This window comes from Aegilops tauschii, chromosome 5 (assembly GCF_002575655.3).
Source record: "Aegilops tauschii subsp. strangulata cultivar AL8/78 chromosome 5, Aet v6.0, whole genome shotgun sequence".
NCBI lineage: Eukaryota > Viridiplantae > Streptophyta > Magnoliopsida > Poales > Poaceae > Aegilops > Aegilops tauschii.
This window is the reverse complement of record NC_053039.3, coordinates 484340620-484412708: the sequence shown is the minus strand read 5'-3', so window position 1 is coordinate 484412708 and position 72089 is coordinate 484340620.

Here is a 72089-nt window from a genome sequence, read left to right as displayed (position 1 = left end):
CCAATTTCATGATTCTCACCACCGTGCGTGAGTAATTCCATCGTAGGCTTGCTGGACGGTGATGGGTTGGATGAGATTTATCATGTAATCGAGTTAGTTTTGTTAGGGTTTGATCACTAGTATCCATCATGTTCTGAGATTGATGTTGCTATGACTTTGCTATGCTTAATGCTTGTCACTAGGGCCCGAGTGCCACGATTTCAGATCTGAACCTATTATGTTTTCATGAATATATGTGAGTTCTTGATCCTATTCTGCAAGTCAATAGTCACCTACTATGTGTTATGATCCGGCAACCCCGAAGTGACAATAATCGAGACCACTCCCGGCGATGACCGTAGTTTGAGGAGTTCATGTATTCACTATGTGTTAATGCTTTGGTCCGGTACTCTATTAAAAGGAGGCCTTAATATCCCTTAGTTTCCAATAGGACCCCGCTGCCACGGGAGGGTAGGACAAAAGATTTCATGCAAGTTCTTTTCCATAAGCACGTATGACTATATTCGGAATACATGCCTACATTACATTGATGAACTGGAGCTAGTTCTGTGTCACCCTATGTTATAACTGTTGCATGAGGAATCGCATCCGACATAATTATCCATCACTGATCCAATGCCTACGAGCTTTTCACATATTAATCTTTGCTTAGTTACTTTTTCGCTGCCACTATTACGATTACAACAAAACTGCTACTGTTACTTTAGCCACTGTTACCGTTACTTCCATACTACTTTGCTACTAAATACTTTCCTGCAGATATTAAGTTTTCCAGGTGTGGTTGAATTGACAACTCAACTACTAATACTTGAGAATATTCTTTGGCTCCCCTTGTGTCGAATCAATAAATTTGGGTTGAATACTCTACCCTTGAAAACTGTTGCGATCCCCTATTGTCGGGGGGATGGACCCCGGGCAGGCAACGGAACCCGGATCCTCTTCAAAAACAACGGGAATGGCACCGCCCCTCAATACCGGCGCGCGCTTGGCCGGGTCGCTCGACCCGGCCAGACTAGCTGACCCGGCAAGACACGTCGACTCGGCCTCAACAACTGGCGCAAGACAGCCAAACCCGGCACGGCCAAGGCCTCCTCACCAAGCCAGCGCCACCCATGGCGTGCTACGCAATCCAGCCGCGGGTCAACTCTCATCCCATCCAGGCCGTATGACGGGGACAAGACTTCAATCAACGATGACCGAGGCAACAGTGCCCCGCCCATGCCTCTGGTCAGCAGGAACGTGGCAACAGTGCCCCTCACCTACCCGCTGACCAGGGCCGGCATGGCAACAGTGCGCCCACCCTCACCGCTGACGACAACAAGCGGCAACCTGACGGAGAGCACTGTACGCGGCTCGACTCGGCCACGCCCTGACGATCGACAAGACGGCGCACAGTCCCCCTAGGCTGGCGGGGCCCGCACCTAGGGGAACCCGACGAACCACAAGCCCTCAGCGGGGCCCAGCCCGGGTCCCCGGACACCGACTACACGGACCCACCGACTTATAACATTACCATTGTACCCCCGAGGGGTTGGACTATAAAACCCCCGGGAGCCCACGATCATTCGGGGGGCGAAGCAGGAGGACTAGCCACGAAACAACAACACCAGAGAGAAGAAGCAGCCCAAGCCTTGGCCATCTTCCTTCCTCCTTCATACAGCTCCAGGAGCAACATTGTACTATCGATCATCCAACTACACTCGGCAGGACTAGGGGTATTATCTCTCCGGAGAGCCCCGAACCTGGGTATGTCCGGCGTCCCGCGCCCGCTCATGCCAACCTCGCCTCTGGAGCCCACCAGCGCCCTCGAGCCTCCTCCTCTCTTAGCCATCCCTTGGCATATGCCGTGCGCCCACCACAACAGTTGGCGCCCACCGTGGGGCAGCTCGAGGAGTTGTCCGGGAGCATGCTTCGGACGGGGCCCTTCTCCTACGCCGACGAGTCCGTCGCTCTGGCGGACGACGTCGTCGGCACGCTTGTCACCTCCTTCGTCGCACTGCGCATCTCCGATGCGTTCGCGGCCGACGAGTACCCCAGCGAGGTGCTCAGCTACTCCGACTCTCCCCTCTCCCTCGGCGGCGGCGTTTCCGCCGGGCAATGGACATCCATGTGGAGGTCTTCGTCACCGGCGACGGCGCCTCCTCCTCGTCGAGCAAGACGAGGAAGGCTGCGAAAGCCAGGGCCGCAGCGGATCGGATCGAGTCGTCGATCCGTTGCGCGCCGCGATGCAGAGCCTCCGCATCCCCATCGGCACCGACGTCGACGCCACCAACGTCGCTGAGGCCCGAACCCAGCTCGAGGAAAGGTGCCAGCAGATGCTGGACCTATCTGAGACGCTCGCCGCCACTCAGCGTCGCCTGGACGCCGCTCAGCTGGAGCGCGACGCCGCCTACGGATTCACGCCCGCCGTGGCCGAGCCAAGCCGGGTCGCCGATTTGTGTGCCCGGGAAGGAGCGATCGGTCGGGCCCTCGGCGCCGTCCCAACCGTCTACGAGACCCCAGCGAAGAACATGCACGCTGCCCAGGCAGCCGCAGTCGGCCTGGACCAGCTCGCGGGTGAGGAGCTGAAAGAGCGCATCGGGCGGATGCGCGAACTCCTCCACGCCGCCAACACCCAGCAGGACCGCCTCAACCAGCTCACCAAGCCGGCGGGGTCCGGCTCCGCCCGCCGCTCATCCGCTCACCCGACAGCTGGCTTGACGAGTTGCCAGCCGTTCTCTGGAATCTACGCACCACGGCGAATCGGTCGACCGGGTTCACCCCATTCTTCCTCGTCTATGGAGCCGAAGCCGTCATCCCGACCGACGTCGAGTTTGACTCGCCGCGCGTCGCGATGAACACCGAAGCCAAAGCTAGAGAAGCTCGCGAAGATGGCGTCGACCTGCTCAAAGAAGCACGCCTCCTGGCGCTCAGTTGCTCGACCATCTACCAGCAAGGCATGAGGGACTACCACAGCAAGAAGATCAAGCCCCTCGTGTTCCGCGAGGGCGACCTCGTCCTCCGACTCGTCCAAGAGCAGGCAGGCCAGCACAAGCTGTCCCCTCCATGGGAGGGCCCATTCATCGTGAGCAGGGCCTTGCGCGACCGCAACGCCTACTACCTCATCAACGCACGCAAGTCGAGGAAGCACAAGAAGGACACCGCCGGTGAAGAAACGACCCGGCCGTGGAATGCGGAACTCCTCCGCCCGTTTTACAGTTAGCCGCACAAGCGTATGTATCATCACCTTTTGTAAATGAATGAAACTATGGGGTCCCTGAACGAGACTCGGGGGCTGCATTTTGTCGACCAATTTATTGTGTCCCTATTTTCTTGCATCACTATACCACTGAACCTGGCCACCGGTCCGACTCGCTCGACCCGGGGGCTCGGGGGCTGGCCGGCTCGGTCGCTACCCCGCCGCCTTACTTGGTGGTTCCTGATAAAGTTAGGATGCCGCGGTCCCCCACTTCGCCCTAAAGCCACAGATCCAGCTTTGGCTGTCGGCTGGCAAGCACAACGGGCCAAAGCTCCTTTACGCTTCATACACTAAGCCAAAGGTCGCTGGGTCGATCAACCCGGTCTGCCATTCATCAAATGAACAGCCGCACGACCGGCTGCTCGCCAACCGGCTTCGCCGGATTGCCGGCAGCCGGCCCAGTGGGTGTTTCGCTCGCGCTCAACGTTTCGAGGGACCCAAGTCCTGCGCGCTCCTCTCAAAGAACCGAACTCCTTGTCACGGACCGGAGCCTCGGCCGTCTGACTCGCGGGGGGGGGGGGGGGGGAGGTTTGAGAAAGAAAAAGCGCATGAAATCAGTCCAAAAAACGGAAGGCAAAAAAGCAAAAGCACCCACAACATCTGCAAGTATTTAAGAAAAGGCCCACGGCCCGAGTTGATTACACCCTAAAACCCCTAGTGGGTGGGTGGACCTGCTATTTAACAAATTTTACACAAAGTGTCTCAGGCATCTCCAGCGCCGCGTCGCGACATCGACGACTCTCCCCTCGCGACCTCCGGGTCCAGCGAGGTGCCGGTGCCCTCCTCAGCATCCGCGTCGCGGTAGACGCGCGTCGCGGTAGACGCCCGTCTCCTCCGAGCTCCCCTCCGGATCATGGAGGAGCAAGTTGTAGTCGTCGCCGTCCACGACCCCGCCGTCTTCCATCCGCTCTGGATGGAACTCGTCGTGGAAGGCGAACTCGGCGATGTAGCTGGCCCGGGAGGCGATCCGGCAGGCTTGCTCCTGCAAGAGATGCTCCGAACCGGCCCGCTGGCCCATCAACGCGTCCAGCTGCAGGTCCGGATGCCAGGACAGCGCGAGCGGAGCGCCATCTCAGCACCGGCACGAGCGGCGGAGATGCGCCACTCGCCAAGCCGGTCCGGCCCCATCTCCTACCAACGCGCCAGGCGCGAGAAGCTGCTCGGTTGGACGGAGTCCGGCCATAGGGCCGCCGTCATCGCGGTGTCGGCCTGGGACAGCCGCCCCAACTGCGTTCCCAGAACCTGCAGGCCGGCCTCAACGGCGGCGATGATCTCTGGGAAGGTCCAGGCCACCCGCAGATCCGTCCCGGACCCAACGACGCCGGTCGGGTCACGCTGATAGCGGACGGCTTCCTCCGCCAGCCGCTGCATCTCTAGGAAGGCCCCTGCCGCAAAGGAAGAAGCGAGTTAGAAGAAGAAGAACAAGGAAGATAGGCAGAATCCCGACCCGGCAAACGACAAGAAAAAAGCACTTACTGGAGAAGGACTCTTCCAGGTGCTGCGCCTCAAGCAACGTACCGCGCCACTCTCGCTCGATGGCGCGGTCGCGCTCCTCGAGCGCCTTCTCCAGATCGGCCGCCTTGGCAAGGGCCGCCTTCAGCTCAGCGTCCTTGTCTTCGGCCGCCTTCTCAGCCGCCTCGCGGCGACGGGCCTCGTCCTGACGGGCCCCCTCAGCCGTGGTGACCTGCCCCCGCAGGCGATCCACCTCGGCCTGGAGCCGGCCCTTGTCGTCGGCCAGCTGGCCGCGCTGCTGGTCCGCCTCCACCAGGGCCTGCTGCGCCTCTGCCACCTTGGCGGCTTCCGCCTTAAGGAGCTCCACCTTGGCCTCGAGGCGGCTCTTGTGGCCCGCCAGCTGCTCATGCAGCCGGTTGGCCTCGTCGAGAGACCGCCGAGCCGCGGCCGCCTCCGCCCTCGCCTGCGCCGCCTCGACGCCAAGACGGCCGGTGTCGGCAACGAGCCAGTCGTAGTGATGACCAGCCCGGAGCAGACGAGTCTGCCAGGACAGCACCTCGGCTGCGGAAAAAAGGGACTCAACAGAAGAAAAAAGCAAGACTTAAGATTTGGCCCAACTGTTACACAGTTGGCCCGAATCTTGGGGGCTACACCCAGTGGGTGCGCTAGCGCGCCCCCACTAGAAAAGAGCACAAGGATACCTGCGGCGACGCGGAGCTCCTCCTCCTTGGCGGCAAGCCGCTCCATGAGCTACCGGTGCTTGCCCAGGAGGCGATTGTAGGCGGTGACCCGGATGGCGTCGAGATGCTGAAGAAAGCAGAAATCAGAACAAGGCCAACACTCTAAAGATTTGACCCAACTACTACGTAGTTGGCCCGAACCTCGGGGGCTACACCTAGTGGGTGCGCTGGCGCGCCCCCACAAAGAAGAAAATTGCAAGAAGACTTACCAGGACGGCGCGCTCCAGGTCGCGCGTCCGCTCCACCTCGGCCTAGGCGAAGGCCTCGAGCCGTTCTGTCCGGCCTCGCAGGCAGCGACTGACACCGTCCAGTGCCGCCTCCTCCTGGGTCTGAGGCTCGAAGACAACGGCGCCCCCGCTCCGCGCCGGCTGCGGCACGGCAGCTCGGCGCTCTCCCTGCCGGGGCACCAAGGCGTGCTCCTCCCTGGCCGCTCGCGACGAGGCCAGCACCTCCTCCGGGACGGCCTGCGTTGCCGACCCTGACCCGGACGCCGAGACGCCCTGCGTCGCCATCTCCGGCCCAGCTGCCGGGGTGACCTCCGGCACCGCCGCCCGCGGTGCCTCCTCCAAAACCGGCGGCGCCTCCGCCGCCGCCGCCCGCAGCGTCTCTTCCAAAACGACTCCGCCTCCACCACCATCAGTCCCCGCTCGCTCGGCCACGTCGGCCCGCGGCGGGGTGTCATCCTCCACGTCCACGACCCCCCGGTCGGGGATCACCACCTCAGCTCGGCCTCCACGGCCGCGCTCCCTCACCGACGACGGCTCAAAGACCGTCGCCGCCACCACAGTGCCCTCCGGCATCTCGCGCCAGACCGGCTCCGCGCCGGGTCGCGCCCATGCCGTCGCCAAGCCCGGACCGACGCGGCCTCCAGCTCTGCCTTGGCCCGGTTCCTGTCCCGCCAGGCAAAGGCTTCGGCGTCATTCGGATCCTGGCCGAGGTCCGAGTCGGCCCGTCCCTCCGCCTCGGCCTGGTCGGCAAGGTCGGACCGGCTCCTGCGGAACGCGGCCCCGTCGGCGGTCGCGGCTTCCGCCGCCTCCCTCGCCAGCGCGATTGGCGATCTAGAGAAGAAGACGGAATGAGCAGAAAAGAAACAAGACTAGCTCAAGAAAAAAAACCTGAGCGCAAACAAGAGATGAAGCTTACGCTGCCAAGACCGGGACCGGGGTTGGCCTCCCGTGCCCGCCGCCGCACTTCCTCTTGGACGGCCTCCCGGCCCCGGCCGGGTCCGCCGTGCGCTTCGGGGCCCGGGGTCGCGGCGCGACGCTGTCTTTCCCATGCGGGCGGCTCGGCACCGCCCCATGCGAGGACCCGGCTCCGCCCGCATCGCCGCCTCCCCCACCCAATGCCACTACACCAACAACTGGCGTCAGCACTGGCCGTTCCGTGCCGCGGTCAGCAATTCAAGACACATGAAGAAAAATGCGAGACTTACCCGCGCGACACCCAGCGCCGGCGTCGGACTCGGCCTCCTCCTCCCCGCCACGAGCCACGGGCTCCTCTGGCGCCACCGGCTCCACCTGCGACGGAGCCCGGGCGTAAGGATGCCGAATCGCGTTCAGAAGTATCCCCCGTCTCGCGTCAGGACGGATGAGAAGGTGCACGGCAGCAAAGTGAGAAGACCAGACACTCAGCTGCGGCGCCGGGTTCGACTGGCTGTACGGCGCCTTGCTGAACCGCCAGTCCTCCCCAAGGTTGGCCTTGGATATGTCGTTCATGCCACGCGCGACCTGCTCCGCGGACAGCCGCGTCGACCCCATGCGGTTGGGGTCTTGAAGGCCGACCATTTCGCCGATGAGGCAGGAGCGCCCCTGAAGCGGAAGGACCCGGCGCTTGATGAACGTGGCGAGGAGGTCGGTGCCGGTGAGCCCCTCCTGCGTTCTCATCACCGTCACCCGCTCGCAGAGATTAACGATCTCCTGCGACGGGCGCTTGGGCGAGTAGCCCCAGTTCGTCTTCGCCCGCGGCGGTGCGATGGCAAAGGCCGGAAGATTGATGCGATCCGCTCCAAGGTTGCGGACGTAGAAGAAGGAGTTCTGCCACTTCTTGGCAGAGTCCTCCAGCGGGTTCTTGGGGAAATCCGCCCCCGACCACTTCGAGATGACGGCGGCGCCGCAATCGGCGAACTCCCCGGCCGACAGGCCCTGCTGCTTCAAGGAGAAGAAGCGCGCCCAGAGGTCGATCGTAGGCTCGACCCCCAGGTACCCCTCGCAGAGGGTGACGAAGCCGGAGAGCTGGACAATGGTGCCGGCGCCAGGATGATGCGGCTGGAGCCCGAAGAACTCCAGGAAAGCGCGGAAGAAGGTGCTCGCCGGCAGCCCGAACCCGCGCTCGAAGTGCGTGAGGAAGACCACGCGCTCCTGCCCCTCGGGCCGAGGCCTCTACTCGTCGTGCGGCAGGCGGACACCGACGTCCGTCTCCCGCGGCAGGCGTTGCGTCGCCCGGAGTTGGGTGATGTCCTCAGAGGTGACGTTCGAGCCCATCCAGGAGCCCGATGGCAGCGACATGATCGAAGGAAGAAGAAGGAAGATGGACGGCGAAGGAGTTCTGCTCGGAGCAGAGGGCGCCGTAGTGCGTCTGTTGCGAAGAGCGGAGCGAGAGCAAAGGGACAGGAGGGCGCGAGTGAGAATAATGTCCGCCGCCCCCTGCCCCCCGATTTATAACCCTCGGTTTGAACGTGGGGAAGTGGGGAAGTGGGATCGTGTGCATGCGCCCGTTCCACTACCCCGCAATAAGTGCGCGCGTACACGCGCAGTAACTGCCCGGGGAAGAGCAACCGCCCCCGGACGCCGCAATAATTCCGCGCGCTTGGGCCGAGGGCGCGCGGCGGCGGACCCCAGCCCGTCGCCCGGTCCCGTCACGCGCGTGGCCTGTCAGGCCCTTCCGGCTTCCGGGCACCACTACAAAAAAATACACTTCCGTGATGATACGTGTTTGTCACAGTAGGTCGCGTTTTTTGTCATGCATATACATCCATGACAAATTTATGACAGAATCAAGATAGTCATACCTGTGCTGTCGTAGAAGTGTTCCATGACATTACCAAAATTATCATCATGGAAGTGTCCACTTCCATGACGATAAATCGCGCGTCACAGAAGTGCTTTCGTCAAGGGTGACCGACACGTGGCATCCACCATAACAGAACGCCGTTAAGCTATCGGGTCGGGTTTTGGATCCGATAACCCGTTAACAGCCCCGACCAATGGGGATTTTTCACGTGTAAAATCATCATTGGCTGGAGGAAACACGTGTCGGCTCATCGCTGGGACAGATGTCATCCACTCATTGGACAGAAGGCGCCTATGATACGTCGACACGTGGCACGGCCCAACAGAGGCCCATTCCTGTGAAAAGGCCGGCCCGTTTGACTTGGTCAAAAGGTGGCGGGCCGGCCCATGGAAAGCCTGTTAACGGCCTGTTCGCATATAGCCCATTTACAGCCCGCTAACCCAAGGCCCGTTACGTCCTATTCGAATTAGGCCCAGTAGCGTCATCTGGGCCATCCAATATGATTCCAGCCCGTTTTCACTTCTGGCCCATGTATGGCCCATGACGTCTTTCGGCCCATATGAGGCCCTATGTAACTCTTGGCCTATTAACGGCCCGTGGTGAAACTGGCCCGTAATGAACAGTGTGTCACTTTACACCCATTAACGGCCCGTGGTGAAACTGGCCCGTAAAGAAAAGTGTATCACTTTATACCCATTAACGGCCTGTTATTCCGTTGGGCCGTTTCCAGACACGGAAGAGTGCGACCTCTCTTGCGGACCCGTGTAGTCCTCAAGGTCATCTGCTCAGTTGATGATGGTAATGCAGTTGCCGTGGCTGCCGGCGGCGGGGAAGAAGATCTGAGGCGGCGAAAGACAGTCTGGAGAGCGGATCCCTGCTGTGGTGAACCCTTCCGTCGTTGGAGCAGCTGAGCTGGGGTGGAACACAGCGCCGCAGGAGCAGGACAAACCACACAAGGTTTTCTTTGACACATATCTGTAACAGAAGTAATTGAGTAAGGGCTTGTTTGAATTTGAGGATTCTAACAATGTAGGGATAGGAAATAGATAGGAATAGGATAGGAATGCACGTGCAAAACAGAGAATTTAAAAACACAGGATTTCTGCCAATCTGGGTGTTTGGTTCACAACAATTGGAAGATCACAGGATGCAAAAAAGCATGGTGAGATTAAGTCAAACCACAAGAAAATGTACGGTTATAATGCTATTATGCTACTATCTCTTAGTCTTGTGCTTGATGAATAGGAATATGAAAAGGAGGAGAAGTGGAAATTAGAATTCCTACAGTTTTTCTTTCAAGGAGACACTAAAGGAACAAATCCTACAGTTTTCCTTTGCTCCATTCCTTTGCACCAAATTCATGAAAAGTAGTACCATAGGAAACTTTCCAATTCCGATGTTTTTCTTTCACTTTTCCTTTCAAGCACTGGCGATTCTAGTAGGCAGGCTTGAACAAGGAAAATCCTACACTAAAAAAATGTTTCTGTGCTACTTCTATTACTTTGGACCCTGGCCACTGCCATACTAGCTCAACTCCCAGGCCCATCGACAAATGCACAGCTCAAACGCGCAGAGATAAATAATGATGGCGTTCAAGAGAGTCCATCACGGATAGCTAAGTTGCCTGGTACCTCACTGCTTGTCATATAGTAGGATAAAATAATCGTATTTCCCGTTACTACGAGTGCACAGTGGACAATATATATAACATTTAGAGTAAAAAAGAGATGCAACAAGTGTACAACCTCTTTGGCGAAGCCATGTCGATCTCAGCGTGATTGGGTTGGCCGGTGAGGATGCTCCGGCTGACTTGGCTGTCGGAGGAGGGGAAGAAGATCTTAGGCGTCTGGAGATGGAGCCCGAGGTACTGCTCCGCTGTGATGGAGGGTTTCGTCATTGGAGCAGCTCCGGTGAGTTGTACGACGCCGAGGCTGAAGCAGGACAAGAGAGACAACGAACAATGTTAACCTGAGTGGAATTCTAATAGCATCTCCAATACATGACGTAAAATACATAACCACAAAGTGCTAGATGTAAAATACATCAGCCGCTCATCTATGAACTTAACTGTCGAAACTGAATTTAACTGTCAAAACTGAACTTAACTGTCGAAACTGAACTTAACTGTCGAAACTGAATTTTGCTGTCGAAACTGAACGCACTAGCAAGGTGAGGCTACACGTCGGTCGACTGACTTTTTCATCTCTGGTCAGTCGATTTTGCAGCCGTTGGATACGAAATCAAGGGCCCGCGGTTCATCTTCAACCTCCACCCCTCGAGCCGCCAGCCACCACCGGCCAAACAGCAGCCCCCCGCCGCCCGCGGCCGGCGGTGCGCCGCCCCGCCCGCCCCGAAAACACTCCCCACCGCCGGTCCGCCGCCGCCCCGGCCATCCCTCTAGGCCCGCCCCCCGTGCCGAGCTTTTTCTCCGGCGATCCCCACGCCACCGCCCTGCCAACGCCCCGCCACTGCCGGCGACCACCGCCCCCATCCTGAACCCTAAGATAGATAGTGGGGTACCTCTCCGGCGAGCCCCCCTCCCCGCTGCGGCTGGTTCTTCTTTCACCCCGGCGAGCCCCCCCACCCCCTGAAAATCGACTGACCCAAAATTCGATTCAGTCGACTGAAGTGTAGCTAAATCGGAGCAGCATCGCAAGCAAGAGCAAGAGCGAGAGCAGTAGTGCGAGCAAGAGCAATAGCAAGAGCAGACCAGGCAGGGGACCGAGAGCAAGAGCAGAGCAGCAGCGCGAGCAAGAGCTAAAGCAGCAGCAGCTCCTACTGATGTGGACGTCGCCGCCGAGGGAGCGACGCCGTGGAGGAAGTGGCCGGCGACGCCGCCGTGGATGGAGCTGCGCCGTGTCGGCTCGGGACCGAGCGCCGGCAGCACCGTGAGATCGAATCAAGAAGAAAATGCGGCGATTAGTGTACAACCTCTTTGGTGGCGCCGATTAGGCCGCAGCTTCATCCGAGGAAACGGTGATGATGATGCTCTTCCGGTGGTGCAGGTGAAGACGGCGGTGTGGGAATGGAGGTGGCGCGAAAGACGAGGGGAACGTCGGGGCAGTTCCTTGGAGGTGGAGGACGGGGTGGCTGAACCGGCGGGACGATGGGATCGACGACGGATCCTCATCCGGTACGGTGGATGAGGGACGTCGAGGTGTTGCTGTGGACGACGTCGTCGGGGAAGAGGCTCCGGCTGGGTGGCGGACGGAGCAGGGTGTGGGGTTTCGTCGCAGGTTTTCGCGGCCTCGGTGTACGATTGGGTGGGCGGATGGGATGGCAGTGGGGAACCATGGCTTAGAGACACGCTTGTCCGAAATGTGGGGTAAGTTACAAAAGTACCCCCACCGATATGAGGCGGTTCTTTCGGTTCAGGGGTACCACAGGCATTTCGCGTGTCGGGATTTCACAGGAGGTGGGAGTTTTCGCACGCGTTGTAATTTCGAAATAGCAAGGCGCGGGTTGAGATGGAGGGAGTTGTCGGAGCACAACGAGACAAAGATATATCTTAAATATTTTGGGCTAACAAGGCGCGAGTTGAAGAGGCGGGAGTTTCGCAGCACGATAGACAGAGATGCTAGCTTGAATTTTCGGCATAACAAGGCGCGGCTTGAAATTTCGGAAGAACAAGCTTAACGTGTACCAAAAAAAGACAATTTGCACCTCAACATGCACAACACACACACACACAAACACCATTTAGACTAGAGTAAGGTACACGTGCATTGCACGCATGAGATTTGGCAACCAAATTATGAATAAATACCACATTATAGCATGGAAGCTTTGAGTCATATATGCATGATGTAGATGTTCGTTTAATTCTTATAGTTCATTTCATTCAAAATCATCTAGTTTTTATAAGAAGCCTAATCTATTTTAAGATTCATGGAATTGTGCGTCGTAAGACATAATGTAAAAACAAATAATGGCAAATCATGTAGAAAAATATTTGGGCAATTCTAATACGGAAGATTCTAGAACAAATAAGAAGTGCTTGTGTTTTGATGTTTGTGCATTATGCTTAAGTTCAACCATGGAGTCTTCTAGATTATACATGTGGCGAAATCTGGTGGAATCTAGATGATATCCAACGGCCAGTAGTGCTCAAATTTGCCATCTTTGGACCATCGGATTCGCCTCATCCAATGACCATCTTTCAAAGTTAAAGTTACCCACACACAATATAAAAAATATAAAATATAATATATATATAGGGGTATAGATATAGATATGTGATGCGAAAGCCGCCCATCATCTCCAATTAGAATAGTGTGTCCATGCACGGATGCGATGTGGCCAAATGATGTCTGCCATCGGTATCTCAAATTCAAATCAGTCTGACCTTGTTCAATGTGTATACATTACAACATGCTCGTTTCCAAACCACACCGCGCAGATCTCCATTATATTCATGCATGCATGGGTTTCAAACATCAGGATCTCTTATTCAAATATTTGAATTCAACTTTACATTGATTATGACCTCACCTATTCTTTTACACCCACACATTAGTCTTCTCTTTATAATTGTAGCACTAACTTTCTCTCGTGCATGCATGCACACACACTACCAGTCGGCATTATCCATCGCACGCATACAATCTTTTTCTTCAGGTCGGTCTCCCATGAAGGCACACACCCACACACATCCCCCTCTCCATCATATCGGGCATTCTTTATCTCTCACGCGTGCATGCGCAACGATCGATGTTCCTCTATGTATGTGTGTATATAGCTAGGTCTTTCATAGTTTTCCACACAAACCGATCAATCGATATATCCAGTGAGGTCTCACCCTCTTTCCCACGTCCACATCGATCAATCTATACCTCTCTATATAGGATTAACATATATAGCTAATACAACCACATTAATTATATATCCAACGTCCCCCTCTCATCATCCATGCCTTCCGCTTCATCTCTCAGACGCGTGCACAATGGCGAAGACATGGGGCAGTAAGGGCCCTGCCCCCCTCCCCCCTAACATCACTATATATCGAGGCTAATATGAATGTGATCATTAGACAATTGCTGCTAAAAATGGTTTAAGTTCATGAATTGACCCTCCTCGTAAAGGATTAGCAATGCTTGGCCCCCTAGCTCATTTATTTTTCATGGCTCCGCCACTGCGCGCAACAACGCACGTGTTCGCCCCCTCTCTCTAAATATCGATCTCGCACTTGTGCATTCCTTCATAGTCTCCCTCCACTCGGCCCCTCGCACCATCTTCTAGCCCCCACCGGATTTTACCACATGTACAATCTAGCAGACTCCATGGTTGAACTTAAGCATAATGCACAAACCTCAAAACAACAGTGGTTCTCTTTTGTTCTAGAATCTTCCGTATCATAACTGCCCAAACTTTTTTTCTAGTTGAATTGCCATTATTTGTTTTTACTTTATGCTTTACAACGCACAATTCCATGAATCATAAAATAGATTAAGGGCTTCTTTGATTCAAAGGATTCTCAAAGGAATTTTGGAGGATTCTAATCATTAGGAATTTTTCCTATCTTGGTTGTTTGATTCGTAGGATTGTAAACCATAGGAATTTTTCCATATGATTCATTTGCACTAGATTTCATAGGAAACATCCCATCCACTCAAACCTCTTTGAAAGAATTCTGCGTTTTTTCTATGCACAATCAAACACTCGTACAATCCTGTAGGATTCAAGACGACATTCCACTATAATCCCATGTTTTTTCCTATTCCCGTGTTCTTAGCTTTTTTATAAAAACTAATTGATTTTGAATGATATGAACTATAAGAATTAAACGAAGGGCTACATCAGGCATATATGACTCAGAGCTTACATGCTATAGTGTGGTATTTTCATAATTTGGTTGCAAAATCTGATGCGTGCAATGCACGTGTACCTTACTAGTACTTCGAGTTTGTGCAAAACACGTAAATTAGAATACCAATGGCACGCTACACAGTGTCTCTCTTACAGTTCATGAAGCCACGTGGCACATGTGGAGGCGTTGTCGCGACCAACTTGCGTGGATTGATCACAGTGACGTGCTGCTGGTTCCAGAAGAATGTACTCGTCCTCCCTGAGCCATACTGGCGGTACATGCATGAAGCGAAGATGTGCACGCACGCCACGCACGCACTCATTCCCTCGCACGCACACGCGGGTACACGGGCGGACGCAATTTTGTACCAGGATCCACCCCATGTGATAATTTGACGCGTGTAAAGTCGTTCACTTCATTGATGGTCAATTAATACAGCGCATGCAAATTGAGTGGACGTGAGGGCGGAAGAAAGACATTATTACTCCACTGCGCGCATGCGAGTAGTTAGATCGTGGGTTGCTAGTAGTAGTTCCATTGGTCTCCTTCGTATTTTGTGCCAATTTTTGATAGTAACATAATATTTACGCATTTGAGCAGTGTAGTACTTGAAATTTATGTTCCACTAAACTCATCGGGAGCCGTTTCGGGCCTCGAAACCAAAACCATCAATTGATCTTTACCTTGTTCCCATCACATTCAAAAGCCTGCTCACACCTACTAGTACGTACCAAACCTGAACGTGTTCCCACTATGCAGGTATTAGTACTAGTGCTAGTACTTAGGTTATAAAAAGGGGAACTACCTAACCAAAAACTACTCTACCTTTCCTCCTCATAAGTGCTTCTTCTTCGTCCGTCGTTGCCATGGCCGGTGAGCAGAGCTCTAGGTCGAGAACTACTCGTAACAAGGGAGCGGCAACCAAGGCTGCGAAAAAAAAGAGAGGGCTCGCCGCCACGCAGAGACCTCGAAAGATCTCTCACGGGCAGGCGATGGCTCCCAGGAGCGCCCTAGCCGCGGAGGCGAACATGCCGAGCCGGCGGAGGTGGAGTCGTTATCCCTTGACGGCATGCCCGATCAGCTCAATAAGCAGAAGGAGTTCATCCAAGGCTTGATGGAGTTGCTGAAGGAGAGCCTCGACGACATGCCCGCTGAGCTCAATCAGCAGGGGGAGTTGACCGCCGGCTTGGTGATGCTGCTGAAGAAGAGCATTGCCTCAGAGAAGAAGGCGACCGGCGAAATCCTGCGACTTCAGGAGGACAAGGCGAAGCTCTGCCACGAGATCGACCTATTGAAGGAGAAGAACGCCGGCTGGAAGAAGCTGCATGAGAATAGTAGTTCCTCGAGATGCTGCAGGCCCTCATCATGGAACAGAAGGAGGAGTTGGCGAAGCTCCGCATCGAGCACCCAGCTGCTGTCAAGGTACGTAATGCGGTCGTGGAACAGATGATGAAGGCTCGCGTCGAGAAATCCCGCGTCATGGACAGAATGAAGAAGATGGCGGAGGAGACGCGCAAGGAGATGGAGGTCGTGGAGGCGATGAAGAAGCAGTTACGACTCCGCGGCGAATTAGATCATTTGGGGTGATAATCTTCCTTCTTCTTTTGCTCCTGTGTTTCATCTTTTGCTTCGGGTGTTTCGCCGCACGTGTCACGTTCTCTGCGAGGCATGAATAGAACAATGTTTTTTTAGGGAATGAATAGAACAATGCTAACAATGAGATGACTAGCAAATTAGATCATTTTTATCGCCATATGGCACTGGGCTGCCGTGTTTCGTGCTCCTCCGTCGCAGTACTACTCCACTGGAAAACTTGAGTATACCGCACGGTTCTTTGCTCCTCCTCGATCAGGTCGTCGGCGCATTTATACGAGCAGTCAAATCACAAGGCCCCGCCTTCCAGCAGTAATGAGCCGTCAAATCACAAAGGCCCTCGCCTCTCGTGAAACCGACCACGCTAGACTGCCCCGCCCTCTAGCCTTTTAAAAAATGTATGCTTTTGTACAGCAGTAGTCACTACAAAAAAAACACATCCGTGACATTTTGGGCCGAACAATTTTTTTTTCTGTCATACATATGACACTTCTATGACGATAATTGTGACAAAACCCGATATCATCGTAGATGTGGTGGGCTCCTACTTCTATGACAAAAAATCATGACAGAAAATGGGCTTTTCATCCTGGGCGGGCTGGAGACGCAGCTGCATGACATTCTTTGGGCCGTCCATGACGGAAAAAACCGTGGTAGAAGCGAGGGCAAGGAAAATTTCGGGGAGTTCCCGGTTACGGTGGGAGGTCGGGGGCCGAGCGATGCGCGTTTCTCTCGTACACGTACGCGCGTGTGTGCGAGGCGTTGGCTCTAACTGAACCCGAGCGAGGCGTTGGGGTCTAACTGAACCCGAGTGATTGCACTGCAGGCTATGCGTTACTGAACCCGAGCTCGATCGATGGCTGTTAACTGAACCCGATCGAGCGATTCCTTCGCTACTGCTGCTAACTGAAGCCGATCGATGCTGCCTCTGGATGAACAGTGAGCGTTGCTGGGGGGTTTGGATGAACAGTTCCTGGTGTGGGTGGATGAACAGGACCCCGTGGTGTTGCCTCTGGATGAACAGGAACCCGATCAATCGAGCCGGTTGGGGCTGGATGAACAGGACCCCGTGGAGGGCAGGATGAACAGGACCACCCCGTGGAGGGCAGAATGAACAGTAGACGGTGGAGGGCTGGATGAACAGTAGCCCGTGGAGGGGTGGTTGAACAGGAGCCCGTGGAGAGGGCTGGTTGAATAGTAGCTGGTGGAGTATTGTGTGGTGGAGGCTGGATGAACAGGAGCCCGTGGATGAACAGTCGCAGGTGGAGGCTGGAGGAGGTCGACGGTGGATGAACAGTAGCCCGTGGAGGCGGGAGGGGGTCGACGGTGGAGATGAGCAGTGTCCCGTGGAGTCCCATTTTGTGGTACGCCACACCCCTCCCGATAAACAGGACCCCCGTTTCGACCGTAGCGCTCCAACACAAGTCCGTTTCCTCTGTTTTGCGGTACGCCACACCCCTCCCGATCAACAGGACCCCCGTTTCGACCAAATGAGGTCCGTTTTCTCCGTTTTGCAGTACGCCAGACCCCTCCCGATGAACAGGATCCCGTTTCAAACGTGGCCGGTCGAACACAAGGCCGTTTCCTCCGTTCTGCGGTATGCCAGGCCTCGTTTCCATCGGCTGTTCCGTCCAAGCCCTCCCGATGAACACGACGACGCATTCCGTTCCGACCCAGCCGGTTGGCTCCCCATGAACACGACGACGACGCTATTTCTCCGTTTCGACCCAGCCATGTACACGAGCCCTGGCCGTACGTATGCGCGAGTAGGCGTTCGAGACCCTGCCCGTATGTACGTACGTGGCCGTATTTTCTTTCTTGCACACTGGCCGCTGTACATACGTGTACATGCTACGTGCGCGCCTCTACATCGACCAGTATGTACGTACACGTTCGCGACCAGAATGACAATGCTACGTACGCTTCGACCAGGTGGGTCCCGACTGTCAGGCACTTCCTTGCCTGCGAAGATGTAGCTGGTGGGTCCCAGCAGTCAGGGGGGCGAATCGTTTTTTTGCCCGGACGCACTTCCTTGCGTGCGAAGATGTAGCTGGTGGGTCCCAGCAGTCAGGGGGAAATGTTTTTTTTTCACGAAATACAGTGGCCCGTCCGGTGGGTCCCAGCTGTCAGGTGGAGGAATCATTATTTTCCACGTAATAAGGAGGCACTTCCTTGCTGCGGCCGTGGACCCAGCTGTCAGCCTCTCCACGTACAGTCCACGTCCGATGGAAGTCGTTCCTTGACCACGTTGATCACGCCGCGCCGAGAGCACCAGGGCGGTGGACGACGGCGAGGCCTAGGAAGGGGACGACGGGGAGCCGGGGAAGACGCGACAGTGGAAGCCCGCGCGGAGAGGAGTACGAGGGTTCACTGGTTTGGCTGAGGTGTGAGGCTGCCGTCGCCGCAGGGCCGGGCCAGCGGTGGGAATAGTAGGGGGCAGTGAGGCCTCCGCGGCAGCACAGCCGGCTACGGGAGGCAGGAGCATGCGGCACGACCGGCGCTGCTTTGGGCGGCTGGAGCAAGAAGACCAGAGGTTGAAGAAGCACTACGGCCGTTGGATGGACATCGTACGGTCACTGGAGCTAGAATCGTTCATATTGACTAAAGTTGACAAAGGCCCCCGTCCCAGTCAACTTAGTAGGCCCACAAGTCAGCCTCCCACCATGGTGGGTCCCAGCTAGCAGGGGGAGTATTCATTTTTGTGTGCGTAATAAGGAGGCACTTCCTTGCGTGCGAAGATATAGCTGGTGGGTCTGAGCTGTCAGCGGCGGTAACGTTTTTTCGCAAAATACAGAGGCCCTTTCGGTGGGTCCCTGATGTCAGGTGGAGGAATCATTATTTTGCGCGTAATAAGGAGGCATTTCCTTGCGTGCGACCATGGACCCAGGTGTCGGCCTCTCCACGTACAATCCACTTCAGATGCATGTCGGTCGTTGACCACGTTGACCAGGCCGCGCCGAGAGCACCAGGGCGGTGGACGACGGCGAGGCCTAGGAAGGGAACGACACGAAGGCAGGGAAGACTCGGCAGTTGTTTCCCACGCGGAGGGGAGTATGACTGTACGAGGGTTTACTGGTTCGTCTGCCGTCGCCGGAGAATAATAGCAGGTGTGGGTGAGTAGAGGGATGGCTAGGCCAGCGATGGGAGTACGGTGGAGCGGTGAGTCCTGCGCGGCAGCAGAGCCGGCCGCGGGGAGGAGGGAGCAGGCAGTCCCGCCGACGCTTGTTTGAGCGGCTGGAGCAGGAAGAGCAGAGATTGAAGAAGCACGACGGCCGTTGGATGGCCATCCAACAGTCACTGCTTGTGCGTCAACCTTTTTTAGGAAAGCCTCAAATCTGTGGAAAACAGCATACATCCCATCTGCCATTATTTCTAGTAATTTACAGCGCATTTGCTAATTATTAAGGTTTTTTTGGAGCCCATATTCTTTTTGTTAGCATTACAACCCATATTGTGGCCACGGTTAAAAAATTATACAAAATTCGGTGCGGTCCGAACTGTTTTTAATCCCGAAATTTCGACTCACATTCAAACTGATTTTAAAAATAAATGTATATCAATATAAAATTCAACAAATTCTCCACGCATAAAAATTAATGTAATTTAAATTCTCGAAATGAAAAAAAGATATTTGAAACTAATTGCCGGTTTGATGTGTTTTAAAAATGTACAGCCCATTTCTCATTACTGAAGGGCCATTTTCTCGGCCAGCCGAATGAAAGCCCTCCTCGTCTTGAAAGATTTGCAGCCCAACAGGCCTGACAAAGCGACTTATTTGGCAAATCACAAAAAAACTAGGCTGTGGCCGTGGACCCAGCTGTCAGCCTCTCCACGTACAGTACTATTCCGATGGAAGTCGTTCCTTGACCACGTTGACCACGCCGCGTGGAGAGCACCACGGCGGTGGACGACGGCGAGCCCTAGGAAGGGGATGACGCGGAGCCGGGGAAGACGCGGCAGTGGAAGCCCGCGCGGAGAGGAGTATGAGGGTTCACTGGTTCGGCTGCGGTGTGAGGCTGCCGTCGCCGCAGGGCCTGGCCAGCGGTGGGAATAGTAGGGGGCGGTGAGGCCTCCGCGGCAGCACATCCAGCCACGGGAGGCAGGAGCATGCGACACGATCGGCGCTGCTTTGGGCGGCTGGAGCAAGAAGACCAGAGGTTGAAGAAGCACTACGGCCGTTGGATGGACATCTTACGGTCACTGGAGCTAGAATCGTTCATATTGACTAAAGTTGACAAAGGCCCCCGTCCCAGTCAACTTAGTAGGCCCACAAGTCAGCCTCCCACCATGGTGGGTCCCAGCTAGCAGGGGGAGTATTCATTTTTTTGTGCGTAATAAGGAGGAACTTCCTTGTGTGCGAAGATATAGCTGGTGGGTCCGAGCTGTCAGCGGCAATAACATTTTTTTCACGAAATACAGATGCCCTTTCGGTGGGTCCCTGATGTGAGGTGGAGGAATCATTATTTTGCGCGTAATAAGGAGACATTTCCTTGCGTGCGGCCGTGGACCCAGCTGTCGGCCTCTCCACGTACAGTCCACTCCAGATGCATGTCGGTCGTTGACCATGTTGACCAGGCCGCGCCGAGAGCACCAGGGCGGTGGATGACGGCGAGGCCTAGGAAGGGAACGACACAGAGGCAGGGAAGACTCGGCAGTTGTTTCCCACGCGGAGGGGAGTACGACTGTACGAGGGTTTACTGGTTCGTCTGCCGTCGCCGGAGAATAACAGCAGGTGTGGGTGAGTAGAGGGATGGCTAGGCCAGCGATGGGAGTACGGTGGGGCGGTGAGGCCTGCGCGGCAGCAGAGCCGGCCGCGGGGAGGAGGGAGCAGGCCTAGACGGGGCAGCCCAAAACCACGTCCAACACTTGCCAAAACTTCGTCCGGCGTGAGTCTCCCGATTCCAAAACTGTATACTATTTAAAAGTCGAGGGCGGGGCTTTTCCTGCGCGGTAGGCGGGGCAGTTCCGCCTAGTCGGTTCGACAGAGACGCGAGAAGACGAGGGAGTAGGCGCTGCAAACGTAGGGCTGTGTGATTTGACAACGAGTTACTGCTGGACAGATGGGGCCCCGTGATTTGACTTGCCATTATCATTTTAACTACGGCGCTACGACCGGCGTGAGTCTCCCGATTCCTGACCATCTCCATACAGGTGCCTGTCCCAATGCTCCACCATGTAGTAGAGGCTGGCTCTTGCATGAGAGCCCACTTCTCCACTTTTTCCTTGCCTCTCTTTCCTCCACATATGCAAAAAAGCCATGTAAAGCGCACTATTGTACTTACTTTTACTTGCTCCTACAGGTGCTTAAGCTTGCCACATAGGCATAAAGTCTGATGTGGCAAGTTAATCAAGAAGAGAGAGACTAGTTTGGTGACCCAAGGAAGAAACGGTGTTAAGCGCGTGTACCTAGGTGAAAAGACAATTTTGAGTCTATAGCTAATTAAATGAAGCAAACTTAGCAACACCATTTCATTGGAAGAGGTCACTCCTTGGCAAATGCAATAAATACTAGTACTCCCTGTGTCCCATAATATAAGAACGTTTTTGGCACTACACTAGTGTCAAAAACATTCTTATATTATGGGACGGAGGGAGTACGAAGAAAGAGATAGAGAGGAGTAAAAAAAATTACACTTATAGCCAACCTTATAGCCAACCTTGTTGTAGTATGAGTGACTAAGTGATGACTATGTATGACATGCCAACATCAGATAGCCTAACGCACCGTGTCAAATCTCCAAGGGCGCGACCGCGCGAGCGACGCGACGGTCGTGGTAGGCGCGACCATGATACGGGCTGTTGGCAGCCCTTGGATTTGAGATCAAACGGTCGCATGCTAAGTTGCTGAAAATTTGCAGAATAACCCTCCAGGATAGGATATTCACCCATAGGTCTAGAATCACGCCATGCAACCGTTCGATCTCAGATCCAAGGCCTCTCGGAAGCCCGTATCATGGGAGAATGGAAAGCCACTACCCTGCCGTTCGCACGCTGGCAGTTCGCTCCTACTCGTCCCCGCACGTCCTTCAATACTACGGCGGTTCGCACCTAGTCGTCCCGTCCATTCACATTATGGCAGTTCCACTAATCCTAACCCTCCTCCCAAATCCATGGCGTCCCAAATCTCCACGATCGGCGGTGAGTACAAGGTTAGAACCATCACCAGCGATGAGTTCGACGTCATCTACACCCGTTCTTCTACGACGGTGAAAGGATGCCTTTCTCGCTTCAGACGCATGTTCGAAGACTCAGATGATGAGTAGGTCGCTGGGCTAGATGTTGAGTACACCACAGTCCTGGGACGAGAGAAGGATATAAAGGACGAAGAGAGGAAGAAGCCCGCCATGATCCAGGTTTGCGTGCATGACTTATGCTTGGTCTACCACATATGCCATGCCGACGTTGAGTGCCAGGATTTTAAGGACTTCCTCGAGAGCAACCTAGTCGAATTCGTTACTGTAGACTTTGGTAACGACAAAGAAGTCCTGCGTCGGATAGGCCTCGTTGTAGGCAACACCTTCGACCTCCAGAAGAATCGGCTGGTGTCCTCTCGTCAGCCTTCAATGCTGACCCTGGCAGGAGCCATGGTTCATCCTTCGTACGGTAAACTGGAGAAACCTCCATACACGTTTCATCGTCATGCATGGCAGCGGAATGTACTAGATATAGACCACATCCACTACACTGCAATGGGATGGTTACCTTTGCTTCAATATCTACAAGTGTTGGATGAAGAGCAACAACCAAGTGTGCGGTTCAACCAAAGAAGTATCGGCCAAGAGGAAGAGGGACAAGGACGAAGTCGAGGACGTGGACGAGGACTCCGAGTAAGGTGGCAGTGTCGTTGCTCATGGTGGTTCTAATGCAGTGTCTACCGGAATAGTTGCAAAGTTTAATTTCAAGTGTGCTTAATTTAATTTGAGGGGTGTGTTGTGCTGAGCCCCCAGCAGAACTATGTTATGTTTCTTCTCGTTACTTTAACTCTTCAGTACGTACATACTAGTATTTCTTACATTTCATCTTTTAGTTGGTATAGTACTACCACTCGTTTCTTCACATTATATACGTACAATATATATGGCCAACATCATATAGCCAGCAGTTTAGTTGTCAAAGAATTTCAGGGTGCTTAGTTTTGTCAAAGAATTCCAGGATGCTTAGAGGGTGCTTGGATCCAAGGGACTTATTTTAGTCTGACTAAAAATAGTCTCTTTAAGAGGCTAAAGTTCCAAGCACCCCTGACTAAAGAGGGGCTAAAACTAGTCTTGAGACTAAATTTTTTTAGTCAGGGGTACCCCTACTAAAATGTGGATTAGTCCTCTCTCTACTCATTTAACTCCTCTCCTTTAACACATGCGAGTTCTCGATTGGAGGGTTTGGAGGATAATAAATGCTCATTAACTTTATTTAGCCTTTTTAGTATTTGGATCCAAGCATGGGTGAGGCTAGCATGTTTTACTCCCACTACTTTTAGTCATGGGACTAAAACGTATCCAAGCACCCTCTTAGTTTTATTTGAGGGGTGGGTTGTGCTGGACACCATTATTGTGACTAGCCTTTTTAATAGTACTATATGCATAATTTGGTGACGAGCGCTCTCTATATGTACCACCTTTTTTTTAATTTCAAGTTTTGCTCCATGGCGCAATCCATCGATACTCACTACAAAAAAATACACTTCCGTGATGATACGTGTTTGTCACAGTAGGTCGCGTTTTTTTTCATGCATGTACATCCATGACAAATTTATGACAGAATCAAGATAGTCATACCTGTGCTGTCGTAGAAGTGTTCCATGACATTACCAAAATTATCATCATGGAAGTGTCCACTTCCGTGACGATAAATCGCGCGTCACAGAAGTGCTTTCGTCAAGGGTGACCGACACGTGGCATCCACCGTAACGGAACGCCGTTAAGCTATCGGGTCGGGTTTTGGATCCGATAACCCGTTAACATCCGCGACCAATGGGGATTTTCCACGTGTAAAATCATCATTGGCTGGAGGAAACACGTGTCGGCTCATCGTTGGGACAGATGTCATCCACTCATTGGATAGAAGGCGCCTATGATACGTCGACACGTGGCACGACCCATCAAGTTTAAATGGGCCGGCCCAACTAAAGGCCCACAAGATTTTGCGGACCATATTGGGCCGGCCCAGCTAAAGGCCCACGAGATTTTGCGGACCATAATGGGCTGGCCCAGCTAAAGGCCCACAAGATTTCGCGGGCCATAATGGGCCGACCCAGGTAAAGGACCACAAAATTCTTGCGGATCATAATGGGCCGGCCCAGGTAAAGGCCCACAAAATTCTTGCGGATCATAATGGGCCGGCCCAGCTAAAGGCCGACGAGATTTCACCGACACTAATGGGCCGGCCTAGCTGTAGGCCCACAAGATTTTGAGGACCCTAGTAGGCCGGCCCATTAACTGGCTGCCATGTTTTGGGCCAAATGCCGGCCCATATTTGATCCGGTCCATTAATGGCCTGCCACGTTTCGGGCCTAATAATGGCCCATATGAGATCCGGCCCGTTAAAAGCCTCCCACGTTCTGGGCCAAATCACGTCCCAGATCAGGTCCGGCCCTTTAAGAGGCTTTGGCCTCAATTATGGCCCATATCAGATTGGGCCCGTTAACTAGACGTTGTGCTTTTGGGCCCACTTGCTAAAGGCCCATTTAGTAATTCGGCCTAATATTAGTTTCGGCCTGTTAAGGGCCCGTTTAACATTTTGGCCCTATATTAATTTCGGCCTGTTAAAAGCCCGTCATATAGTTGGGCCTAACTACGGCCCGGTTTGCATCCGGCCTGCTCGCAGCCGATATCTGATTGGGCCAAACAAGGACCGAGACAATTTTGGCCTGTTAAAAGCCCGTGATTTGATTCACACAATCATGGGTCGGGGTCCATTTCGGGCTACTGCCGGCCCGTGAGCTGTTCGGCACGTTTCAGGCCCAACCTACTTCTCAGCCTCCTAAAAGCCCATTGAGTTTTCTTGCGAAAAGAGGGCCGGGGGTTACTCGGCCTATTAAAGGCCCGAATCTACTAGTGGGCCAGTTTGACGAGGCCCATGATGCGGATCATACATCGTGATTGCATGCGGCCCGATTATGTACCGTAATTTTACGGTTTGGCCGGTTTACGGTGAAGACATGATATATATACAGTAAAATAACTGCAGCATCATGAATAAGAAAAAACCTAGACTATACAATAAAGAAATTTCGGCATATTACATCCACTGGGCATCAAAGTTCGCCACTATGATAATAAAGCACAAGCAGATAGCAGATTACATACACTGGGCATCAAAGATCGCCACCAGTGCAAATAAACACGCCGACAAAATAATATACAAAACCGACAGCACTTCAATAGAGTTCAAGAAAGGTTAGCCCTGCTGGCGAGCTACAGCGCAACCACCTGAGCAAGATGATGAGACTGCGCTTGTTCAACACTTATATCTTCCTCACTCTGAAAGATAAACAAGCAGACAGATGACAGGTTTTGCACATAAAAGTATCTGTGCTGACAATTCATCACATTTCTTACTGACGAATAAAGTGACACAGTTTAAAATTGCATTAATACAATATGGTATTGTTCAGGTCAAGACATGGCAGGAAATGACATTGTGAAGGAGTTGGCAGCTTCACGACACCACTGGATTACAGATCAAGAACTCATAAGTATCAATGGTTAGTGTGCTGTCAATTTATCCCATTTCAGATTGGCAAATAAAGAGATGGTTTAAATAATAGTAGAATGATATGACATTGTTCATAGTTAAGACATTGCAGAATATGACATTGTGTTGTAGTGGGTAGGTTCACCACACCACTGGATTACGGATGAAGAACAGAAGCATACATGCAGTGCAAAAGAAGATCACTTGCTCTGTATAGTTTAATTTACATGGTATGAAGAAGGAACTTGGTTGTACAACTGAAAACTTAAATTGAGAAGGACAAACTTTTGTTTATGAACTACATAATAAACTTTAAACATGCAATTTGATGCAAACACCAAAAATAAATAGCTGTTGCAGTCATGCCTAACCAAATATACACAACAAAGTTTGAAGGCTTGAGAAGGACAAACTTACATTACTGGTGAAGACAGGCTCTATAAAGCCCTTGTCCATGCTGATGGGGGGGGCAATTCAAGAAGTTTACCACAGAATCTTCTTCATAAGCATTGCCTTTATTCTACATTTTGTTAAGAGTAAATATAGATGTGATAATATACGAAAAAATGGAGAATATTTAAGATAAGATGAAGAGTGATGCTACATAACCAAGTAGCTATAAATGTATGTGCAGCGATACAGGCAAAAGGCACAGCCAAGAGCAATGCACACCTAAACTTCTTCAGTACCAACCTTATGGTAAGAGTAAATATAGATCTGATGTGTAGAAAATGGAGGGCAAAGGAAAATAAGCTGCAGAGTGATGGTACATGAACAACTACCTATCAATATAAGTACACTGATAAAGGACAGCATGTACTTACAAGAACAATGTAGAGCTAAAAAAATCATTGGCATTGGATATATTCTACACTCATGTAACCATTCATACAGATCAGATAATTTGGAGCGAACAATTGATAAGCAAGCTATCATACATACTGCTGTCACATAATGAACAAGGTATGTATGCAAGTACAGTGATACAGGACAACAGGTACTAACAAGAGCAAAGCAGCGGGCAACATATTTGCAATATCCTGTCGTTCTTTTCAAACCAGAATTCTTCTTCGAGCAGATTTCCTGCAAAAAAGATCCGTAAGGCACATGCGGAAAAGTAGAAGTTCAAATTGTCATTTGATTTCATAGACAGTACCTCATCCTGGGAACGAGACCAGTGCATAACAAGGTTTTTCCATTCAATGTCTTCTAAATTTAGCACAGGAGACTTCACCGGAAATTCGTTTATAGACTTGCCATCAAAGTGTGATTTCCTCAGGTAACACCGATACTACTGCAATGCTTCCTTGAAAAGCACAAGCAAGCTTTGCTCATCATGACTATCCAGATTGACCCTCGCCTAGTTACAACAATGTAATGTAAATCATTGATGTGTTCGATCAGCAGAAAACAGGAAAATAATAACCATGAATAATAGCACTTACACGTAAGTTGGACAGGAAGATGTGAAAATGGTGTTTGTCTTCACTATAATCTTCCCATGATGGGAATATATGCACGTAGTCCCTAACAACATTGAAAGCATTGTCTTTTAAACTGGGAATAAATGGAATGGGGTTCCAACCTGCAGGAATTGGCCGTCTCTGCAGTTGGGATAGGTCTTCGGCCGGTGGACTTGCTGTACTTTTTGCTGGAGTGGGATTTTTCTGTGGTACAGCTGGTGCTATGGCAAATGAAATCGGTATACCTTTTGCTGGAGTGCAGGTCCTGTGTGGTGGGGCTAGTGGTGCGGCCAGTGAAGTATGGGTACAGTATGCTGGAGTCGGTCCTACGTTTAGTGTCACTGGTTGTACAGCCAATATAAGTGGGGCGCTGTCTGATTTCTCCGGCACCACCACGTTTTTCAAGGACTTTGCTGGTGCTCCTTCAGGTTCGGCAATCACTCTCTTCCTTTTTGATGTCTGATGCACAAGAACAACATTTGAGTGGAAAAACATGGTATGATGACAGATGGAATATGTATTGATAATGGATGGGCATGGCATCTCGAGTTATATGATGAGTAAACTAAGCAGATGGCGGTGCAACAAAGTAGAAGAAATGCAAGACAACATATGCAAGATACGCGCAATCAATAAAACCTTGCCAAATTAGAACAGGCACCTTGATGGGTGAACATGACAGGCCATCTGCCTTTGACTCCTCGAGGTTAGAATAGTCATTAGGATGATATTCTGAACAAGAATCAACAGGTGGGGAGCGTATGAGTTTCATTGCTTCCAGAATGGCACTCAATGCCTTGGTGCTAATTTTCTAAGTCATTGCAAAGTGTTCCACAATATTCTTCTGATGCGCGGATTCTGATATTCACTGTAATTGCGCATAATATCTGAGAACCATGAAAACATAAATAGTTGTGAGGTTATCTTTGTAATGCAGATGATATTCTAATATAGGGGCGCCCCTGTAAACACTTGTGTGCTATCACTGGATTCTGATGAGAGAGCTCATGTGTGCTGTAATATGGTGCGTGCATTTATATTATTTGGCACAAGTACACACAAAAATAGGCTCCAGAAGTAAGGATAGCTGGCAGATGATAGGTTCATAATATACTATATAGAGAGTTTATTGCCAAACCATGATAACAAGAGCACACAACAACTAGGCAGATCATAGTGTACATAACAGGGGTACACCATAACCACGATATATAAATCGGGAAAGTGGAACTGGCTTGAAAATACGGTGTTGTATTGCCGCTAGTAATTGAAAGCCTATCGATCACGTACAGGCCAGCTCTATCAGCTGTTGACTGCAGATGTCCCTGCGCCCCTTCCTGACAAGGAACATACTGTACATACTAAATACAGAATAAACAAAGAGGAACATGTTAAAGAACAGAAGAGGAAGCATATTCTTGAGGTTTCGCTTCATTGCATACAATGTTGGTTGCCCACTCATGATGAATCACAGCGCCCAAAGAAATGCAATTCCATGCTGTCTCTCTATATGTGGCAATTTTGAACAAGAGTCATTAGGATCATATTCTGAACAAGAATCAAGAGGTGGGGAGCGTATGAGTTTCATTGCATCCAGAATGGCACTCAATGCCTTGGTGCCAATTTTGTAAGTCATTGCAGTGTTTAGCTTCAAGAGTGGACTGCTGCTAGTGTGACACAAAGCAGCTACACAGATCATAGTGTAGATATAACGGGGAAAACCGTAAGCATCAGAATAAAATCAGCAAAGTGGAACTTGCTGGAATATATGTGCTAGTATTGCCGGTACGGCTAGAAAGGCTTCGGATACCAGCTCTCTTCAAGTGAAGGTGCGGTACTGTTAATATCAGTGTTACTCTCAAAGGCGATACAGCTCCCCGCATTTCCTTGCTATTCTTATAGGATTCAAGTGGGCAGGTGACTACAAATCCTATTCCTATGTTTACAAGATCCTACGAATCAAAGAGGCACAAAGTGTCCATCACAACCGACCGTATAGACCTCTACACTGCAAAAGTCCCTGCTCATCTTCAGTACAAGGAACATACTGTACCACTATCATACTCCCTCCGTTCCAAAATATAAGTCTTGGTAGAGATTTCCACTATGGATCACATACAGATGTATCCAGATACTTTAGAGTGTAGATTCACTCATTTTGCTCCATATGTAGTCCATGGTGGAATCTATACAAAGACTTGTATTTAGGAACGGAGAGAGTACATATTAAAGAAGAACGGAAGAGGAACATGGTAAAGAAGAGCAAGCAGATTTTGGATAATAAAATGTTGGTTGCGCAGTGCCCACACATGATGAACCAGAGCGCATTAAGAATGCAACTCCCAGCTGTCTCTCGACCATTTCAGGCGGTTGGATGAAGATCCTACGTCTCCTAACCCATCTTCTTCCTCGTCTCTGATTCTTCCCATACAGAACACCGCACGGGCTGCCGGCCGGACCACCGGCCCCCGCCGCCTGTGTTCCTCCGCCACCCCCACCCCCACCCCCGCCCCAACCCCCACCCGCGTCGAGTTTTCTTTGTTTGGCGAGGCCCCACAACCACCCGAGCCCCTTCGTTCGCACCGGCGAACTCCAGCGAGCTCTGAAAAATCGACTGACCCAATTTTGAAATTTAGTCTACTGTGATTTAACTAGTGTGGAATATAAAAGGGGAAAACCATAAGCATTGGGAGTATAGTGTTGAGCGTGCCATGGCGGATCTGAAGGTGCAAACCGGATAAAGGCAACTTCGCAACCAAGACAAGAAATCAGAGTAAAGCAGTGGCGATCTATTTTCTTGCTGCGATAAATAAGTTGAGCAGATACAAAAGAGTACCGCCTCTGGTGTGGCGCCATGTACACATCTGCTGAGAATTTGACGGTGCTGCGGTAGCGATGGCTGTCGGCGGTGTGGAAGCAGATCTAGGAGGGCAGACGGTGGCGGCAGGGCACGGTGGACGAGACGGTCGTAGGAGCGGCGCTGGCAAGGTGGACGACGGCGGGGATGAAGCGAGAGGAGGGGATGCAAGGATCCCGGTCCGAAGCCGTGGATGAGAGAGGTCGATCTCTTGTAATGGACGGCGGCGTCAGGGTATCAGCTCCGGCATGGTGGAGGAGGACGGCGGTGGATGGGGTGGCGGACGGCGGCGGACGGAGGAGGTTGGGGTGGAGAGGGTGTTTTGGCGCCACGGAGTACGAATGGGGAAAAGGGAGGTAGAGAGGAAGGGGGGAACCATGTATTCAGGGCGCGCTTGTCTCAAATGCGAGGAAATTTACAAAATTAGCCCCCGTTTCAAATTTCTACTACATCACAACAACATTAGTCGGTTGGGGATAGGACAGTAATCTCGCATACACCGAATATTTGCCGACGAGAGTTTGTTTTTGGCGCCCACCGTGTATGAATATGAATCGGGGAGGGAGTCGATTTCGGCCGAGGACACACTGTGTTTTGGCACCCACCGTGTATGAATCCGGGTGAGAGGCGGTTACGTCACGTTTGGGTGAAATTACAAACCTACCCCTATCGAAACCTATAGAAATCCAGCAGATAGGCTTTGCATGGCAGGGATAGGCAGTAGTGATTTCCATCTCGCAGATTTTGGTTTCGGGCGGTTACTGCGACTTTCCCCGCTTCGTTCAAATTTTGCAGAGTGCACGTTTACCGTGCCAACTCAATTCGAATCCCGTTTGTATTCTATTTTTTTCGGGCGGGATCCATTTTCAATTGGAATTACATTCTATATACATCATTTTTTTATATATACTTTCAAAAGCACAACACCATTTATACATAAATATGGTTTACAAATGGCATGATCTCAGATTCATAAGGTTGTATCCATCAATTTGGATTTTCAAATATTTGAAACCACTTTATGTTGAAATCCAATGTATGCATTCCTCGCTAACTGTCTCCAATTAATGTGTGTTTCATGCGGGTTTTTTTACTTTTCAAACATGTATAATGTGTTTCACACACGCAACATATAGTGTAATCCCGTTTAGACATTAATTGCATATAAACCATGCATTGTTTGTAATTGAAGAATCTATGGATCACCAATATTGATAAACTATATAACATTACACGTGTGCCCAAATTCAAATGAATATGCTTGTTTGATACACCAATTTGCGTTATGATATTATCGATGTCGTGATCTCCAGTTTAAATATTTGAGTCCCCTTTAATCCAGATATTCGTCTCATATAGCTATCACTCATGCTTATATAGGACTATCTCTCTGGACCTATACGCGTTCATCGTCTCTCAGGTATCTCTCGTGCTACCTGTATGTCGACAATGATCTTTTATCTTCGTAACACACTGACGGTACTCTCTCCCTCGACCTTCATCACTCTATCTCTCTCTAAGTATATCTCGCTCCCTGCTATGTGTCTCTAACTATGTTTCTCCATGTGGAATCTCTTTCTCTCACACAAACACAAAACTTTGTCTGCCGGGGTCTCATTTCTCTCTACTATTCCCATGTGTGCCACTCGCACACCCCTCATACAGAGATGTCTTTCGCTCCTTAGATATGAGAACCTACGACTCTTCCTCTTCAATGTCTCTTTCTCACACACAAACACAAACTCTGTCTCCCGGGGTCTCATATTTCTCCATTGTTCTCTTGTATGTCGCTCACACACACCCTCTCTCCCTAGAGATATCTCGCGTTCCCTCGTATGTCTCTCTAGCTATCACTCTCGTTGTGAAATATCTTTCTCTCTCGCAGACACAAAACTCCGTCTCTCTGGATCTCATTTTTCTGTGATATCTGTTTGTATGTGACTCACATGCACCCTCTCTCTATCTCTCTCACACCCACACACATAACCCAGCCTTCTGATCCACTCGACTCCTATCTCTAACACACACTAGCTAGCATCTTTATCTTTCTATTTATCTGTTTCTCCATCAACCTTCTTTCTCGCCCTCACTCTTGATTCCTATCACGCACACTACATATGTTTCTCTCTACATTCAGTCAAGTGCCCTCTCATACACATATATAACTTCACCCTTTGAACCACCCGACTGTCATCTCCAACACCCAAACTAGCGGATGTCCCTCTAGCTAGCATCTCCATCTCTGTATCTATCTGTAGTTTCTCCGTCAACATTTCTTTCTCGCACGAAGTCTTGCTTCCTATCACCCACACTATATATGTCTGTCCATACATATGCATTTATAGGTTGGTCTCTTTTGCACAATCGTTGCACCTCACTCCTTCTGCTCACCATAGATGCATGCTCCAGCCCATGCCACTATCTCTTAAAGACAAAAACACATGCTCAATTGTCGGGCCTTCTTCCCTGCATTCTCACATGCATGCATATTGTCATACCGATCCGTCTCTCCCATGTCGTTGATCTTATGACTTATGTCTTCTTTCTTTTATCTCGATCATGCGCGCGCGCACACACACACATCCCACGTATACATGTATACCTCTCACACATGCACGTTCAAGGTCTCTATGTCTCCATACGTAGTTAATTACCCTCAATCCTAACGCCACATCGAATCGTTCTCCTCTTTTGTGCACATAACTTCCGCCTGGATGGGTAAAACACACACTCACACTTAACAATCTCCTTCTAGCTACCCCCCGCCTCTCACTCTTCCCCTATATCCCCGAAACCAATAAGACCATCCCTTTGTTTAATTCCCGCCTACATGCACCATCGATATATAGTAGTCTTCCTCGGTGTCTCTCGAACAAACACGTTCTCTCGATGTCGACTCCTCTCACGCGCACACACCTTCTCTTCCCTCTCTATGGGCATTTTCTCTCTCGCACCCCATCGTTGGTGGCCTCTTCCATACACATCACCTCTCTATGATGAAGCCATGCACACTTAAATTACATCCGCCACAGAGGACCCCGCGACACACACACACACACACACGCACACACACACACACGCACGCACACCCCCCCACACACTAAGACTCCATCTCTCTCTCTCTCAGACACACACACACACACACAAACACACACACACATGCACGCACGCACGCACACCCCCCCACACACACTAAGACTCCATCTCTCTCTCTCTCACACACACACAGACACAAACTAAGACTCCATCTCTCTCTCTCTCTCTCCTCTCTCTCTCTCTCACACACACACACACTAAGACTCCATCTCTCTCTCACACACACACACAAACTAAGACTCCATCTCTCTCTCCTCTCTCTCCTCTCTCTCTCTCTCTCACACACACACACACACCCCACACACACACTAAGACTCCATCTCACACACACATGCTCTAGGCGGAGCATTTGTTCCTACCACCCTTCATCCAACCTTACCCGTATGATAAACAGTCACCTTTATTTACTTGCATAACATGGAAAAATTCCACTTTACTTTAGTAGTCAGCAAACTTATCATCTGTACCCTTATAAAAAAACGAGTTGGCGGTGATGGTGTGCCTGCCATCTTGTAATACAGACCGTATGATCTATATCTGAGGATAGAAAGCAAACTATGATAATTTTACAAAAGATACCCGCACCTCTCTCCACATCATTATCTCCCGCAACCTCATTGCTCAGCAATTAAAAAAGGAATAAGTCTCTGGAACAATCTAGCATGCATGGTGGCCGCTGCCGCCTGCCGGCGCCGTCCATCCCCATGCCTCCGCCCATTCCGCCACCAGTCACCACCACGCTCCAGTCCTCCTCGCCTTATCTCTCATCTTTCATTTTTTTCGATGACATTCTCGAGATACCAGTTTTCCGATAAAATTCTCGAGATATCATTAGTTTTTACACATGGGATTACTCCTGCATGGGTCAATCACAACAGGTGTTCTGTAAAAAAATGCATATTGATGTTCCATGCAATGCACGAGAATCTTGCTTGTAATTATATAACGCAAATCACGAGTAGGAAGTGACATTTTTTTGACACAACCACGTTAACATGGCCACGTAAATCACTAGCTAAAGTAAATACCATTATACTTATATCCCGATGCAAAAGGTTGAGTACATGTCCGAAGAGTAGAGTCGCACACATGCACTCTGTCTCTCAGAATCTCTCTCACACACACACCAGTTATGTGACGCCCACTTAAGCAGACACGTATGTTACAATTTGTGCACCCGCGGGTACACGTGATGCTGCGCATTTATTTAAGCCGGAAGGCGAACCCAAACAGTAGCTGCATTCATTCCCCTCCCGCCGCCTCTTCTCTGGTCGCCGTCGCCTGGTAGCCATGGGCCGGCCGAAGGTAACAACATACACCATACTCCCGCCGGAGCGGCGCTTTAATATGGAAATTTTAGTGGTCATGCATGCATCTTTTTGTGCTAGCACTCCTATATAAGGGTTGACCGGTCGCTTCCCGCGGACGTGCGCGGGCGGTGGAAGAGGAAGGAGAAGGGAAGCGGGCTGTAGAGTAACGTTTTTTACCACAATTTCTTAGGAAACTGAGTGCAATAATTGAGTAGTTTTGCAAACTACCAGTACTACACCTGAAACGGTTCAAAACCTATACTCCCTTGCCAGCGCGCGCTTCCCGCGTGAAACGGTCAGCGTCGCCCTGGAGCGTCAGTGCCGCATTAATGCCCGGCCAGAGCGGAGGCGACCTCTCACTGGCGCCGGCTTTGAAGTGGCGCGACGGCCGAGAGAGCACCGCTTCCCGGTGCACGCGACTGCTCCGCGTCGAGACCGGCCATAGGCCCTGTTTGGATCCATGGGTTAGAGTTAGTTTGAGCTAGTTGGGGCTCAAATAGCCCTAAAGTATCCAAGCATGAGGGTTTAAATTGGAGCAAGTTGCACCGAACCCACCAAAAAAAACTATCCCACCCAAGAGGTGCTAATTGGAGATAGTTCTCATTGGGACCAATGAAAAATCATTTTTTTCTCTCCATGAAGTGCATTTATTGTCAATCTAACCCTGTCACCCAAACACCTCTTTGGCTACAGTTAGTTCAGGGTCAGTCATGAGTTAGTCTAACCTCTAGCTAAGTTAGAGTATCAAACAGGAGCAGTATAGGACATGCAAGTTACTCAAAGCATACAGGCAAATTCGTACGTGAAAGGATTTTTTTCTTTTTGAAAACGGAACGTGAAAGGAATTTTTTTTAGAATGCTCTTGGCATGTCGCTAACATGTGATAGTTAACCGACCTCAATAGACGGCAAAAACGCCAGCCCGCCGCACTTTGATAGAGACGAGGAGGGAGAAGCGATACATGCTGCTGGATTACTAGAGATAGGTGTCGCATGGAAGCCAAGAAATATGGTGATAGCGTGGGTTAGCCATGTACTAGTATGATGTAACTACACTGGGCTGCCGTGTTTCGTACTCTTCCAGTCCACTGTGGAGATGATTGGTTAATTTTATATCGCTGAATAATATTAAATATTATGTGTGCAGACGCTCCACCACGAGGTTCCTTGCTCCTTCTCGGTCGTCCGGAATCTATGTTCTTCCACTCTATTTTTTTTACGTGAGCTTTGTTCATCCTTTTGCCAACACGCGAGACATCTAGCATCAAGGTGCACGTGTTATGCAAGGATTGTTCCATCTATATGAAGAACACGTGGGACTGGAACTACGAGATGGACATGTACCCAGGAGTGGACATACGAACCTGAGTAATGTAGCGCAGTAAGTGAAGTAGAAAGGCACAAATGGTATGAACATGCGTGGCGTATAGGGTGTGTTTGGTTGCGTTCTCGTCTCAGCATAGTTGTTCCCTCTTCATGCATGCTCAACTCAACACCCCTCTTCATGGTTGCTCTCTTCATGCATGCTTCTAGTGTATTTGTGCTAAACTAGTGTGGACTCATGCACCCTCCATACACTCTACCAAACACCCAAGAGTAGGTCGAGAAGGGAACTCTTGGGCGGCATTTGTCTCTTACTACGTACTACCACTAAATGTTGTGCGTGCAATGCATGGTGATGTTATGGAGTACGTGCCTAAGTACTCTACTACTACTATATTAGTTGGAGGCACATATTAACTTTTATATTTGTTTACGTGTATGCCCCGAGACCTTCCAACTAGACGTGTCTTTCTCTCCAGGTCGCACTTTGTATCGTTCATACCACTAAGTACTACTACGTGTGGTCTCCGATCCAGAAGTGGAAGAAGTGGAGACGCTCTACCACGCTGTTTTTTTACGCTGGGCTCTACCATGCTGTTCATGTCCCACTCCTTTCGCTGACGTGTGGGACATGCAGCACGTGATGTGTTTGGCCCCTACGTCGTAAGAGTTGAAACACTAGCATTCATCAGAAATAAAAAATAATTATAAATCAGCAGTGATACTATTTTTTTGCGAACCAATCAGCAGTGATACTATACCACGCGGTTTCCTTGCTCCTCGATATCGGAAAGAATACTTCCGTTCGCCAACATGTGGGACGTCGACCATCCTGGTCCATTTGCCATGCACGCAGAACTCCAAGGGAGAGTCACCCAGGTCGTCGCGCCGCAGTAACAATGACTAATGAGCCGTCAAATCACAGGCCCACTTCCCACTTTGAAGTTGCTCGGACAAAGGAACCATCATGACTTCGTTGAATTCCGCTTCTTGAAGAAAACTACTGTACCAGCAGTATTGCTAGCTACAGTAGTTACTCCAACAGAGGCCTCCTTTCGTTCATAGGATAGAAATATGAAAATCATAGGAAGTGAGATGACATGCATCTCAATTCCTATAGAGAAAGAGATGCCATTTGATGCTTAGGATAGGAATTTTTCCATTTAGTCTAGGCTAATGTACTGGTAATTTGCTCTAAAAACTACAGTAGTAACTAGTAGTATTGGTACATGCTCGTACTCAGACACAGACACACACACTAACTACTAGTACTACTACTTCTCACATGCTGGCCAGACGCCGTCGTTCTCCTTCCCGGCTTTGTCGGCGACACCCCACCGTGCTTGGATCTCCGCCGACCTCTCCGCAGCAGCGCGTGCGTCCTTTTCTTTCTTGCGGCGGTGGGCCTCTCTTTTCTTGAGTGCTTTCTGACTTTTCCGCTCCCTCTGTGCGGCTTTGGCCGCCTCTTGCTCTACCGCCCATTCGGCCTTGGCATCTTCAAATTCCTCCCACATAGTTGTGAGGTCGCGAGCGGCGATGAACTCGGCACGGCGGGATGCCTTCGCTTCCCTACCATTTTGTGTGCGGTCGTGGGCGGCGAGGAACTCGGCGCGGCGGGATGCCATCGCTGCCTTACCGGTTAGTGTGCGGCGCGGTGGCATGAACGACGCTTGGTGAGAGCTCTGGCGTGGAGTGGCCGGACAACCGTATAGTGCATTGGTTTGTCAAGAGCTCAAGGACAGAAGACGAAGCAAATTTGGATTCCCCTTCAATCCTGGTCATTTATTACCGAGTAAAATGCATTGGCGGTCATCGAACTTGTCTTGATAGCTCACTTTGATCATTGTATACGAGATATGGTGATTATACGGTCACTGGCTCAGTGTATAGCTCCGTATTTGTCTGGTTGACCAGTCAAATAGTCCGCATGCGCCTCATCAGCTCGTGTTCTTTATCTATCTACGCGGGCCTACCTGTCAATGGAGAAAGAAATACTGTAAAAACCAAAATTATGCGTATGTGGGGAATCAAACCACGGACTCGTCGCTGCAACGCACCCTCGTCAGCCAAATGAAAATGAAATACTTCACGTCAGACACTCACGCTCACGCTGTCAAAGCATGCTAATGCATGCACGTCACCCTCTAAATCAAAGTCCTGCTCATGGCGCAACGCAAACGGCGAGCCCATCACCTGCGCGCCCCGGCGGTGCCTGATATTACTATTTAGACGTTTGATGGAGGCCTACGCGAACGCCGAGCATGTATTCACCTGGCTCAACACCAACGGTCATACTCGGATCGCCTTGCTCATGTATATCGTCCATCACAACGACAATCTATAAAACAGCCTAAGCTAGAGAGGGTACTATGGTAATATGGTACGGAGTATGTACTATCGTGAGCGACCGATCTTAGTGCCACTGCACACCGAAACCCCTTCCATCGCTAGCGCGCGCTTCCCGCCTGAAACGGTCACCGTCTCTCCAGAATGTCAATGCCGCATTCACCGGACTTAACTCCAGGTGCAATTGGTGTGTCACTGACATGCGGGCCAGATGCCCGTTGGGCCCACATGTCAGTAACCCAAACGCATCTGCAGTTAAGTCACTGAAGCAGCATCCGCATTCACGCCCGACGAACCTACTCCGGCGCCAGTTGTCCATCTGTCTGCCGCGGCTCATTGCCATTCGCCCACTACATTAACTTGAGCCCCAGCTCCCAGCCATAGCCAAAGACCCACACTTATTCTCCTCCGGTCCCTTCCTTCTGTCGGCACCACTTCAACCATGGCCTCCTGGCGCTCCGAAGCTCTCTTGGACGTACTGTCGCAGGAGCAGATGAGGGACATCGGCGGCTCCGCTCCGGGCGCGCTCCAAAGCTCTCTTCGACGTACTATCGCAGGAGCAAACGAAGGAGATCGCTGGCACCCCCCCGGCCGCCCTCCGCCGCCACGACCACGAAGCCGGCGCGCGTGCGCGGGCGCAGCCGGCAGCGAGGTAGTGTAGTACACGGTAGGTCGCCGCCGCTCTGGAGGAGGAGGTTATCGAGGCGGATGAGGAGGAGGCAAAGGCAATGGCCGGCTTTCTCGGGTTCATGGCCGGACATGGTGGTCGGGCGCCGGCGATCGTTTAGATTAGGTTTACAGTAGGTTTTAGTACGGTTTGTGCGAAATATGTAATGAATTTCGTCCAGTTTGTAGGAATTTTTTTCGAAATGTAATGAATTTCATCCGGTTAATTTGAAATTTGCTTTGTTTGCACGAATTTCGTCCGGTTAGTTCATATAGTTGTCGAAAGGTATGCGGGCAGCATCGGATGGCATCCATCAGTGTCCTTGGATAGATGCCGGCGTAAATTTGTGGGCCAGCGCTTGAGATGCCCTAACTATCATGCTATAATCGCTAACAATCCTCCATTATTTGGCAGGGAATAGTTATCCCTCGATCAAAATCAGATCCGCGGTGTTCCGCACTCCTCCCGCGTAAGAGTGTAAACTCTTGCTTACATAAAAATGGAGCAAGTGGATGGCACTGTAGCACGTCATATCACTCGAACTAGCCCGCCTAACGAGCGGGAAAGCACCGCCCTCGTCATTTTGTTCTGGATTTCTATCGATCGATCGCGCGAAAATGTTACGCTTCGCAAGTTCTAAAGGAAAAGGCGGCACACTTACGACTCGTACGCGTCGCAACCCCGACAGTCCGGCTCGCACGCCACTCACCAGAGGGGACACGCGTTGTCTTGCAATTTCACTGACATGTGGGACCGTAATTGAATAAACCGTCGATAGCCGAAATCTAATCGCTCGGCGGGCGTCGACTGAGAAGAGAGAAACGGGGGAGGGAGAAGAGATCGCCCGCCCGCCGCGCACGGACTCCAAGAAATATATGGTGATAATGTGAGGTGGGCCATGCTGGAGTCCGGACCGCTTCCGGAGCCCGCTCTCACCGCCCTGGCCCCTCAAGACGCCAGCTGCCCGCCACATGCATGCATAGCAAGTAGTACTCCTTACGTGGAGGAGAGAGAGGCATTGATAAAGTCAAGGAGTGGGTTCTGCAAGAGCCCGTCTCTACACGTGCTCCTAGGTATAAAAAAATAATTCTAAAAAAGGCATAAAAACAATTGTGTCTTAAAAAAGAAAGGTAAAAAACATTTGAGAGGAAATAGATAGAGAGAAAGTGAGAAAAAGCTGTAACCTGGGCATTACATGAGGAAGGAGGGAGTGGTGCACATGCCAAGTTCACTAGGCTGCCGTGTTTCACACTCCTCCGTCGTAACAGTGGAGACAATAGCTTTCATAAAAAATAAACAATGAATACTCGTTGCTCGTCCTCTATATCAGAAAGAATACTTTCATTCGCCGACATGTGGGACGTCGACCATCCTGGTCCACCTGCCATGCAAAAAATTATCCTGGTCTACCCCGGTCGTATCGCAGGCCCAACCTTTCCCACTGTAAGTTGTTCGGACGAAGGAACCATCATGACTTCGTTGAATTCCGCTTCTTCAAGAAAACTTACTGTACCCGCAATACTGCTACCACACGCGAAGACTAGACGGCACTGTACCACGTCATATCACTGAAACCCACTAGGCCAAACTAGCCCGCCTAGGTCATCTATTTTGGAACGGAGGGAGTACGTCTCTGCACTGCTATGATTTTGTGTTGCACGTTCTCTGTACTTTTGCTATGATTTTCCTACCCTATGAACCAAATGAGGCCTGAATGTATGTCGACTATTGTCTGATCGATCGCTAAGCCTACAATTTTAGGAGCTAGGGCTATTGGTCGATCGATGAGGGATAAGTATAAGCGTACCACGAGCTCATCAGCCCCAACGTTTCTCTTCGGTGAGTGTTTTGCAAGTACTATAGCTTGCACAGTAGCTAGCCTACTAACACCAAGAATCATCAAACAAGCCCTGCTGATATGATAAACAGTTCAAACTAACATCTAAGCATGCCATATATTACATCAAAAGCTGGTGAGGATACATCTGTTTCCATAACTCGGAGAGGGTTCGCATGATTCATCGCATGATTCACTATCAAACAAAAGTAGCAAGATCCGCCCACACAAGACAGTGCACTAGCCCTAAGATGGTTTGATAACACGCATCGTTCTGGTAATTAAACACAGGGCAATGCAAACTACCCTGAAGGATTAGCGCGACCAACTATTTCTTGTCATCGATCTCTCGGGCAATGACCAGAGCACGCACAGCGGCATGGGAATCGATTTCTGGGGCGATGTCCACAGGACTGACCGCGACATCAGAATCGATCTCTGGGGCGATGTCCACAGGATGGACAGCGGCATCGGAATCGATCTCCGGGGTGATGCCAACAGGACGGGCCACGACATCGGAATCATCAAGGACGTCCACCGGCACCTGCACAACCCTAACATATTAGCAAGCACATTGCACATAATCAAAAACCACAACTATGGTAATAAGCCATTATTTTTTACCTTGTGCAGCTCACCGGGGGATCTCATCCCTCCGGGGGCCATCTCCTCATCCTCGATGGGGGCCATCACCTTGCCAGGGGAATACTGCTTCTCAGCGGCGACTATCTCTTCAAACTCGGTCTTGAGCCTCACATAGGTGGCAATCAGAGTTCCTGGGGTAGGCACGGTGGGGCCCTTGCTGTTCTTCCAACTTTCTTTGAGGAGTTCGTCCGCCAACGTCCTCAACTCTTTGGCCAGTGCTTGTTTCTTGGAGTTCTTCGTCTCCATGGGTTGGCCTGCCAACATGGTCAACTCGTTGGTCGGTGCTCGCTTCCTGGAGATCGCTGTCTCCAGTGGGTTGTCCGCCGGCAACTCTTTGCCTAGTGCTCCAGGATCCATCAATGAACTGACAAACAAAAAGCAATCGAAAGGAAACCACAATCGCAATGAAAACGGGAAAAGAATAGGATGTGAGAATCGGTCGGTGCTTCGCAAAAAGAAGATTCTTGGAATGAAAACATAGCAGCATAACTGATTCGCCCACCTTTCCTTCGTCGGTACAGAAGAAAAATGGCAGAAGTGAGTAGCCTGGAGTGAGGTTTTCTTCAATAAAGGGAAGAAAGGGCTTGAACGAGCGTTCCAGTGAAATGATGGTTGCTTCGTCCAGTCCAACTTGGAGGCCACCTTACCACTGCTGGTAATGGTGTGGGTTTTGTGATATGACGGGTCATGACGGCCACACCGGGGTGACAGGTGAGTCTCGACTGTAGCACCTCGCTGTGATTTGGTGGATGGCACGCGGGCCCGGATGCTTTGAAATGTCCCGCATGTAGATAGAGCGGCTAGTCATATAGGAGTGCTCAATATTGTGCACCGCGACCAAGGCGGAGAGGAAAACGAGAGAACTACGTAATTAATGCATGAGTTTAATTAGGGTAGTTTTGTAAAGTACGAGATACATTCCTCCAATCGCAAAATGCCTTGGTTCATGAGATTTGAGATTTGAGCCCTATAAACCGGAAGGGAGGGCGTACTGCACACGGTGTAGTCTAGTCACTTGTTGAAATCTCTAGAAAGGGAAATACTCCTTTCCGGTTTACAGGTCTATACTACTCCCTCCGTCTAGGTGTGTAAGTCATCTTACGAAAACCAAATAGTCCCAAAATACTTAGGCGCGGTGCATTAACTTCTACCTTGTTTCTTGTTTCTTGACATATCAACCAATAAGAGATGAGAGGTGTGCATGCTTTTAATGACTTGCAATGGCTAGTTCATTGCATGCAATGCTATTAATTAGCAAATAAACATTGGTGACCCCAGGAGGAAACAGTGCTAAGCGCGTGGACCTATGCAGAATGAGTATCAACCAATGGATAATGGAGTTTAATTGTTAAACAATAGCAATTTTGTCTCATGCAAGAGCCTGGCTAGTACTCCAAGGAACCGCACCACGCGAGCGTTCGCAACTGCCACGTTCAGGTTGCGCTTGGCTCTTCTCCTCTTCGAGAAGACGAACAATGATGTTACTCCTACTTCTACAGTATCGAATCCACTGCTGCATGTCCGTCCACCTCGTGCGGGAGGGATAGCGTGTAGCGAAAGCTTCTACTTACTGCTCCTGCCTTTGCGTCTATGATAGGTGGGCCCAACAGGTGGTTGGCCCTCCTGTCATGCAGCCAAAGGCAGGTGCAGTTAAGGCACCGGAGCTCAGTCCGCGAGGGAGAGGGCGTTGTAGTAATCAAATTTCTCGGTCTTGTACGAGTTGACGCGACACATCAAAGCACTGCACTCAATATAAGTCTTTTTACACATTTAAAATGGGCTACTTCGTATGTAGGAGTAGACATATTCTGCTTCGTATGTAGTCACTTGTTGCAATCTCTAAAAAGACTTATATTTGGAAACGGAGGGAGTACAATGCATGCATGCATGCCGTGACTTTCCTTTTGATACTTGCATGTGTTGATTTGATGCACCTTGCCAAATTTTGACTATAAATTTAACTAACCAAATTTTCATGCATGTCACAAAAAATTACGGGGCTGTTTGGATTGTGACTATGTTTGTCTTATGTTGCCCCATTATTTTTCCCACACTTGCCACACTTGCCTAACCTGAGTTGCTCAAATTGTTAGACACACTTTGGCTTTCCTAAGGGAATCTTGCCACAATTTTTGTGTCTATGACATGTGGGGTTCACTGCTAATAAAAAAATTCTTGTCTTAGGTGTGGCTTATAAAAAAGACTTATATTTAGGAACGGAGGGAGTAGAAAATATAAATAATAATGCATGTTGGGGCAACCCACGTTTCCGCTAATTTTAGCCGTCGGCTTGTTCACAATTTTTACGAGGGGTTGGTTGTTCATTTAATGGAGGACTTGTAGTACCAGACTTGAACGATACAAAGTGCGACCTGGCACACCGTAACACCACTTGGAACAAGCGGGTAGCTATCTCAAAAAACAATCAACAACTAAAAAAACCGCGACCTGGCATGTAGTAGTACACAATTTTAAACGATTGTTTTGATGGAGTGAAAAAGGAAAACTACCCCACTACGTATATATAGGCCGGAGCCTCCGGCTTGCTTGCTAGGGTTGCTCTATTCACACACTCTCATCCTCTCCAGATCTAAACAAGATAGGGGTAGTAACACTGTCTTTCTCCCTTCAAAAAACACTGGCTTTCTATCCTCACCGCTGGTTACAGATCCGGACGTATCCCCCTCCGCCGGTGAAGGGGAGGAGGGGCAGCATTTAGGCCGTCGTCGACGGCGAGGGAGGAGACCCACTGCCGGCCGCACCGTTATCTCTGGCTGAGCGCCGGCGCGGGAGGTCCTCTGATCCCTTTGTCGTTGCCTGTGGGTGGATCCGGCCTCCCGCCGCCCACCTATCCACATCCCGACGACCTTCAGGTATATCTTCGTTCGAAACCGCCTTAGCTCTACTTCCCCAGCTCACTACGTCGCTGCATGTGCATCATTTTCTACCTCTCAGCCCCTCTCGATCGGATGGTCCAACGTCACATTTTTTTGTTCTATTGTTAGAGGTAAAGCTACTTCATGGAGTCGAATCTTGTACTCCCTCCGTCCGAAAATACTTGTCATTGAAATGGATGTATCTAGATGTATTTTAGTTCTAGACACATCCATTTTGATGACAAGTAATTCCGAACGGAGGGAGTACTTGGTTCAAACAAGAAATAAAGTGGGGGTGGGGGAATTTAGTATGTACTCCCTCCGTTCAGAATTACTTGTCTCGGAAATGGATGTATCTAGAACTAAAATACATCTAGATACATCCATTTCTGCGACAAGTAATTCCGAACGGAGGGAGTACATCGGACTTGGTACAAACAGGAAGGAAAGGGAGTGAAAGTAGTACAGACTGGTCATCCAACCGGTCTCTTGGTCGAAAAGGGAAATATAGGGGTAACGTTGTACACAGTGGTATGACCAGGACTAGATTTGCTATCCACACATAGGAGTAGGTGGCTAGAGTGAAAAAAAATGGGACCAACCCAAATATGTTTCTTGGATGTCTGTTTCTCGGGGCAACAAACTATGAATCACCACTTTATGCCCCTGTTTACGTACATGGTGCTGGACTGCTGGACTGCTGGTGCACCCTCCGTTCAGAAGTGACTTTTGTGCTGTTTAACTGGAATGTCAGAATGGAATAGTTGGTTCATTTTGGTGGAACTGCACAAAGGGAGATCTGTGTTCCAATCCTCATCATCCATATTGGCGCCATAACCTTCCTGTAGGTAAGAATGATATTTAATGCATGTGTTCATCTCTATTTTCCGACTGCCAAGAAAATAATGCTGTTTTTTACTAGTACACTTGTACTCCCTCACTGACAAAACCAATTCTGAATTAGAAGGCCAATCATGTACTTGGTTTCACCAATTGGTGAGGAGAAAGAGAAACAGAGCATGAAGAGGAAGAAGAAGAAGAAGAATAAACAGTGCCAAGGCGATCTTGCTGAAGCCAGAGGCCTCAGTCGAGGCCATTCAAGGGCTCCGGCAACGACTGCCTTACATGTGAGACGATCCTCCAGGGAGCCCTTCCCCTTCTGCTGTCTCACTTAATTAATTAGGAGTACTTAAGTACCACTAATTTATTACTGCCTAATTTTCCTGTTGGAGTTAAACAAATCTTTAGTAGGACCCTATGCTGAATCATGTACGTGTGTATGTTTGTCTATGGAGGTGAATCATGTGGTGGAGCAGGGAGGGAATATTATTAGTGTCATGACATAATAGTGCTATTGTTTTGCATGTCAATTTATTGCCATTGGTTCAATGAGGCAATGCTTTGCGTATTGTCCATCATGAATTTGATGCTACTGTTTGAGTAATATGCTAATGTCTTCCTATCCTTTCTCACTAAGCTAATGAAGGTTTCACCTTGTTTCTACTTGTGCAAACAGGGATCATGTTGTGCCAATCATACATTTTAGTGGAACTACACAAGACAATACAATGAACTGTATCCCAGCCAGTGCTTTAACTCTGCTGGAAGTTCTTGATAATCTTTTGATTTAATCTCAGCACTGGTAAACAAGAGTGATTTCAACCATACATTTGAAGTGCACAAAAATATATACTATTGTGTGATTCCAGTGAGTGCTTTATCATCTCTTATGGGACTACATGAATAGGCTTTTTTTCTCAGGTTGGTACGGGCCTAAGGCCTTCATCCATATTAGTTTGCTGTCATCTCTATTTGTATCGTGCTACTGTCATGAGAAACTCCTTTATCTTTGCACGTTAAAGTTTTGCAACCTATGATAAATGGCAATGCTTTGAGTGTTGAGTTGAGCTAATTGGCACTGATTAAATAAACTAATACCTCTCTTTAAGAAAGACTACTATGTTGCTAACTTTACCCATTAAGATAATGAGGGTGCTTCTATTTGTTAGTGTATGTTTCATCAACTAGTCCCACTATTACAGTAATCTCACTCTCTCAATATATGTGCCAACAGGGATGCTCGATTTTGGTGGAACTGCACAAAAACTTTGGGTGCTTCATTGCCTCGACAGCTTCCGTCCTTTCCTGTCAGTCGCTAATCTCCGCTTGCTTTCTTCCTTTGCTGTCAGTTGCTTGGCTTATCTCGGCTTCCAGTCAAAGGAAATAGTAATTGATATCCTACCTCACACAGGTTGGTACTGGTCTTTATCCTGATTATCGTGCCTGTCATATGTATTGGTAATTTGGTATTGTGCTACTGTTTGCCGATTTCATAAAGGAGTAATTTGGAGCCTGAACTCGCAGGCAAATCATTACATCGGGTGGTTTCAGTAGAACTGCACAAAATGATCAGATGGACAGGTACTTATGCTGCTGCTATGTACTCCAAAGTTCACTCAGACAAGCATCGATGTTGACAAGAAGTGCCTATATTCATTTGAGTATCAACCGGCGTCAACCAATTGTCAAACTCCAAGTATTAGGAGAGTGAACGCCAAAAAAATTGCTTGGTGCATAGCCCAGAAAAACGCAGTCCAGTCTTTGGTCCCAACTTGTGCCTTTTGGTTATCGGCACATATGGTAGCGAACTATATGACATGGAGTCTAAAGATTCCAGACAAGTTGGTTGACGCGTATATTCATCTGGCATTTAATCAGTCTGCACGCCAAGGATGCTCCATTTCAGTTGAACTGCACAAAAAATTTGGGTGGTTCATTTTCTCAACCGCCTCCTTTCTCGTCTACAATGTAGAATTTTGGCGAGATACAGGACCAAGATGAGCTAGTAAACTAGTTGGATGATAGTAGTGGCCAAGTTGCTCAAACCTCCCTCGGCACGAGGCCACTATTTGAGGATAAACCTACAAGCAAAGTTCAGATTGTCTGTGCTGCCTCTTATGTACTCGAAAGTTTACTCGTACCAGAACTAATTTTAGCAAGAAGTACCTCCGATTGAACACCATTTACTAGTCTGTACCCTAGGTAATTAAAGTTCGTCCATGGATCATATTGGCTGTGATCTCAATCATTTGGATGCATAAACATACTGAACATGTGTATATCTGAATCTTTTTGTGAATTATGTATGAATATTGTCGTGTGATCTATCAATCATTTGGATGCATAGATATGCTGAGCTTGTGTATATATGAATCTTTTGAGTTGTTGATAGTGAATGTTGGCTATGAATATGAACGTGTCCTGTGAACCTGAGTTTGATATGAATGTTTACCTTTTCTGTTGTAGTTGTGTGTGAACTTGTTAGTATGCCTACTGTGGGGTATAAAACGCAGGTCTCTTATAAAAGTAATGTTGTGTCCGATTTATGTTTTCCCTTCTAACCACATTATATATATTTATATTATTACTATTATCGTATATTTTATAGAGACTTATATATACATTATAAAAACATCCCACGTGTTATTAACTTATAAAAGTAAATGTTTAACGGAAGTTGGCAAGGAAAATCCTGGTTGTTTTTGACTCACAGGCAAGGAAAATCCTGGTGATTGCGTACAAAAGCTTGCGAAGATTTTAAGGACCAATTTAATAATAACGTGCTCATTTTTATTTGAGCAATAACTCGCTAATTTCTTAATTATATATATATATATAATGTGCCTCTCCGGTTTATTCTTTGATATTAATTGCTCCTTCTAACATAACATTATATATATAACGAGCCCACCTAATACGTGTATTTCAAGGAAGTGCAAATGGGCTGGGTTTTCTTAGAAAATATAAATGGGCCTGATTGACGCGAAATTATTTGTTCACCCAGCCCAGCAAATGGACTGTACATTCTAGAAAACATGGGTTAAATATATGCCACATTTTTGCACGCTGACATGTGGGCCAATAGGTCGAAGCCTACGCATGGCGTTGTCAGCTTGGTCAACAAATGATTGTGTCATCCACAGCCATTGGATTTATATCCAACGGCCGGCATGCACCTTCAATCTCTCGTCTTCTTCCTCCAGCGTCGCCGGGACCGCCTGGTCCGGCCTCCGGCGGCTAGCGGCTCTGCTTAGCACGCATCGCTGCGAAGCGCTACCCCACCGCCGGCCAGGCTATCCCTCCACCCCTCGACACCTCCTGTTATTCTCCACAGACTACAGCCCCACGCCGCAATAGAACCAGCTATAACCCTTCTCCTCCTCTCAATCTGCGACTCCACTACCGCGTTTTCACATCTCCGAGTCGTTCCCATCCGGGGCGTCGCCGTCGTCCACCGCCTCGCTGCGTTCGGTGCGACGTGGTCAACAAACGAGAGTCATCGGAAGAGGACTGTACGTGGAGAGCCTGACGGCTGGGACCCACGAGGTCCATGGTCACACGCAAGGAAAGTTCCTCCTTATTAAGCTGAAAAAAATGTTTCCTCCACCTGACAGCTGGGACCCACCGGCTGTATTTTCGCACGGAAGGAAGTGCCTCCTTGTTTTGCGAAAAAAATTATTCATCCCGTTGACAACTGGGACCCGTCAGATTTGGTGACTGACTTGTGGGCCTACTAAGCGGACGTGGACGCACGGCTTTGTCAACTTAATCAACAAATGATTCTAGCAGCTGGACCATTGGATGTTAATCCAACAGCCGTGCTCCTTCTTCAACCTCTGTTCTTGCTCCTGTCTCCCGTGGGCGGCACCGCGGCTGTGCTGCCGCGCACCCGAACCAGTGAAGTTTCCCACTCCTCTCCATCTGTGACTCCACTGTCCCGTCTTCCCCATCTCCGGGTCGTTCCAGTCTGGGTGCGCTCGGCACGGTGTGGTCAACGTGGTCAACAATCGAGAGTCATCGGAAGATGACTGTACGTGAGAGGCTGACAGTGGGGACGCACCACGCCCATGGACGCATGCATGCAACGGAATGCGGTGAGGTCAACGTGGTCAAGGAACGACTTCCATCGGAAGTATACTGTACGTGGAGAGTCTCAGCTGGGTCCACGGCCGCAGCAAGTAAGTGCCTCCTTATTACGCGAAAAATAATGATTCCTCCAACTGACCGCAGGGACCCACTGGACGGGCCACCATATTTTGCAAAAAAAATGTTTGCCCCCTGACTACTGGGACCCACCTGACGGGCCACCGTATTTCGCGAAAAAAACATTCCCCCCGCTGTCAGCTCGGACCCACCGGAAGTGCCTCCTTATTACGCACAAAAAAATGAATACTCCCCCGGCTAGCTGGGACCCACCTTGGTGGGAGGCTGACTTGTGGGCCTACTAAGTTGACGAGGACGAAGGGCTTTGTCAACTTAGTCAATATGAACGATTCTAGCTCCAGTGACCGTACGATGTCCATCCAACGGCCGTAGTGCTTCTTCAACCTCTGGTCTTCTTGCTCCAGCCGCCCAAAGCACCGCCGGTCGTGCCGCATGCTCCTGCCTCCTGTGGCCGGTTGTGCTGCCGCAGAGGCCTCACCGCCGCCTACTATTCCCACCACTGGCCAGGCCTTGCGGCGACGGCAGCCTCACACCGCAGCCGAACCAGTGAACCCTCGTACTCCTCTTCGCGCGGGCTTCCACTGCTGCGTCTTCCCCGGCTCCGCGTCGTCCCCTTCCTAGGGCTCGCCATCGTCCACCGCCGTGGTGCTCTCCGCGCGACGTGGTCAACGTGGTCAAGGAACGACTTCCATCGGAAGAGTACTGTACGTGGAGAGGCTGACAGCTGGGTCCACGGCCACAGCCCAGTTTTTTTGTGATTTTCCAAGTAAGTCGCTTTGTCAGGCCTGTTGGGCTGCAAATCTTTCAAGACGAGGAGAGCTTTCATTCGGCTGGCCGAGAAAATGGCCCATCAGTAATGAGAAATGGGCTGTAAATTTTTAAAACACATCAAACCGGCAATTAGTTTCAAATATCTTTTTTCTCATTTCGAGATTTTAAATTACATTAATTTTTATGCGTGGAGAATTTGTTGGATTTTATATTGATATACATTTATTTTTAAAATCAGTTTGAATGTGAGTCGAAATTTCGGGATTAAAAACAGTTCGGACCGCACCGAAATATGCAAAATTTCGTATAATTTTTTAACCGTGGCCACAATATGGGCTGTAATGCTAACAAAAAGAATATGGGCTCCAAAAAAACCTTAATAATTAGCAAATGGGCTGTAAATTATTAGAAATAATGGCAGATGGGCTGTATGCTGTTTTCCACAGATTTGAGGCTTTCCTAAAAAAAAGGTGGACGCACAAGCAGTGACTGTTGGATGGCCATCCAACGGCCGTCGTGCTTCTTCAATCTCTGCTCTTCCTGCTCCAGCCGCTCAAACAAGCGCCGGCGGGACTGCCTGCTCCCTCCTCCCCGCGGTCGGCTCTGCTGCCGCGAAGGCTCACCGCCCCACCGTACTCCCATCGCTGGCCTAGCCATCCCTCTACTCACCCACACCTGCTGTTATTCTCCGGCGACGGCAGACGAAACAGTAAACCCTTGTACAGTCGTACTCCCCTCCGCGTGGGAAACAACTACCGAGTCTTCCCTGCCTCCGTGTCGTTCCCTTCCTAGGCCTCGCCGTCGTCCACCGCCTTGGTGCTCTCGGCGCGGCCTGGTCAACGTGGTCAACGACCGACATGCATCTGAAGTGGACTGTACGTGGAGAGGCCGACAGCTGGGTCCACGGCCGCACGCAAGGAAATGCCTCCTTATTACGTGCAAAATAATGATTCCTCCACCTGACATCAGGGACCCACCGAAAGGGCCTTTGTATTTCGCGAAAAAATGTTACCGCCGCTGACAGCTCGGACCCACCAGCTATATCTTCGCACGCAAGGAAGTGCCTCCTTATTACGCACAAAAAAAGAATACTCCCCCTGTTAGCTGGGACCCACCATGGTGGGAGGCTCACTTGTGGGCCTACTAAGTTGACTGGGACGGGGGCCTTTGTCAACTTTAGTCAATATGAACGATTCAAGCTCCAGTGACCGTACGATGTCCATCCAACGGCCGTAGTGCTTCTTCAACCTCTGGTCTTCTTGCTCCAGCCGCCCAAAGCAGCGCCGGTCGTGCCGCATGCTCCTGCCTCCCGTGGCCGGCTGTGCTGCCGCGGAGGCCTCACCGCCCCTACTATTCCCATCGCTGGCCAGGCCCTATGGCGACGGCAGCCTCACACCGCAGCCGAACCAGTGAACCCTCGTACTCCTCTCCGCACGGGCTTCCACTGCCGCGTCTTCCCCGGCTCCCCGTCGTCCCCTTCCTAGGCCTCACCGTCGTCCACCGCCCTGGTGCTCTCGGCGTGGCGTGGTCAACGTGGTCAAGGAACGACTTCCATCGGACGTGGACTGTACGTGGAGAGGCTGACAGCTGGGTCCACGGCCGCAGCAAGGAAGTGCCTCTTTATTACGCGGAAAATAATGATTCCTCCACCTGACAGCTGGGACCCACCGGTCGGGCCACTGTATTTCGTGAAAAAAACGTTTCCCCCTGACTGCTAGGACCCACCAGCTACATCTTCGCACGCAATGAAGTGCGTCCGGGCAAAAAAAACGATTCGCCCCCCTGACTGCTGGGACCCACCAGCTACATCTTCGCAGGCAAGGAAGTGCCTGGCAGTCGGGACCCACCTGGTCGAAGCGTACGTAGCGTTTCATTCTGGTCGCGAACGTGTACGTACATATATACTGGTGGATGTAGAGGCGCGCACGTGTCGTAGTAGAGGCGCGTATGTGTCGTAGTAGAGGCGCGCACGTAGCATGTACACGTACGTACATCGGCGAGGGTGCAAGAAAGAAAATACGGCCACGTATGTGTACATACGGGCGGGGTATCGAACGCCTACTCGCGCATACGTACGGCCAGGGCTCGTGTACATGGCTGGGTCGGAAAGGAGAAACAGCGTCGTCGTCGTGTTCATGGGGAGGCAACGGAATGCGTCGTGTTCATGGGGAGGCAACGGAATGCGTCGTGCTCATCGGGAGGCAACGGAACGCGTGGGAGCCAACCGGCTGGGTCGGAACGGAATGCGTGGTCGTGTTCATCGGGAGGGCTTGGATGGAACAGGCGATGGAAACGAGGCCTGGCGTACCGCACAACGGAGGAAACAGACCTCCTACGTTCGAAACGGGGTCCTGTTGATCGGGAGGGGTGTGGCGTACCGCAAAACAGAGGAAACGGACCTCCTACGATCGAAACGGGGGTCCTGTTGATCGGGAGGGGTGTGGTGTACCGCAAAACGGACGAAACGGACCTCCTACGGTCGAAACGGGGGTCCTGTTGATCGGGAGAGGTGTGGCGTACCGCAAAACGGACGAAACGGACCTCCTACGGTTGAAACGGGGGTCCTGTTCATCGGGAGGGGTGTGGCGTACCGTAAAATGGGACTCCACGGGATACTGTTCGTCTCCACCGTCGACCTCCTCCAGCCTGCACGGGCTACCGTCGACCTCCTCCAGCCTCCACGGGCTCCTGTTCATCCAGCCTCCACCGCGCGCTACTCCACCGGCTACTGTTCAACCACCCCTCCACGGGCACCCCTCCACCGTCTACTGTTCATCCAGCCCTCTACACCACGGGGTCCTGTTCAACCACCCCTCCACGGGCACCCCTCCACCGTCTACTGTTCATCCAGCCCTCCACACCACGGGGTCCTGTTCAACCACCCCTCCATGGGCACCCCTCCACCGTCTACTGTTCATCCAGCCCTCAAACACACCACGGGGTCCTGTTCATCCAGAGGCAACGCCACCGCTCACTGTTCATCCAAACCCCCCCGCAACGCTCACTGTTCATCCCAGAGGCAGCATTGATCGGCTTCAGTTAGCAGCAGTAGCGAAGGAATCGCTCGATCAGGTTCAGTTAACAGCCATCGATCGATCGCTCGGGTTCAGTAACGCGTAGCCTGCAGTGCAATCGCTCGGGTTCAGTTAGAGCCCAACGCCTCGCTCGGGTTCAGTTAGAGCCAATGCCTCGCACACACGCGCGTACGTGTACGAGAGAAACACGCATCGCTCGGCCCCCGACCTCCCACCGTAACCGGGAACTCCCCGAAATTTTCCTCGCCCATGCTTCTACCACGGTTTTTTCCGTCATGGACGGCCCAAAGAATGTCATGCAGCTGCGTCTCCGGCCCGCCCAGGACGAAAAGCCCATTTTCTGTCATGATTTTTTGTCATAGAAGTAGGAGCCCACCACATCTATGATGATACCGGGTTTTGTCACAATTGTCGTCATAGAAGTGTCATATGTATGACAGAAAAAAATTTCGTTCAGCCCAAAATGTCATGGATGTGTCTTTTTTTTGTAGTGCACCACGTGGCGCCCGCGCAAAGCCCGAGGGATTGCCCCAAGATTCGGCGGACTTCTCGGTCCCCGCCATGACCGAGACGCCGTGATCCGGTTTCCGAGAAAACTGGCACACAGTGGGTGTTGTCGGACCTGGCGCTCGCAGAATCCACCTTGCTTAAGGGGGAAACTGCGAAGGCCCACTCATCCGAAGACGGCGGACCTTCACAGCTTCGGGGACTACTGTCGGGGGGATGGACCCCAGGCAGGCAACAGAACCCGGATCCTCTTCAAAAACAACGGGGCTGGCACCGCCCCTCAATACCGGCGCGCGCTTGGCCGGGTCGCTCGACCCGGCCAAGCCCCCCAAGTCGGCCAGACTAGCCAACCAGGCAAGACACGTCGACTCGGCCTCGACAACTGGCGCAAGACAGCCGAACCCGGCACGACCAAGGCCTCCTCACCAAGCCAGCGCCACTCATGGCGTGCTACGCAATCCAGCCGCGGGTCAACTCCCGTCCCATCCAGGCCGTATGACGGGGACAAGATTTCAATCAACGATGACCGAGGCAACAGTGCCCCACCCATGCCTCTGGCCAGCAGGAACATGGCAACAGTGCCCCTCACCTACCCACTGACCAGGGCCGGTGTGGCAACAGTGCCCCCACCCTCACCGCTGACGACAGCAAGCGGCAACCTGACGGAGAGCACTGTACGCGGCTCGACTCGGCCAAGCCCTGACGATCGACAAGACGGCGCACAGTCCCCCTAGGCTGGCAGGGCCCGCACCTAGGGGAACCCGGCGAACCACAAGCCCTCAGCGGGGCCCAGGCCGGGTCCCCGGACACCGACTACACGGACCCACTGACTTATAACATTACCATTGTACCCCCGAGGGGTTGGACTATAAAACCCCCGGGAGCCCACGATCATTCGAGGGGTGTTGGGGATATTACTACTAGGTGTAAACCGGCCAAGGAAGCCGGATTATCCCCATAATGGATTGTTTATACTTAAAAGCCCATGAAGACAAGGAATAAAGCGGCTTACTATGGAGACTCGAAGGCCCGAGGCCCAAAGGTAGATTAAGGCCTGTAGTTATAAACCGCCATATAGTACATAGCTTGTATTGTAAGATATGACAAAGTAGAGACCGAGCCAGTATGTGTATAAACCGGCATCGGGACTCTGTAAGCCGGCGGGTGTCGACCTGTGTATATAAAGGCATGACCCGGCGGCGGTTCAAGGACGACAACTCGAGACTCAGGCAAAGCGTATTCGCTCCCTGGTCATCGAAACCCCAGCAATTCCATCACAACTAGACGTAGGCTTTTACCTTCATCGTAAGGGGCCGAACTAGTATAAAACTCTCGTGTCCCTTGTCCGGTTTAACCCCTTTAAGCTAACCCGTTGCGATGGCTCCACAACTAAGTCCTTTCGCTAGGACATCTGCCGTGACAATTCCACGACAGTTGGCGCCCACCGTGGGGCTATCGCGCGATGGTTTCGAGTTCTTGAAGGGAAATTTTGAAGGGCTCAAGGGATACGCCGTGGGCCGGATGACCAAGAGTCGTCGCGGCAAGCTCTACATCGACGACACAGGCTGGGGCCCCGAGGCTGGCTCAATCGAGTACGGGTACAGGGTCCCCTTTGGAGGAATTCACGTCTTCATCGGCAAGATCGGCGAACCGGGCTCTAAGCCGGACATCTGCACCGACCTCGTCGAGACGGCTCAGCGTGCAAGCCCTGCCCGGGTTCAGCCCGCTGTGAAGCGTGCGTTCGTAGGATTCATTAATGGTGCAGAACTTGAACCGGCGTCTGATGGCGAGACCGTCGTCCACTCAGATGATGAGTCGTCCACCGGGGAGACCGAGTCACTGTACCAACTGCAAGATGGCCAGTTTGGGGGCTATTCCGATGGCGACAGTATTCCAGACCCCTTTGAACCGGCAAACCGGGTTGCGATCTTCATGGCTGGAACTCAGCCCACGTTGCAATCTTCAACCGCGGCAGCAATAATTTCCGGATCGGCAGCTGGGGCGGGAGGCCCCGCGCGCCGGCCGGCCCAAATCTTGTCCGATTTATTGGACGCCTGGACGATCTTACTGACCACACAAGTTACCGCCGACACGCAAGATCAGCATAATGCGGAGGTGGCTAAGCTGCAGGATCAGATAACTCAAGCTAAGGAGGACTTAGCGGCTGAAGAAACTAGGATGGCTGAGGAGCGGGCCGCTTTAGAGGCACAAGCACAGCGGATTCAGGCGGAAAATTATCGACTCTTGTTGGATCAGAACGCTTCAAACGACGTGTTAAGGAGAAGGCATCGGTCACGACTACCACCGGTTTATGAGGCAATGAATCTCTTTGGAACGCCAGGAGCAGGAACCAGTAATCCGGCAGTGGTGAACCGGATTGAGGCGCCGAGGACCGGAGCACCGGATCAGCCACGGATGACGGATCCCCCTCGTCGGACCCATAACCCGCTGCAGATTGTACCGGCACCGCCGGGTCACTTCTCCACCCCTTTGGATAATATGATCGCTGCCGCATCACGATTAGCCGCTATCCCAATGGAGGGGAATCCCCAGCGGCGGTTGAGACGCAACGTGCTAGGGATTTTCTTCAGATGGCTATGGTGCAGCAGCAGGCTTATTCATACAGCCGAGACAGAATTCATTCAACCCCACGCCCGAGCCGGAGTTATAGCAGGCACATTGATGAACCGGCTGTGTCAAGCAGTGCGCGGAACCGAGACGCTCCACGAGGGCCTAATCCGGCGCGTGGTGGGGCACATGCTCAGGATGTGGTGAACAACGGAGCACGTCGTGAAGCCGAGTTAGCTGCGCAGGACCGTCAGCTCACTCCGGTTCGTCCGGTGGCTTCCGTAGAGCAAGGCCTTACTTTCAGCTCTTGGGGGTGCCCTGCCTCGTCCCGGCTTTGCGCAATGTAAGGTGCCTAATTACACCGCTGACTTGCCTCCCGAGTCATGGATTGAGAGTTATGAGATGGCTATGGAGATGTTAGATGTGGATGAAGTGGCATGCGCGAAATATTTCGCTATGATGTTGGATGGAACAGCTCGTACGTGGTTGAAAGGCTTACCAGTTAATTCCATTGAGACATGGGCTGAGTTGAAGGCCCGGTTTATAGCAAACTTCAAAGACACGTGCAAGCAACCTATGTCAATTGTGGACTTAGCCGCCTGCGTCCAGGGAGAAGGCGAGTCAACAATCCATTGGGTGCGCCGGGTTTCAGAGATCTTACATTCTTCGGATCGCATCAAAGCCGACTCAGCGATTATAACATTGGAGGGTAATTGTCGGTTTCAGCCTTTAAAGTTGAAGTTGGGACGGCTCAAGCGTCACTGCAATGACATGGGAACACTTATGGCTGCTCTGGTTAAGTATGCTGATTCTGATAGTACCAAGGACCCTGAGTCTGACGATGACAAACTGGGAAGGGAAAGAAGAGCGGCAACGCCAAGGGGCAGCAGCATAATCCAACGAGCCACAATAATAATGGTAAGCAGAAAGCAGATCATAATTCAGATTTTGTGGATAACACCAATACATAGGGTAATGGTCAGCGTCGTAAAGGAAAGCCGCCCCCAAGAAGGGCAGAACCCAGTCCTAATCCGGAGCGCCTGAATTACCTGTTGAACCAGCCCTGCCCGAAGCATCCTGGAACGCAGGACAAACCGGCCACGCACCTCTGGAAAGATTGTTATATCATGCGAGAATTCAAAAATTCGGACCTCTTCCGGAATGATCATGGACCATCCGGCGGTTCAGGACCCGGGTCCTATGGGCCGGGTTATAGAGGAGGCAATCCCGGTTCAGGATTCCAAGGCAATCAGGGTGGACATGGCAATCAAGGCAATCAGAGTAACCAGGTTGGTTATAACCAACAAGGACCGCAGCAGCAACAGTCAGGGTACCGAAGTCACCCAAAGCAGTTGAATGGTGGACAGTACCACGTTTTCACCACCAGCTTATGCAAACGCGATCAAAAGCTTCATAAACGAGCGGTGAACTCGGTTGAACCGGCAGTGCCTCGTTATTTGCGATGGTCTAAGCAGCCTATTGTCTGGAGCCGAGAAGATCACCCGCCCCGGGTTGACAATCCGGGTCATTTGGCATTGGTGGTGGCGCCTCAGGTTCGAGGTTATAAGTTCACTAAGGTGCTCATGGACGGAGGCAGCAGTATCAACATCTTATATTATGACACCTTCCGTCGTATGGGGTTGACAGATAAGAATCTTAAACCGTCGAACACTGTTTTCCATGGTGTGGTGCCTAGCAAATCAGCCTATCCGGTTGGTAAAATAGCTCTGGAAGTCGCTTTTGGAGATGAGTATGACTCAAGATCAGAGACATTGACTTTCGAAGTGGTGAATATCCAAAGCCCGTATCATGCCCTGTTTGGATGGCCGGCTTATGCTAAGTTCATGGCACGACCCTGTTATGTTTATCTGCAGCTCAAGATGCCGGGTCATAAAGGGACTATCACAATACATGGAAGCCGCAAGATCGCTTTGGAGTGTGAGGAAGGTGATGCGGCCTATGCTGAGTCGGTTTGTGCAGCAGAGGAGTTGAAGTTCTATAAGGACAACGTTGATCCGGTGGACATGACTTCTTTGAAGAAACCAACCACGGAGCATGATCCGGCCTTGAAGTTTAAATCGGCTGATGAGACTAAGATGGTTGATTTTGTGCCCGGCGATTCATCCAAACAGTTCATCATCAGTGCAAATCTGGATCCGAAATAGGAAAGCGCGCTCATCGAGTTCATCCGTGAGAATCGGGATATCTTTGCATGGAAGCCTTCTGACATGCCAGGTGTATCGAGGGAACTTGCTGAGCACACCCTTAATATTGATCCCAAGTTTAAACTGGTCCGACAATTGCTTCACCGGTTCAATGAAGAGAGGCGCAAGGCTATTGGTGAGGAGGTAGCCCGGCTCTTGGCGGCAGGGTTCATTGTTGAAGTTTTTCATCCGGAGTGGTTGGCTAATCCGGTGCTGGTGCTTAAGAAGAATGGCACCTGCATATGTGTGTGGATTACACGGATTTGAACAAAGCGTGTCCGACGGATCCTTTTTCCCTCCCCTGTATTGATCAAATCATTGATGCTACGGCGGGTTGTGAGCGTTTGAGTTTTCTGGATGCTTATTCAGGTTATCATCAGATTAAGATGGCAGTTAAGGACCAGGAGAAGACAGCTTTTATAACTCCCTTTGGAGCCTTCTGCTATGTGTCTATGCCCTTTGGACTCAAGAGTGCCCAGGTAACTTATCAGCGCTGTGTTCAGAATTGTCTTCATAACTAGATTGGGCGCAATGTTCATGCTTATGTGGATGATATTGTGGTGAAGTCCAGGAAGGAGGAAACATTAATAGATGATTTAAATGAGACCTTTGATAACCTCCGGGTTTATAAGATGATGCTCAACCCGGCCAAGTGTGTTTTTGGTGTGCCAGCAGGCAAGCTTTTGGGTTTTCTGGTATCTAACAGGGGCATTGAAGCTAATCCGGAGAAGATCAAGGCTATTACTTCACTGACTAAACCGAAGTGCATCAACGATGTTCAGCAACTGGCTGGCCGGATTGCAGCATTGAGCCGGTTTATAAGTCGTCTCGGGGAGAAGGCCATCCCTTTATATCAAATGCTGAAGAAAACAGACAACTTTGTCTGGAGTGATGCGTCTAATGAAGCGTTTGAGGCTCTGAAGCGGCAGCTTGCCCAACCACCTGTTCTTGCTGCTCCCATAGACAATGAACTATTGCTGTTATATGTGGCTGCTAATGCTCGAGCTGTCAGCGTGGCTATTGTGGTGGAGCGCAAGGAGGCAGGAAAGGAGTATCCGGTTCAACGGCCGGTTTATTATATCAGTGAGGTGCTCATTGAGTCAAAACAGAGATATCCACATTGGCAGAAGCTTGTATATGGGGTTTTTATGGCGAGCCAGAAGCTGAAGCAATACTTTCAGGGCCATCCCATTACTGTGGTCACTTCTGCTCCTTTGGGAGATATCATCTAGAACAGAGAAGCGACCGGCCGGGTTGCTAAGTGGGCTATTGAGCTTGGGCCTCACGGATTAAAATATATGCCTCGCACGGCCGTCAAGTCTCAAGCACTCGTGGATTTCATCAATGACTAGACAGAGTTGCAGGTGCCGGAGGATAGACCGGATAACACATACTGGACGATTCATTTCGACGGATCCAGGCAATTGGAGGGCTCGAGGGCTGGAGTGGTTCTTACTTCCCCTCGAGGTGACAAATTTTGTTATGTTCTCCGCTTGATGTTTCCTTGTACTAATAATGCAGCTGAGTACGAGGCACTGCTCCATGGTCTTCGGATGGCTAAGGAGATGAATCTGAGCCGGGTTAAATGTTTTGGTGACTCGGACCTAGTGGCTCAACAAGTTTCTGGTACTTGGGATTCCAAGGACCCCCTCATGGCACCGTATCGTCGAGAGGTGGATATTGTTGCAGGTCATTTCAAGGGTTATCAGGTTGATCATGTAGACCGGCGAAAGAATGAAGCGGCGGACGCTTTAAGCCGGTTGGGCTCCCAGCGTAAACCGGTGCCGCCCAATGTTTTTCTTGATGTTTTGCATAACCTGTCGGTCAAGCTACCCATGGAGGAAGACTTAGCTATTCCTGATCCGGAGGCTCAGTTGGTGGCGGCGCTTCATGTCACCCCAGATTGGACGATCCCATATTTGGCGTATATGAACCGGGGTGAATTACCAGAGGATGAAGTTCTGGCCAGGGAGATAATCCGGCGTTCCAAGTCCATGACTGTTGTCAACGGCGAGCTACATCATTGCAGTGTCTCAGGGGCTTTTCAACGTTGTGTTTCTCCTGAAGAAGGTCATGAAATTTTACGCAAGATTCACGAAGGTGATTGTGGTCATCATGCCGGTTCAAAGTCCTTGGTGGCTAAGGCTTTTCGTCATGGTTTATATTGGCTGACGGCTCATGCTGATGCTGAGGACTTGGTCAAAAGGTGTGATGGCTGTCAGAAGTTTGCACGCCGGCCTCATGTTCCGGCTCAGGAGCTGAGGATGATTCCAATTACCTGGCCGTTTGCAACCTGGGGGCTTGATATGGTTGGACCCTTTAAGAGGTCTAAGGATAAGAAGACCCACCTCTTGGTGGCGGTTGATAAATTTACCAAGTGGGTGGAGGCAGAGCCAGTTAGCAAATGTGATGCAGCCACGGTGGTTCAATTTATGAAGAAGGTGATATTCCGTTTTGGTTTTCCACACGACATTATAACAGACAATGGCACGAATCTTTCCAAGGGTGCTATGGAGGAGTTCTGTCAAAGAGAGCACATCCGTCTTGATATGTCTTCAGTGGCCCACCCCCAGTCTAATGGTCAAGCGGAGAGAGCTAATCAGGAAATCTTGAAGGGGATCAAGCCCCGGCTTATGGTTCCTTTGCAGAGGACACCGGGTTGTTGGGTTGAAGAGCTGCCTTCCGTTTTATGGAGCATTAGCACCACACCCAATAGATCTACGGGTTATACACCCTTCTTCATGGTTTATGGAGCGGAAGCTGTCCTTCCAAGTGATATTCGTCATGACTCACCACGAGTGGCAGCTTATGTTGAAGCGGATAGTGAAAGAGCACGCCAGGATGCGTTGGACCTGTTGGATGAGAAACGGGATGTAGCGGCGGCTCGCTCGGCGATTTATCAGCAAGACCTGCGGCGTTATCACAGTCGCCGGGTTAAAACCAGAACTTTTCAAGAAGGCGATCTAGTGCTCCGGCTTATCCAAGATTAGACCATTAGACCGATATGCACAAGTTATCCCCGCCTTGGGAAGGGCCCTTTGTGGTCAGCAAGAATCTGAACAACGGATCATATTACCTCATTGACGTTCGAGAGCATAAAGACTCACGCAAGTCAGAGGAGGAGACGATCCGGCCGTGGAACATAGCTCATCTACGGCCGTACTACACCTGAGCCATAGGCTCCTATCATGTACATATTTTGACGATGTATATATTATGATCAATACAATAAACCGGAGCCCCAGCTAAAGCGGGGTATCTGTTGTTTTTCTCATATCATGAGTGGTTACACGAAGGATTCTGTTTGTGAAGCGACATCCGGTTTACCCTTTGATTCAGCTTTACATCTGTCTATTCAATATAAGTCACTTGGGGGCTTGGTCGTATTCGAACCATAGCTACACCTCTTGGCTAGCTCAAAAGCCACGACAGTAAGTCACTTGGGGGCTTAGTCGTATTCGAACCATAGCTACACCTCTTGGCTGGCTCAAAGCCACGACAGTAAGTCACTTGGGGGCTTGGTCGTATTCAAACCATAGCTACACCTCTTGGCTGGCTCAAAAGCCACGACAGTAAGTCACTTGGGGGCTTGGTTGTGTTCAACCATAGCTACACCTTTTGGCTGGCGCAATGCCATTACTTAGGGGCCAAAGAGTGTTGTCAAGAACAACTCAAACATAGGCACCCGTTGAGCACAGCTCAAAATGTTGCTTGGGGATTCTTTGCTATCGCAATGAACAAAGAAATCTACACTTGCAATAGGCTATCAAGCCGTGGCTTGGAAGCCTGGTATATATACCTAAAACCCCGGGTTAACCTGCCTTCATTAAGTAAGTCACTCCGCCCAGGTAAGCCTGGTATGACCCGCCAACTTGACAAGTCAATCGCATATGACCATGAACTTGTCAATGAAAGACCGGCGATTGGTTAAAGACTGAGGACCATCTTAAAAGGCTTTGTAAAACGGTTTAACTCAGTGGCCTGGCAGCCCTTGAAAAGCCTCGACTACAAGTTTTTCTTTACTCTCTGGTTTTTAGTCAATTTTGTTTTTCTCCCTTGTTAAAGTTTTGAGCTAAACCGGCGTCCAGTGGCCCGGCCTGATTGTAAGTCATCCGTATAAACCGGTGTTTATTTAACCCGGCCTGGAGTTAACTATAAGTTGCCAGGATGATCATCCGGTGTTTATCATAACCCGGCATTGCTTATTTTATACCGGCATAACATGGCTTGAGTTATCAATACTCAATATTTGGTTGTCACCCTTATTACAAGAATGTTGGTAAACCAACAAGGTGATTCAATATCACAGGTATGATATGTTTCATATTTCATTATTTAAAGCTATGGTTATCAACCTTGGCTATATATTGGGCATTATGACCCGTCCGGCGGTAAACCGCCAGGACAGTTTTCACTTTGTTTTATGCAGAAACAGGGCTGTATAAAACCGATAAAGATCATAAGCAAATATAGCATGACGGATTAACAATATTGTGTGCAACAAGTATGCACGATGGCATATCAGATCAGCTGTTCAAGCTAGCCTATTATAAGGCATTTCGACTGCCCATAAGAATGATTGTTTTTCACAAAGATGACAATAGGCACAAGTTAAACCGGCTTTCGGATTATGATTCTGCTTCAGGTTGATGTGAAGGTTGCGGATCTTCCTGCGCCGGTTCATCCTCCTTCTCTCCACCCAGTGGCTGGAAGTCAACAGTTGACCAATCAATTCTTGTTAAGGCTTGAAAGACAGCTTCGTCGTGTATAAGATCAGACGGTTCAACATCAGGAGCATAAGTGTGCTTACGGATCGGCGGGATCACACTTTCCACGTCATAAGTCGGAGCACTTATTCGCTTGCCACTGGCGTCATATACATTCTGGTAAATTGACAAGTTAGTATCTTCAGCCAACTTACTTGCCAGTGGTCGCATCTCTCTTGTGATAGCCCGGAGATCGTCATTGTTAAATTCAAAACCGTCCTCTTTTTGGCTTGGGTAACCATTTCCAACATCCTCCGGATCAAGGTCAGAGATCCAGGCCTTGGCGCGCGTCAGTGCAGTAAGGGCACCGGACCTAGCAGCGGATTTCTTCAATTCCACAATCCGGGCAGGCATCATAGACAACTTTTCCAGCGTTTCCTTGATTCGCGACGGGGGCGGATGGTTATTGGAAGCTGTGCAGATAGCTCATTGCGTGCCGGTATAAAGTTGTTCTACCAAAGTATAGACTGCCTTCAATTTTTTGTGCATATCTGTGCCAAGATGAGTAACACGGCTACCTGCACAAGGATCATATTATTATTAAACCGGAAGTTTTTTGTAACTGGTGTTGTTACATATGGGTGAAGAGATTGTTACCAAATATGGCAGAGGTCATGGCATCAATCTGCCGCTTCAGGCTGCTCAGTTCTTCTGTGGCCAGTTTAAGGGCGTTTTCCGCATCTTCTGCCCGCTTTAACAAGGTGGTCTTTTCACTTGCCCAATCTGCCCGTTCACCTTTGAAGAATTCCTTTAGCTGCTCCATGGTTGTTAAAGCGGTGGTCAGCTCGCTCTTAACTTTGCAAGTTTCGTCTACCTGAGACTTGATGTTTCCTTGGAGATCAGTGATTTGGGAGTCTTTTTTGGACAACTCAGCCTGCAAAAATACAAATAATAAGTTAGCATTACAACATTGAAGTCTCAACCACATAACAAGTTATCTACTTGACACTTGGGGGCTAATGCGGATTGCTTCTTATCAGCTATTACTTTAAAGTCTCAAACACATAACAAGTTATCTACTTGACACTTGGGGGCTAATGCGTATTCGTTCAGATTCAGATGGGTTGTCATTATTATAAGTGGTGAGATTAGTAGGATGTACCGGTTCATTCTAAAAGGGTATAAGCCGGTTCATGGGGGTTACACCAGCAAAATGCAAATATCGATTCAAGACCCGGTTCAAACCAATGTTATGCACTGGCCCTTGGGGGCTACTAGAGTGGATACGTTAGATCAGTTCTAACAAAAGGACGTTGGGAATATTTATGCAAAGGGAAAGTGACATTTACCTCATACCGCTCCTTCATCAGGCCTACTAAACCGGCTTCAAAGTCGCGGCTTGTATAGATGCGGTTTAAAAAACCAGAATGAAGGTCTTCAGCGCTGAGGTTGGTATAATTGGATAACTCGGATTTCCATTTTCCTTTGTCCATAGCAGAAATGTCTTCTTTGGCGCTATGCTTTGATAACGCGACAGGACGACCAGGGGAGCTGAACCCAAGGCCAGTTACGACAACATCGTCGTCCGTAGTTTTGGCAGGGCTTGGCGGTTTATCGGATGCTTTAGCCGGACTCGGCGAATCAACAATTGGACTTAATGGATCAGCTGACTGGCTTGTTGGATTCTTTTCTACTGGTTCAACAAGCGTGTCGGTTGCTTGAGGTTCTGGATTTTCCATAACAGTGTCAGCCTCCAGGTCAATAGCCTCTGGGGTTTTCTCCGGCTCGGTAGCCGGTTCATGGTCGGTTGGCTTGTTCAATCTAGCCTTTTTGCTTGGTCTGGCTTTAGCACTGAAAAAGAGCAGACATGAAGATCGATATGACAATATGATACAAGACCAAAAAGTTAAAAGTATGTTATGCTTACCCAGGGATGGTTTTCAGAGGAGGAAGTTGTGTCGCTGACGACTCGCCGGACGATGATGGGAAGTTCCCTGATAATTTGAGTCAGACGGATTAAGAGGATATCGGATGTAACCCGCCTTAGGGTAAAGGGTGTCAGGAGTATAAGCAACCTCTTGGCAGCGTTTGCGAACCGGCGAATTTGGTAAACCGGAGGAGGTCACCACTTAGCCACTATGTCGAGTTGTGCGGCGAGCTTCATGCTGCTGCGTCTTTAAAAGAAAGTGCGGGTCCAAATAAGAAAGAGGGCATGAAAATTTTACTTTCCAAATGGCTCGACGGATTCTTGGTACTGGCACAGGATCAGAATCAGAAGAAAGAATAGTTACCTCATCAGCATGGCTGGCTTCCGCTTCATCCTGATAATGATCATTGTCAATAAGGTGTATAAAAAATGAACCGAGAGAGTCAAGTTCTACCTCTGAGTCCAAAATTTCCAGATCATCATCAATAATGGACTCTGATGGTTCAATGTTCCTTCTTTTCGTGGGCTTTTTTGAAGCCTTGGTCTTAAGCCGAGGATTCGTTACCGGTTTATCTTGTGATTTTTTCTTCCAGAATGGATCATCGGCCTGGATAGACAAATGGTAAGTCATCAAAGGAGAAATTTAACAAAGGATGGATAAAGGCAGAAATACGGTGGATTATACCTTTGGCGGTTTATTGGCAGCATAGAAAGGACTGAGCCCGGTTTTGCTGCATACATCTATTGGCTCATTAAGCATCTTTTTAACAGCTTCGGTGACTTCATCATCAGTCAGCTGGATGTCAACATGGCATTGCGGGTCTTTCAGATCCCCTGTGTATTCACACATTAAACCGGGCCGCCGGCTTAAAGGTAAAATGCGCCATGAAACCCAGCATCGGACAAAATCCACGCCTGTCAGCCCATTTGCAACAAAGGCTGTGAGCTTTGCCAGTTGAGGGGCATATTTTGCTCGCTCCTGGGCTGTCAACCGTTGAGGAAAGGGATGAGCTTGGGTAAGCCGGTGTGGACGGTAACCCGGCAAAGGATTTTCATTGGCTGGGGCTGTGTTGCGGCAGTAGAACCAAGTCTGATTCTAGTCCTTAGGATGACTATGAAGCTTGGCATGAGGGAAATCAACATCTCTCCTCTTCTGAATTGAAACCCCGCCTAGTTCAGTATTGGGGCCATCCGTAAACTCAGTACGGCGCTTTAGATAAAAGAAATCCTGGAACAGATCAACAGTAGGCTCCTCTTGCAGGTACACCTCACAGAATACTTGCCACTCACAAATATTGGATATGGAGTTTGGACCGATATCTTGGGGATGGATTTGAAAGTCGGCGAGCACGTCACGGAAAATTTTTGATCCGGGAGGAGTGAAGCCTCAGCTCAGGTGATCAATAAATACAATAACTTCTCCGTCTCGGGGTTTGGGAGGAAATTCTGGACCGGGGACTCGCCAGTGGATAGTGTCCTTATTTGCTAAAGCGCCCATTACAACACAACCAGCCAGTTGCGCTTCCGTAACCCGGGAAGGAACCCAATTACAGGAACATAATTGTTTGGCCATTTCTACTGACAAGCTGGAAAAAAAGTACGATATCCGGGTTAAAGTTCATGGTTACAACTTACAAACCGGCGCAATGATGGAAGACGATGATATTTCAAGCATTTGGGTGTACTAAACCGGATTTCAGCATTTAAAGCGGGTTGCGGTTTAACAGAGGGCTAATGGTATATGATGAGTTATCAAAGTTTAAAGGATAAACCGCCCACAATGGTATAGAGGCTACAGATTCACAAAAATTTCTAAGTATGGCGCAAACAGATTTCACAGATCGGTGGTATAAATTTGGATCTGCCATAGTTCTAAAAAGAGGAAATAAATTTAACCTACAATGGTGGCAGTGGAAGAACACGTTTGTCTGATTGGATCTCAGGCAGTAAAAGGTGTTTTCTGAGATTGGTAAAGGACACTAGACTATCATCGCCTGCTTCTGCTATCAGTTGCAAATCAAGTTATGAGATCTAAGAACAGAGAGAAGGCGAAATAGGGAAGAACAACGACGAACGGCGGAACCCTAATACATATCTGAGGTTGAAAAGGAAAGGAACTCACCGGTGCTGCGGAACAGCGGAGGAGCGCCGCGTTGCTGTATTTATAAAGACGAAAGGATAAGGGTCAAGCGCAAGAATCGAGGAGCCTAACGAATGGATATGTGACAGATTTGTTGCCTCGATTGTCGGAGGCTCATTAATGAAGGTGAGGAATATACCATTTAAAATGACAAATGACGTCATGGCGGTTTATGATGATTCTGGATGATGACGTCATGGCGGTTTAGAAGATTTATGCGAAGATATGGAAGAAATTTTCTCAAGGTTTCGGAGATTGACATGAACCAGTTCAAATCAATCTGGGGCCTAATGTTGGGGATATTACTACTAGGTGTAAACCGGCCAAGGAAGCCGGGTTATCCCCATAATGGATTGTTTATACTTAAAAGCCCATGAAGACAAGGAATAAAGCGGCTTACTACGGAGACTCGAAGGCCCGAGGCCCAAAGGTAGATTAAGGCCTATAGTTATAAACCGCCATATAGTACATAGCTTGTATTGTAAGATATGACAAAGTAGAGACCGAGCCGGTATGTGTATAAACCGGCATCGGGACTCTGTAAGCCGGCGGGCGTCGACCTGTGTATATAAAGGCACGACCCGGCGGCGGTTCAAGGACGACAACTCAAGACTCAGGCAAAGCGTATTCGCTCCCTGGTCATCGAAACCCCAGCAATTCCATCACAACTAGACGTAGGCTTTTACCTTCATCGTAAGGGGCCGAACTAGTATAAAACTCTCGTGTCCCTTGTCCGGTTTAACCCCTTTAAGCTAACCCGTTGCGATGGCTCCACGACTAAGTCCTTTCGCTAGGACATCTGCCATGACAATTCCACGACAGGGGGTGAAGCAGGAGGACTAGCCACGAAACAGCAACACCGGAGAGAAGGAGCAGCCCAAGCCTTGGCCAGCTTCCTTCCTCCTTCATACAGCTCCAGGAGCAACATTGTACTATCGATCATCGAACTACACTCGGCAGGACTAGGGCTATTATCTCTCCGGAGAGCCCCGAACCTGGGTATGTCCGGCGTCCCGCGCCCGCTCATGCCAACCTCGCCTCTGGAGCCCACCAGCGCCCCCGAGCCTCCTCCTCTCTTTAGCCATCCCTTGGCATCTGCCGTGCGCGCACCACGACACCTATACTTGTGGGTTATCAAGAATATTTTCTGGCGCCGTTGCCGGGGAGCATAGCTCTATTCTTTGAGTCACTTGGGATTTGTATCTGTTGATCACTATGAGGAACTTAAAAGATGAAAAAACCAAGATTTATCCCTCAACTATGAGGGGAGGTAAGGAACTGCCATCTAGCTCTGCACTTGATTCTCCTTCTGTTTTGAGTAAACTTGCGACACCTAAACCTGTTTCTGCTATTAATTCTGATATGTCGCATGTTATTGATGATGCCACTTCTGCTATGCATGATGCTTATGATGAAACTACTTCTATGCTCGATACTACTGTGCCACTAGGTGAATTTCTTGATGAACAACTTGCTAGGGCTAGAGAGAATGAAATTATTGAAACTGATAATATTGATGACAGTGATGAGGAAGATTCTCCCCCTAGATATGAATTACCTGTTGTGCCTGAGGGTTATGTTATGGATGAAGAAACTGCTAGAGATTTTCTTGCTTGCAATGATAGATATGATCTTAAGAAATTATTAGCTAAGCTGAAAGAAAAATCTTTGAATGCTAGAGTGAAATATGACCCTGCTTTTGCTACTTCACCTATCTGTATTTCTGATAAGGATTATGATTTCTCTGTCAATCCTGAGATAATTACTCTGGTTGAATCTGATCCTTTTTATGGCTATGAATCTGAAACTGTTGTGGCACATCTTACTAAATTAAATGATATAGCTACCCTATTCACTCATGAGGAGAAAATTCATTACTACTATATCCTTAAATTATTTCCATTCTCATTAAAGGGTGGGGCTAAAACGTGGTTTAATTCTCTTGATCCTGATTGTCTGCGTAGTCCCCAGGATATGATTTATTACTTCTCTGGTAAATATTTCCCCGCTCATAAGAAACAAGCTGCCTTAAGGGAAATATATAACTTTGTGCAAATTGAAGAAGAGAGTCTCCCACAAGCTTGGGGGAGGCTTCTCCAATTACTTAATGCTTTGCCTGATCATCCTCTTAAGGAAAATGAAATACTTGATATCTTTTATAATGGACTAACCGATGCTTCCAGAGACCACCTGGATAGTTGTGCTGGTTGTGTTTTTAGGGAGAGAACTGTTGATCAAGCTGAATTGCTATTGAATAATATGTTGAGTAATGAAAATGATTGGACACTTCCTGAACCAACTCCTAAGCCAACTCCGAAGAAAAGGGGTATTCTATTTCTCAGTCATGAAGATATGCAAGAGGCAAAGAAATTTATGAAAGAAAAGGGTATTAAAGCTGAAGATGTTAAGAATTTACCACCTATTGAAGAAATACATGGTCTTGATAACCCGACACAGGTAGTAAAGGTAAATTCTCTCTATAGATATGATAAGGGTGAAATCCCATCTACTAAGTTTGCTAGCCAATGCTTGGATGAGTTTGATGATTTTATTGTTAAACAAGAAAACTTCAATGCTTATGTTGGTAGGCAATTGAAACGTAATGCTTATATGATTGAACACTTGAGTGATTATATGTCTAGAGTTAAAGGTGAACTTAAACTTATTAGTAAACATGTTTCTATGGTTACCACTCAAGTAGAACAAGTGCTTAAAGCCCAAAATGATTTGCTCAATGAATTAAATAATAAGAAAAATGATAATGCTGTTAGAGTTATGACTAGAGGGGGGTAAAATGACTCAGGAACCTTTGTATCCTGAGGGCCACCCTAAGAGAATTGAGCAAGATTCTTAGAGAACTAATGTTGAAGCACCTAGCTCTGCTAAGAAGAAGAAAAAGAAAAATGATAGGACTTTGCATGCTTCTAGTGAACCTGTTGTTGACACTCCTGAGAATCCCAATGATATTTCTATTTCTAATGCTGAAACACAATCTGGTAATGAACATGAACCTAGTGATAATGTTAATGATGATGTTCATGTTGATGCTCAACCTAGCAATAACAATGATGTAGAGATTGAACCTGCTGTTGATCTTAATAACCCACAATCAAAGAATCAATGTTATGATAAGAGAGACTTCGTTGCTAGGAAGCACGGTAAAGAAAGAGAACCATGGGTTCAGAAACCCATGCCTTTTCCTCCCAAACCATCCAAGAAAAAGGATGATGAGGATTTTGAGCGCTTTGCTGAAATGATTAGACCTATGTTTTTGCGTATGCATTTGACTGATATGCTTAAAATGAATCATTATGCTAAGTATATGAAAGATATTGTTACAAATAAAAGAAAGATACCGGAAGCTGAAATTTCCACCATGCTTGCTAATTACACTTTTAAAGGTGGAATACCAAAGAAACTTGGAGATCCAGGAGTACCAACTATACCATGCTCCATTAAAGAAACTATGTTAAAACTTGTTTATGTGATCTTGGAGCCGGTGTTAGTGTTATGCCTCTCTCTTTATATCATAGACTTGATTTGAATAAGTTGACACCTACTGAAATATCTTTGCAAATGGCCGATAAATCAACTGCTATACCTGTCGGTATTTGCGAGGATGTGCCTGTTGTGGTTGCAAACGTTACTATTTTAACGGACTTTGTTATTCTTGATATTCCCGAGGACGATAGTATGTCGATTATCCTTGGTAGACCCTTTTTGAATACTACAGGGGCTGTTATTGATTGCAACAAAGGCAATGTCACTTTTCATGTTAATGGTAATGAGCATACGGTACACTTTCCAAGGAAACAACCTCAAGTTCACAGTATCAATTCTATTGGAAAATTTTCATCAATTACTATTGGAGGTTTTGAATTTCCTCTTCCCACTGTCAAGAAGAAATATGATATTCTTATTATTGGGGATGTGCATATCCCCGTTGAGGTAACCTAGTGCTATTCGAAAATTCTCCGGTTTCATGCAATTCGGAATGAGTTTGTTAACGAGACTTGATCAACATTGTTATTGGATTCCTTTTGATGAGCATGAGATGGATGAAGTTAGAAAGCACAACTCTCTGTACCCTCCTTTTACTTTCTGTTATTTAGATTAAATAAAGCAAAAATAGTTTTTTTGTCTATTTTCTAAATTATCCTTGCAATAAAAAATACCCCAAAAATAAAAGTTCTCCAAATGTCTCGAAAATGAAATATGATTTTTTGTAAAATATTTAAGAATATCTGGCACTGAGAACAACCAGGGGGAGCCACCACCTGGCCACGAGGGTCCAGGGCGCGCCTACCCCCTGGGCGCGCCCCCTGCCTCGTGGGCCCCTCGTGGCCCCCTCCACTTATTCCAGCACCCACACACTTCGTCTTCCTCCAGAAAAAATCACCACATAGCTCAAACTCGTGTTCTAGCTCGTTCTGCTACGATTTTCAATCTCCTTGCTCAAAGCTCCACTCACAAAACTGCTTTGGGGGATTGTTCTTGAATATGTGACTCCTCCAATGGTCCAATTAGTTTTTGTTCTAGTGCTTTATTTATTGCAAATTTTTGCTGCTTAGGTGACCCTGTTCTTGAGCTTGCATGTCAAATTTATTTGGTCCCAAGTAGTTCTAATTCATGATATAGTCTCTAGGCACTTGTGGGAGTAGTTGGTATCAATCTTGTTGAGTTTGGTTCACTTTTATTTTGAGTCACTAAAAATTTCAGAAATTTTTCAGAGGAAGAAATATATTTAGGAAAATGTACCAAGGTGGTTCCTCAAAGAAGCAAGGACCTAGGCCCGCGATACGTGAGCCGGACTATGAACTACCGAGGGAATCTCAAGTGCGGCCTTGTGAATGGTCGTCAGAAGATTTTATGGTCCAAGCAGGAATTAAGGAGGAATTTGACGCATATGTGCGTAACGCTGAACTTGAGGGCTTCGTGTCAGATATATGCCCCCAATATTATTACCTAACTGATTCCTTTGTGAGAAGGTTTAAATTTACATCCTCACGCAATTCTCACACTGTGCTATTTGATCTTTATGATAAATCTTATACCATGGACTTAGAAGATTTTAATACTGCTTGTAAACTCCCGCAGTTGGGTAATGCTAGTGAACCTCGCAAATCTGAATATAAAAATTTTCTTGCTACTATCACTGTGGGGGAATCTAGAGAAATAACACAAGCTACCATAGTGAGCATTCACTTTCCTGCCATACATTATTTTGATCTCTTTATAGGTAGATGCATTAACGGCAAGGATGAGGCATGTCACATGTGT